The sequence below is a fragment of the Cucumis sativus genome, chromosome 3 (genome assembly GCF_000004075.3).
Source record: "Cucumis sativus cultivar 9930 chromosome 3, Cucumber_9930_V3, whole genome shotgun sequence".
NCBI lineage: Eukaryota > Viridiplantae > Streptophyta > Magnoliopsida > Cucurbitales > Cucurbitaceae > Cucumis > Cucumis sativus.
The window spans coordinates 31,712,911-31,774,998 of NC_026657.2; the positions used below are offsets into that span (position 1 = coordinate 31,712,911).

Consider the following 62,088-nt stretch of genomic DNA (forward strand, 5'->3'; position numbering starts at 1 on the left):
TTCATTTTTTTTAATCCATTGTTCGTTTTTATAGTTTCCGAGTTCATATTTTAAAATGAAGTTTTGACATCCTCCATTGATGTCATGTAAATTTGATAAACAGTGACCAAATGAGTTACTTTTTAAACCAACACTAGTTACATTTTGAAATGAATAATGAGTATAGCTTAAATGACGTAAAATGTGTATAATTACTATCTTGTTAAATCTTTCGTTTCCATCTCACCATGGTTGACAAAGGAAAAGTTCTTTTTTTCTTTTAATATTGGACCAATATAGATATTTTATAACTACAAGTACTAAATTAAACTTTTAAAAGTACCCATATTGGTTTAACATAATTCTTATAGTTTGGAAAAATTAAAATTGAGTATAGTATAACAAAACCATTGGTCGACAAAATTTATGTGAGACATTAGAGGAAGTAAATTGGTTATTCTTGGAGTAATTATAATTGATGACCATTTTATGAATAATAATTAAAGATATAGCAACATTTTAAAAATATTATAAATATAGCAAAAATATCGCTGATAAACTTGTATCGCCGATAGATTTGTATGATCTATCAATGATAGACCGATATTTACAACATGGCCTATCGGTGATAGAGTTTTATCATTGATAGAATTTGACAAATTTTGTTATATTTACAATTTTTAAAAAATGTTGCTATATGCTTAATTATTTTACCTCTAATAGCTAAATTTGCAACTATTCATTATTATTATAATCTCATGTTGTTGTAATTGAGTTAAGATAGTTTGTCTTTGGAGCGTAAATTACTTTAGTTTGAACTGTAACAATATTTGTTGAGATATGAACTATTTAAGTTCGAAATTAAAATTTTTCAAACAATGTTGACTATTTAACTAATGGAAGTATTTCCTCTAACCGTAGATAGCTATTATAATCTTAAATAATTCTTCTTTCAAACGTCGTGTAAGATTTAGATTATAACTTTTTTTTCAAATAAACAAATTATAATTTAATCTACAAATAAATTAGAATTCGAACTTAATTGATATGATATTTTAATTTAGAGGTACCAAGTTGAATTATAGGGACAAAACCTGGAAAAAATATTAAGAAAAAATGAATTGATTTTTTTTCAAAAAGAAAAAGAAAACAGAATTCACAATTACATTAATTTTGCTGAGTAACTTTATATGATTATGACGGAGTGATGGAGACCAGGTCCAACGACTCCAGCTTTAAGGTGACGTAAATAAAACGACAGCCCAATTAAATTCAAATAGTCGGAAATGCAACCAGTAAAAGAATTACACGTGGAACAAACAATAATGTCGTTGAAGAAAAAGGTAAACTAGGAAATCAGCCACCGTGGGATCTGAAAACGAATCCAAACCGTACAAATCAAACGCCAGAGGAGAATGACTTTGGTTAATGATAATAGATCGGGGAGTATCCGAATATTTATTGTCATTCTTATTCATTCTTCTTCCCTCTCTCTCTCTATGCTTTACAGAAAGGTAAAAGTACAATTATTTGCAAAATGACACATTTACCTCTTTACATTTCTTTTATAAAAAATATAGTCTATTTTTCTGTCAATTTTTCATTTAAGTAAACTAGACCTCCCCCACTAAATTTATAGTTGTACAATAGAGAGAGGTTTTAAAATATTTTAATTAATAAAATTGTCTTTTGCCATATTTAACTCAAATAGTTATAACTATTTTAAGAGAAAGATACTTGTCCGACTGGTGTGTTCACATCAGATTGCAATCCTTTATATCAATTATTTAAATCATACTCATATGTTAAATAGTACGATAATCCGTTACATAATGCTTCATATGTATGGTTTAAATCTGTAAAAGGATATACCCCTAAATGTCAAGAGTTGTAATAGAAGCAAAGTGCAATGCCATTCATTTGAATATATTTTTTTACTTAGATCGTGATGCTTTACATCCATGGTTCAAATTACATCTATACACCATGAATAATAATAATACTCCTTAATATTATTTCCTTTTCCTTTCACAATAAATAAATAAATACATTTTTAACAAGCTTAACTTCAATCTTCAATCTAACATCTAAATAATTTAAGAATTTTATGTACATATTGTTTCCTTACAGTCCATTTTATATATAGTATAGTACATACGAGTAAATGAGCTGAATTATTAGCTAAAGACTAAAAATAAATATAAATTTGTGTTCCAGTTTTTAACTTGTTTCTTGAAAACCTTGGTAGAAATAAATAACAAATGATAAATCTAGAGATAGAAGAAGGGTTTATTTGACCTAGTTTTCACTAGGGTTTAGTTATTCAACTTTATGTTATATTGTATGCTTAATGAATTGCTGAATTTCTTCCCTGTAAACATAAACTAAGTAGTGGACTCTTGATTATTATTGGTTGTATTTTATATTGGACATCGCTTAAGATTTGTTTATATTAATTTTATTCTTTCAATTTAATTATCCAAAAATCAACAAAATCAAATAGAATATCATCCCTAATTTTAACTTTCAATATATAATCAAATTCAAATAAATTAGTATTATACCATTCATCAATCACCACTAAACTTCAATTTATTTAACTTTGGGTTATTTTCATTTAATGTCATTAATTTTACATGGTCCACTCTCAATTATATCATACAAATTGAAAATTTTAACTTTTATTTTAGGCCTGGCTGCATTTATGGCACAATAAAAATTAAATATTGAGAAATGACAATTCAAAGAAACAATGATAGGCATATATGTATTTAGTGCCCTATAGCTAATAGACCTCATAGAAATCATCAAAACAAACCAGAAAAAAATTGATTGAAACTTAGAAAAACAGGTCAAATGTAAAAATCCAATAGCTATATCTAATTATTAACCTCCAAATATTTGAAAATTTAACTTAGTTAATTTGCTTTTGATCTAAGTAATTATGCGTCAATCATCAACCAAGCCAATACTTAAATACATTTCAGATAATACCTATCTTCCTCCATCATTTTACCCAATTTTACAATCATAGTTTATCTTGAAATCATTCTTATCTCTTTTTTGAAACTTTTGTATACAAACGAACAAGGAAAAATGCATAAGAAGCATCCAAATATTACCCTGTTTATACGTTACATTTATCATTGATTTTTAAAGCTTAAATTTATTTATTTGATCATTATGTTTCTACTCTTATTCTTAAAAATTATGTCAAGTTTTTTTAGATTAAAATTAAGAAAATTAAAATATTTGTAGCCTTTTAATCTTTGAATTTTGAGTTTAATTCATAAAATTTAAAATATCACAATATCATTTTGATATTTGAGTTATATTTCAATTTCATTCAAAAAAAAATTACAACATTTTCATTTATATTATTTTGAATTCTCACTAAATATTCACCATAAATAAATTAAACAATTATGAAATTTAATTTTAAAACTAATTCCAACAGAGAACATAATAATAATTTATTTGAACATTTAAAATGAATGAGTAAATATTAAACCTAACTAAATGAATATTTAATGAAAAACCATAATTTAAATAACGTTTAAAGTATATCTAGAGGATTAAATGGAAACAAAATTTAATTTTTAAATACAATAAACTATAACATTTTGAATCAAATCAACTAAATTGAAATCAAAATTAAATTAAAACAAAAACTAAAGAATATATTATTTTAAACTGAGTGAAAAACAAAACTAAAAGTCCTGTACCAGAAAAAAAGAAAAAGAAAAAAAAAAAGGAAAGCTTTTTTCTTTGTTATAAATACCAAAATGGATGGGAACTACAGAAATCGATACATTCGATTTGATATATTAAATTTTTAACGTTTGAGTTTTGTAAGAATTGAATGAAAAGAAAGTAAAGAAATAAAAGGGGATGTGGACTGAGTATCTGCAGTTCCATTGCCTCGCTTTAAAGCTCCTCCTCCTCCTCCTCCTCCTCGGTAGCCACTCGTGGTGCTATTGTATTTTGACTACACAACGTACTCCACCACTCGCCTTTCTCTTACACGCGCATGCTTTCTTCTTCTCTTCTCCTTCAACAAATATTTGGACTAAAATTACTTTGCAAACCCTATACTTTACAATTTGTTTAATTTTAATCTTTTCCAAATTAATTCATAACATAAAAATCCAGGTTAGTGATATAAAGTTTCCTTTTAAAATCAACCATAAAATAGTAGATCATACTTTTAAAACAAATCAAGATTTTATTTGAATTTTCATACATTTTGATGTTTAGATTAAATTTTAATTTAGGAGAAAACGTTAAGAGACAACAAATGGTTTTTGAAAATATATTAGGAAATAATAATATTAATTAATTTTAAAATTGATTGAAATCACGCATTTAGAAGTGTCCTAATTAAAATCAAATATGTCTCAAATTATCTACGTCAAAATAATAAATTTGAATTCTTTTAAATTTATAAAAGTAAAATTTAAAATCTTGAACTAGAAGTTAAAATTGAGTCAAATTTTATTATAACTATGGGTTCAATTTCTGCAAACATGGTAGGTTTAAGGGCCTAATTCTAACATAGGTAGAAATTTAGAGGTCTAATTAAAATTTTGAGAGTATATTATAGAATGGTATCCACAATTTGCTCATGATTTTACTTTCCTTGTTGGGACTTAGGGGAGAGTGTCCCCTCACGCTCTTCTATAATACCTTCCCTTTATTTATTTTGTCTTTGAATTTCAAACATGGATTTAAATTATTTTTCAAATACCATTACGTGTCCTTTGAAAAATAATACATGAAATTATCAAAATTGTGAAGCTTTGTTCATGAAAATCATTTTTTAGAAGTTATGAACTGTTTTGAGTGCTTTTTTTTTTTTTAACATAGCATCTCCCTTTTTAAATTTATTTTACTCCTTTATTCTTATTGTCGTGTTAAAATCATGAGAGAAATTGAATTAAATAATTGAAAGATTACGTATAAATTATAAAAATCGTTTTAGAAATTATCCAATCCCAATAAACATAAAAAAAATAACTAGGTTGAAATATTATTTTGGTTAGTTCAATAGATTTTAAATTTATTGAATGAATAGACTAATAAACAAAGTTTTTTTTAAAAAAAAAAAAATTGAATATTTTATCTTATAATCAAAAGTCCCAACTTGCATATGGAGGTTATTTAAATGTAAATGTAACATGTAAGAAGTGGTTTTTCTTTCCTCCCCTAATTGTAAATTTTAAATAATTGATTTTGATTTCATTTTAATTAAATTGAGAAACAAAGGTATGAACTAAGAAGTAAGATGGCATCATGTCCAAAAAGTCATTTCTGCAGAATCAAAGCTGTAAAGAAGTGGTTTATATTATATATTTTCTAATTCATATAGATTCCATCTGTAAAGTAACTTCAACACACAAACACACACCCACGCAAAAAAGTTACTATTTAATATTGTTTTGGTTTTATATATATAATTTTGTCTACAAAATTCAATCATACGATGTATTGTTTTATTTATATTATTCAAAAAATTTCCAAAATTCTTAACATGAACACATTTAAATGGGTTGAATTTCTAGGACATAACAACCTATTTTAGATTAGGGAAATTGTTTTTTTAGTAGGATCATGTGAGTATTTCTTATATATGTGTCATGTGAAGTTGATGGGATATCTATTATATTTCTAATTCATTCTTCCATAAGAGTCAACTATTTTTTAATAATTAATCTTCCATAATATTATTTTAAAGTTTTATTCTTTTCACATTTTTAATTCATTTTATGGCGGATATATCAGTTTATAGGGTTGTTTGAGCCATTAACTCACTTACATCAAGTGGGTTATTATTGTTTATTTGATAGTTGGGTTATTATTGTTTATTTGATAGTTTGATATCTTATTCCGATAGCTTATGTTTTCCAATTATTATGACTAAAGTTTAATTACATATAAATGATTTGAAAATTTTGGCTGTTTATTGTGTCTACTCACTTTAGGTTAATATAGAAAACAAATTTTGTAAGTTTTAAAAGAATAAGCTTGTTTTTTTTTAAAAAAAATATATTGTAGAACAAGAATAACAAAATATTGAATTTCTAATAAAAGGGGTGTTTTTGGCAATATTTTCATTTTTCATTTTTAGTTTTTGAAGATTAAAGATATTTATTTACTTATCTTGTTTTGTATCAAAATTAAGTAGAAAAGTTGCATTATTAACCAAATTCCAAAAATCACAAACACATTTTTTAAAATTATTTTTTTATAAAAAATTTAGATATGGAAGTAAGAGATTTTGAGGTAGAAAAGATTTTTATAAACTTAAGTTTCAAAAACAAAAAAGAGTTCATATTTCAAAATCTAAAAAGAAAAATACAAAGATCTCATATTGCAATTGACAATTCTTTAGTTTTTGTTTTTGAAAATCAAGCTCATCAACATTAACATACCCTCTAAATCATTTTCACTATCTACTTTTTGTCAACGATTTAAAAAAAAAAATCTTTTAAAAACTTTTTTCTTCTTTCTCAAACTTGACTAAGAATTCAAAACCCCGATAAACATGCAGATAAAATAAGAAAGAAATGGATTTAAATTTAAAAAATAAAAACAAAAACAAAAACAAAAGATAGTTACCAAATGAGAGTAACATTTATAAAATTATTTATTAAATATAAAAAAAAATGTTTGGGGCAAGAATTTGGTTAAAGTAGTCATGTACATATTATTATTATTTAAAAAATAAACTATTTTAGCTTGATTAAAAAAATAATATTACTATTTTAGCTTGATTAAAAAAATAATATTACTATTTTTGCTTGATTAAAAAAATAATATTACTATTTTTGCTTGATTAAAAAAATAATATTACTATTTTTGCTTGATTAAAAAATAATAAATATTAGGAGAAAAAAAAAAGATGAGTAGTAATTGAGAATTTCTAAATAATCGAAAAAAAATAGTTATTATAGAATAATTCTTAGTCCAATGAGTAGAAGAGTTAAAAATTAGAATGGTAATTTAGAGAAAGAAGATAGATAAATAAATAGAAAAAAATGGGGAGGGAAAAGTAGTGTTGTCGATATAAACGAGGCGAAAGGAATTTAGAAAAAGCGAAAGGAGAGTGAAGAAAACGCGGGAGAGAGTGCGAGTGGGTGGAAGAAGAAACAAGGAAGGAAGGAGAGGTCGCTTTGAAAGCAGTCGTACACATCAGACGCTTCTTCTTTTTAAGTAACCAACCCCTCCCACTCTCTTCCTCCCCCAAATTACTCTTTCCCCATTTTTCCGAATGAATCGTCTAGCCCCTTTATCGGAGGAGCCCATCGACGAACACGACGCTCGTACTCGTACTCGTAATCGCAACCGTACCACTGCCGGAGCAGGAGGAGGAGGACGATCCTGGCGGAACTGGATCAGAACTCATTTCTCCATCCTTTCTTCTGCAAAAAAATCCGATGGCCTCAATGTTCTTCTCAGCGTCCTTGGCTGCCCTCTCTTTCCCGTCTCTCTTCAACCTAACTCCGCCGTCTCCATTACCAATCAGGTCCCTCTCCCTTTCCTTTCTTCTCTTTACCGTTTCCGTTTAATAAAATTTAAATATACAAACAAACATCTCTCTTAGGTTTAGTTCCGATTTTGATTTGTTGGAGATCTCTGTTTTTAATTATTATATTTTTAAATTTTTTGAATAATGTAATATAGTATTTGCAACACTTACAACGTTTTCTTAAGCTTTAAATTACTGAAGTACCCATGACCCTTTTATTTGAGTGACCAAATTAAACCTCTACCCTCCATCCTTATGCTTATTTTGGTCCCACATTTCATATATAGGATCCTACACTTCTTTCTATACCAACAAAATTTTGTTACATGTTGGACGAAAATTGGGATCTGTGATGGAAAATTGGAATTATTGTGTGAATCACTATCATTCCATTTATCTTCAAAATTAATTTTCTTGACCAACGATGCCGCACTACAAATTTCTAGAAAATATTCGGGTTTTAAAGTGATGATAAATTTTAGGGGTATCTTTAGTGAGTTCATATATATATATATATATATAATTCAATGACGTGATAGGAAATTTGAATATTGTACTTTTCTTTTCTTGCTTTAAAATAGGTGTATGATATCTTTATATAAATTGAGTAAAGTGACATTAAGTTTTTGTTATTGTTTATGAAGTTAACAAACAGTCATTTTGTTTTCTTTAAATTAATTATATAAATGAAACATTTTCTGAACTCATAAGTGAAAATATGGCATAGGAGGAGATCATAGACTAAATTCTTTAAAGATATTTTATTTATGTCCTATTTATTATTATTATTTGGGCCTTTGGGAAAGAAAAGAAACTTGTGATTTAAGCTAGAAGAATGTGCTGAAAACCAAAAATGAGTGGTCCAGAATTTATGTTTAATGCAACGATTTTCTTTCTTTCTTTCTTTCTTTCTTTCTTTTTAATGAGTTTAAAAAGTTGTCCCTCTTTTTCAGTCTAGAGGTTACTACGAATTATTTTCTTGAAATTCTATATATAATTTTTATACCAATTTGAAAACAAAAATAGATGAATTTTAATTAATACGTGTATTTCTTAGAACATAGGTAGGGTACGGACAAAATAAATTGTGTATTTTTTAATTTTAGTCTCTAATGTTAGTTTGTAAAACTTGAAAACTAGATTAACATATTTTATTTCCCTTTTTGAAAATTAATATTATTATTTAATCAATTTTGGTAAAATTTAACTTTGAAGTATTTTCTCCCTGAAGAAAGAAAAAAACTTTGAAGGCTTAAATTGAAAGTTTATTAAAAGTATTGGGATTAAATGTGGACAAATGGAAATATAAGAATTAGAGTTCAACAAATTATGTATGAGGACAATGATATCTTAACTTATCAACTTTGTGTCACATAAATTTGCAGTTTTTCTTTTAAGTGAATAAATAATTATAATGAAATGTTGTTTTTTGGAGTAGGTTTCGTCGTCGTCTCAATATATCATAGAGCATTTCGCGGCGGCAACGGGGTGTCGGAAGTTGAGGGGGAGAGTGAAGAACATATTTGCGACGGGGAAAATAACGATGGGAATGGCGGAGGAGGTCAGCTCCGGCGTCGGCGGCGGAGGAGGAGGAGGAGGACCCACAGGCGGTGTAACACAAAAAAGGTTGTTTTGTGATGTGGCAAATGATTCCGAATAAGTGGCTGATAGAGCTGTCTGTGGGAGGCCACAGCATAGTGGCCGGCAGCGATGGCAACGTCGCTTGGAGGCACACACCTTGGCTTGGCTCTCACGCCGCTAAGGGCGCCGTTCGCCCTCTCCGCCGTGCTTTTCAGGCAAGTCTCCAATATCCAGTATTATTCATTTTTCTCTATTTTATCAAAATTTGGGATCTTCTTTTGACGAGGAAGAAATTCGATCACTCTTTTATAATTACATTTCAAAATTATTTTCAAGATACAATTAAAATTTAAAAGCTTGAAAAAGTAGTTTCTAAAACTTTTTATAATAAAAAAAACATTAGTTAATAATTCAAATGTCTTTGTAAGAATGGTGAGACAATTATTATAGAAATGGAGAATACGTGTGATTCATTTCAAATTTAAAGAAACAATAATGATTAACCTTTTTTTGTTACTTTGATTTAAAAAAAGTTTGATTTGTGAAATGAATGAAAAATATTTGGATGTGTGTAATCAAAATTGGCCGAATGACAAATTTTTGAAAAAGATTGTAATTGAAGGAAATGCGTAGAAAAACCGATACAGGTTATAGTTGCATCCAATTATTGCATGTAATGTATTTCATGGACTTCGAAAAAGTAGAGTTTCAACAAGTTAGGATGTATATTCTCAATTAGTTCTGTTACTATTTGTTTCTCTACATGTGGAGTTTGGGAAGAATACTTCATAATAGATATAGCCCCCACCCCCCCACTAATATTTTAGAGAGGCTTCACTTATCATCTCTAGACCCTACCATTTTTGAGACCTAAAAAAATGTCTTCAATTTTCTTTCTTTCTTTCTTTCTTTTCTGATAAACTAAGTCTTTATCACTAGGACCATCCCTTAGGAAATTGTGATATTAATTTAACCAAGAAGAAGAAGAAGAAGATGATGATGATGATTTATTAGCCTTCTTTGCAAATTGTTGATTATTTTTACAAATGCTCGTGCCTTTTAAATTTATTATTTCACAAATTTCCATTCTTAAATAATTGCAAAATATTAATGATTGTAATTTAAATAATAATTAGTAAAGCCCCTTATTTGTAGTTCACTAAAATAATTTGAACACTCCAAAATAGTCCTATCCAAATTATTGTTGAAATTCATGAGAAAAGAAAAATAAATTTAATTATTATTTCTATTTTTTATGAAAATGATATTTAAATCAATGGATTAGTCTAAAGCCAACTAAGCAAACTTGATTGATTGAAATAATTAAAAAATTTCTCTGGGTCAATAATAATAAATTAAGTCGAAGCAAATTATAAAGTCAGAATGTTGTTTCTTATAATTAAGAGAAAGAAAATCAATGTGGGAAGATGTTGACTTTGAGTTATAAGAACTTTATGCATAATTTGTTTTTAATATAGGGATTGGATCCTCTAGCAATTTCAGAAGTATTCTCTCCAGCTCAGTACATGGGAGAGAAACAAATCATGGCCATTGATTGTTTCGTATTGAAATTATCAGCCGACCAAACTGATCTTGCTGATCGAAGCGACAACACAGCTGAGATGATCAAGCATGCAATCTACGGTTACTTTTGTCAAAGACGTGGACTTTTGGTCTACTTAGAGGACTCCTCATTGACTCGAATTCAATCTCCTGGTTCTCACCCCATGTACTGGGAAACAACCATGTCAACAAAAATCGACGATTATCGAACAATTGACGGTGTTATGATTGCCCACTCTGGTGAGACCGATGTCATCATCACACGCTTTGGAGATGATCTTAAAACCGGCCCTATGATCACGCGATTGCAAGAGATTTGGAGTATTGATGACGTGGCGTTTAATGTTCCAGGATTGTCTATGGATAGTTTTATCCCACCTAAACAAGTTCAAAAGAATTGAGCAAGTAGTGAATCGTAATCGGTTGTCATCGCTCGATAGATCAACAGTTGTGATTTGATAGATGAAAGTTTAGGTTGAATGAGTTCAATCCATGATTAAATGTAAGTCTGCATGATCCAAAAGGTTAAAAATAATATAAGATGACATATATGTTAATAGTTTAATGTTTTCCTTTTCTTAAAAAAAAAGAGAGAGACAGAGTAGAGAAGAAAAAAAGAAAGGAAAATTGCCTCCATAAATGTTTAAAAAGTTTTAAATCTCTTGTTGGTGGGATGCTGTTAAATTGTAATTTTTACCCACTCACGGTAAATTTCTAAAATGCTAGAACATTTGAGGTTAAATACAACATTGTAAGTAATAATTAAAAAGTTAAGTGATGAATATTATTTGAATGGGTAAAAAATAAAACTTGGAATTATTATGAAATAAAGTTGAGTGATGGAGACATAGCCTAATAAAATAGACTATCGAAGGGCAATCTTTGCCGGATCTATGTCTTTGAGACAATGTGATATGTCTAATCCAATTATTAATTTTCATAATAAAAGAACCTTATCATACCTTTAGGATTGTAATAAATCTAAGTTTGCAAATATTAACAACAATATTGATTCTCATTCAAAAAATTTATTCTAACATTCTCATTCAAAAAATTTATTCCAACGTTCTACATTCGATAAATTTATAAAATTTGAAATTATAAATTACAAGTGTATATAATATTTTTGAAAAACTACAAATATAGTAAAATCTGTCAAAGTATATCAATGATGGAAGTTTGTAACAGTCCTCAACTTTGCTATATTTGTAATTTCTTTTAAATATTGCTACTTAACATATTTTTGGAATAGTTGCAAATTTAGTAATTAAATTCAAAATAATTAAGTATATAGTAACATTTTTTAAAAAAATTGCAAATATAGCAAAATTTGTCAAAATCTATCAATGATTAGAGTTTATCATAGATCATGTTGTAAAAATTGGTCTATCATCGATAGATCATACGAGTCTATCGGTGATACAAGTTTATCAACGATAGTTTTGCTATATTTACAATTTTTTTTAAATGTTGCTATATTTTCAATTTTTTTTAAATGTTGTTGTATTCTTAATTATTATTCGTGAAATGGGTACTGATTTACTAAAGTTGGACTATTTATTGGACCGGCCCAGTGCAATATCAAACCGTGAGCCCAAGTAAGCCCAAATTCAACTATTTCGTCTCTAATCTCTCCAATGGAGTACACCGTAGACAGAGAAATGGCGTCGTGTTCCTTGGTGCGTTTTGGCCGTTGGATTTCCCGGTTCAAATTCCCGTACACTCTCAGGCCAAGCCATTTTCCTCTCCGTCACCTTTCTCCTCCTCCGCCGGACTCCGCGATGCCGATTCTGCCGCTCCTGGCGGTCCGCCACCTATACGAGTCTCGCTCACCGATTCAGCCGGTCGAGGTGTTTTCGCCACTCGAAAGATCGGCGCCGGAGAACTCATACACACAGCCAAACCACTCGTTGCACATCCTTCACTATCTTCTATCCACCATGTGTGCAATTTCTGCCTGCAGAAGCTGCAGAGATATGCTAACGTCGACTCCGATGCTCGTCGTGCATCATTCTGCAGTGAAGAGTGTGAGCAACATTCCAAGGTATCAGTACAATTATATTCTCTCACTGTTTTAATTAGGTTAATCTGTTTTAAATTTTGTTTGATTCTTGATCTGTTTTGCGTTAATTTTATTTTGTGAAACCACAAGCCGTTCTTACACGAATTCGTTTTCACCTGCCTCTTGTGTTGTACGAATTGTCTGCACGAATTCTTCGATTAAATCGTATTTATGAACTTATTTAAGACTCAATTGAGTATTATTCTCTCTCTGCTGCCTTATTCGACGTTCGTTCAGAAGTTTGTCCTATGTCCGCCATGTGTTTGTAGTTTTGGTTCTGAAAGTGATACCATTTATCAAATTGTCATTTCGCTTAGATGCATTTGAAAAACTTCTATGAATATCGAAATAAGCAAGTTCTTACAGTAGAAATTTAAAAAGTTCAAGGTAGAACTTGATTTTTTCAAGTGGTTATTTCCTTTGGATCCGAAGCCAAAGAGATGCATTTGGATTTTGGGAGTCTTAGAACTGAAAATTTAGCAGTTGGAGAGTTGTTTATCATCTTTGTCTTTTATCTGCACTGTACATGGAGAGAAGAACAGCACCCGTATTTTTCCTGTCTAGGCGTGGGTTGGTTAAGTTTCATTATGTATATGGTTTTTTCTCTTAGGTTTTCCACGATGTTGAAATGGAAGCGGATTGGTCAGACTACGACAATTATTGCAGGTGCATTAAATTTTCCATTATTTAGGTCACCAATTAATTTTATGTTTCCTACTGTACATATATGCATTCGAGAATTGATGATTTATTGGAGTCAGTACAGTTATGACTGCAATTTAGAGTATCTGAAGAGAAAGCAAAAGATTTTCTTGTCTTTAAGGCTTAATGATGTGATTGATTTGTGATATATGGGCCAGCCCCATTGTGGTTCACTAACCAAGCCATCGACAAAATCTCTTTGGTATTTAGTTTTATAGGCTTCACTTTCCAGCTCTAGTGTTTAGTTGTCTGTTTTCCTTTTTTCCCCCTCTTGGGTAATTTTCTTCTGTCTTCTATTCTGTATTTTCCCATGGATAAGAACTGCTGCGTTAAGAACAAATCTTAGTTTAATGGCTGAAAATAAGCAATGTCGTTGGGAAATGATTATTTCTGAAGGGAACTCAATTCTTCGTTGTCAATCTACTGTCATTAGTATTTTTTGGTGCCTTCATGGAATAACTTTGTCATCAGTGTTTTTCTTTATCCCATTTTTTCTCCTCTCTTTTAACCTTATTCAAGATTTTTAGGCAATAGAACACCTTATATAAAGTGATAACTTTTTTAATCTACGAAGATAATTTAGCATGCAAGGGTAGAAACCTGAACAAAATAGTCCATATACTGATAAACACGCACATGGCTTTCAATGTGCCTTCTATACGAATGACTGGTTGGTAACTTTGTAGTGGTACAACTAACATGTCAAAAATGTGTGTTTATGGCCTTGTCAAGGGAGCGAGGGTTCAAATATCCTCTTTTGGTGAAGCGATTGGCTTGTATGGTTATATCTGGAGCTATGTCTTCTGACCACCTTGACATACTTCAACCTTCTCGTTTGTCTACTGATATAGTTTTGGAGGTAAGATACTCCACATGTTTCATATGATTGATTACTTATTGGTCCGTATCCAGCAGACAGCTCAATAATTTGCTGATATTACATTTAGGTTTAGTTTGAATTGGTCTTAGTCGGTGTACTCTATCCTATTTCCTTGGATGTGTTATTGTTTTAGTTCATTGAAATTTTGATTTAAATTATCAATTCCTGATATTCTTTTGTAAGCTCGATTTTGGAGAACAAGTTAATCTTTCATTGAATGTTAAGTACGCATATATTCTCTTGGAGTTGGAAGGAAGGCTGCAAAATACCAAGTACACCAAAAATAGTCTTGAAACAAGTTTGATCAGAACTAAAGCACAGAGACGCCAATTACAATTGCCTTCAAGCATAAGTAATAGAAAGAATAAAAATCTTTCTTCCACAGTGAAATAGTGGTGCCCAAATTGAAGCATTAAGCTAAACCCAACCTCTCGAATTATTGCAAATTTATTTTCAAGCAAGTTTCGTTTCATTCCAACCAATTGTGTCAGAAAGATGGCCGCTGACTAGCACTCCACATGTCATAAATGACAAGGATGATGAATCTCCTCTAAATACCTCCACCAATAGTATGATATTGTCCACTTCAAACCTAAATCCTCGTGATTTAGCTTTTAGTTTTGTCTTAAAGACCTTATACCCTTAGAGATAGTTGTCCTTAATTTGCATTCCCAACAGTAGTGTTGTTCTTCTTTTTTTTCTATTCTTTTTTTCTTCTATTTCCATTTCATTGAAAATCTGGCTTTTAGCTTAAATAAAATGTAGGTGTATGTATTTGTTTGAATTGTCTAGGTACTAAGTGAATATAGTTTTATTCATCTGAAAACTTCAGTTAGAAGAAGGATACAGCTTGCTGAGAAAAGCCTTGATCAACGCAAACATCACAGATGAACGGATGCTTTGTATCCTACTATATATGCTGGCAAAGATTTGTAACAATATTTCATGTCATGCTATTCTTTCCTCATTGTTGTTGACTTACATATATTCCAAGTTTTAACTCAAGAATGGTATACTGGAGTTCTCGCACGAATTCGTATCAATGCCTTCCGAATTGAATTGGCTGGAGGGTATGAAGATCTTCATTCTCTTGCAGCAGCCTGTGTCGAAGCTGAAGCTGCTGTCGGGAATGCTGTTTACATGTTGCCATCTTTCTATAATCATGACTGTGGTCAGTGCTACCTCGTTCCTTTTTCCCAAGCATCTCTTTTTATTGAAACATAAAACATGTTGAATAGGAACTGTTGACATAACTGCCACAGAGTTCTCCGCTTGCACTTGTGACTGCAGTTCCACGTCAGGGAAGATACAAAATTATGTAACAGGACATAGGGAATTGAAGCAAAAGAGAGAAGAAAATCCGACTAGCTAAAGCTTTAGTGCTAATGTCATGAGGCTGTGTTTGTTGCAGATCCAAATACACACATTATATGGATAAATAATGCAAATGCAAAATTGAAGGCCCTCCGTGATGTTGATCCTGGTAAGTTTCTTTTGTGTTTCGTTATAGGTTCAAGGGATGTATACATAAAATCAACATAGGATTTTAACAATTACAAGAATCCAACTTGTTTACAGAAATCCTGGTAATTATGCTTTTTGTTTAGAGAACTTATAACTACAACAATTGTTACTGAAATGACAGATGAAGAGCTCCGTATTTGCTACATTGATGCAAGTATGGACTACGACGCTCGTCAAACTCTTCTGCACCGAGGGTTTGGTTTTATTTGCAAATGTGCACGATGTTCATATGGTGATTAAGGGGAGTTTAATTATTGGTACATCAAAAAATTTTCATATATAGAATGCTCATCTAAAACAAAATTGTTGACTTTGCTTCACTTCTTAACTAGGTATTAATCCCATATGGTTGTAGATGTGGCCCTAAATCAACCTTATTTGTGATTCTATTATGGCTTGGCTTCTCCTGATGGCCTATGGGAAAGAAGAATAGGACCAAAGGCTCCAATATCTGAAATTTGTGAACATTTTTGGGATATGAATAGAGAACAGAGGGAGAAATGTTATCCTTTCCAATAATTCTCATTAGGTGTGTTGTTCTATGACTGCTAATTTATGTTAGTTTTCTATGACATACAATAATGGGAAGTTCAAAATTCAACCGTGCAGGTTTCGAAGTGTTTTCAAATTAGTGCCATTAGCAAGAATACTATTATTTGATGCATTGTAGTAAGTTTAACGTTTAGTTTATGGTATGTTTGAGATTGTCCAATATGGTTAAAATTGCTTTTCATTTCGATCATAAAAGTGCGTTTAGAATTTTAATTTTTTAATATTAAGTTAGATTTAAATGGTTAAATTGCTTTTCTCGGATTCAAAAGTGATTTTAAGATGTTAAAATCACTTTCTGGCATTTGAGCCTCAAGTTTAAAAACAAATACTTCAGTCCTTGAAAATTGTAAAATAGTTACAAATTTTCTTTGAAATGATTTTGAATTCAAAATTGAAAATTTCAAGAACAAACGTCCATTTTACCTAATTTTGTTTGATCCAAAATTTCATTCCCATTGGCGATAACTAAAATTGAAGGCGATTTAGTGACGCTTATTGCTACCACCATTTCGTCTATTCACATTACTTTGTTACTTTTCTAATTATTCCTCGATTAGTTAAAACTCTATTTTATTTATTATTGACTCGTATCTCATTTTTTTACCTTACAAAAAATAGTCTTAAGGTTATATACTTTCATTAGATGTCATTTTTTTTTATAAAATTAAAAATCCTACTCAATTCATAATATATTATTAGTTCGCTAAAATCATTTAAGTAGAGATACCATTAAAAAAAACCTATTATCGGCTGTTGTAATAAATCCATACTTAGAATTGGGTTAAAGTGTTCAGTTAGGAAAGATTAAACAATAAAGTATGTGTGTACATATTAAAAAAAAAACCACAGTTTTAAAAGCAAGAGATGAGTGGTAATCAAAGGAGATACTTTTATATTGAACAGTAAAGCCATTTATCATCAAACTTAACCACACACCACTCATTCTCTGCGTGCATCTCAAAACCCTACGTTCCTTCAATTTCCCACCCTTACCATAAAAAAAGAAAAAAAAAAGAAAGAAAATAGCAAAGTAAAATAGCCGTTAAGGCACCATCTCTCCCTTAGAAAGATCACTAGAGAGAGGAGCAAACATTGATTTGTGGATTAGCTAAGCGAGTTTATGAGATTGGTATAGATTTTGAGAGAGAGAAAGAAAGAAAGAAAGAAAGAAGAAAGAGGTGTGTGTGATTGAGGAAAGCAATGGGATATAATTTGAAGGCATTGAAAGATTAAAAAACTTTTACTATGAGATGAAGAAGGAAGGTACCAGAGAAATACAAAAGCAGATCTCATCATAGTGTGAGGGAATGATCGATCTCTCTCTCACCTGCGTGGAGATAACAATTGATCCAAACACCATTCTTAATATTCTTTTTTTTTACCATCCCTTTTTCTTTCCCTTTCTTTGCTGCTTTCATGCTTTTCTTCCACACACACACCTGAACAACTACACACACACAAACACAATTAAAATTCAACTTTTGGAATAATCATTTTTCCATGCAACCCAAATCATGCATAAGAGTTAGTTACCTACACTATTTTGGTTAACGTCTAGGCCGAGATTTGCACCGGAACTCGGCAAGAAGTGCTATATGATCGGAGGACCACACTGGAGATGGAAGGGCTGTATCTTTCCTCAAGCTCTCCTCATCCAACAGCTCTAACAAAGACTCCACTGTTAAAGTGTCCGCTGGTGAAGAAACAAATTTATTTAGAAATGAGAAAAAAAGAACATTCCAGTTTGATAAAATGAACAGCAGCCGGAAGGATGAGCATACCTGTGTAGAAAATGTAGTCCAGAGTTCCGATAAAATCTCTAGTACAATTTGTAAATAAGGGTTCATTTGTTGTAGGATCCAGTCTTTTCCTCTGCTTATCTAAACCGATGCCAACTCCCTTTATTGCAAAGGAGGAGTAAGCACTAACCTGTGGAGAAATCATGGTTCCAATATAAAACAACAGGGAAGATAACTTCAGTGCTGGTTTAGATACATTGACACTGTTGATAGAAGAATTACCAGAGGTAGCTGATGTGACAATTTGCTATGTGGTTGACATAGATTCAGAGGATCTACAACTAAATCCGGATGTGTTGGTTCTACCTTCCCCCTAGCAAGAAGATGATGTGGAGCACTGCAACAAAGTTCAATGACTAAGATAATTAGTTGAACATATCCCTTTTTTTCCTTTTATCCCAAATAATAATAATAATAGTAATGATAATAATTGCACAGATCTTTGACACAATTGTATGAACTTATTTGTCAGTAACAACGAAGAAAACAAACCTTCCAGGAACAGAATTAAAATCCCCACAGACCAGCATTGGAATATCTGCACTCACGGCTATTTTCTCCAGTCCTTTCAATAGAGTATGCACCTAGTTTCAAGAATGTTAAACAAGACTTAGATTCATATTCAAGGGAGAAACCCGAAGGAAAACATGATACGGTATACAACATAAATAAAATTACCTGCCAGAGCTTGACATCTTTTAACTCTTGGTTCCCATTAATATGCGTATTAGCCTGATAGGAAGTTAATAATAAAATATATAAGCACGGGAGAAGAGATAGGAAATTGCAAGCTTGGCTCCCCCAAAGAAAGGCCAGCAGAAAATTACACAAGAAACCAAAAAATTCAAATCTATTAATACTGTTTGTAGAAAAGCATATCAAACAGCAAGATTGAAATTAACAGAACACAGGTGTCCAGAGACAATCAAAACCCACGTATTATCTAAAAGAGAACCTCTGGGGAGAAAATAGGCTTAAATAATAATAAAAATTAAGGAGCCTCATCAAATTATTAACAAACAATTATATTAGAAGCAACAAAAGCAAACCATAGAGACATTGCCAAATAGACAAGAATTCAAGAATTCTTACACACAAACAAGCTGCCTCTTTCCTGGATTGTCAACTGTTGGTGTGCTGAATTTTGATTCAAGAACTACGATAAGTGCAACATCATCCTAACAACCGGTGCAGTAAAAAATAATGCGTTAGTTCACAACACCCTGTGCAATCAAAATGCCTGGACTAGAGGGAAAAGAAGCACTAGAAAATCACCTTGATTAATCTGTTTAAAGCATTTCTCTTTTGAACAGTTAGAATAGTCGCTGGATCAGTTAAAGATTGTGCAGCTTTGTTAAACTCAACCTGCAAACATGCCAGAAAACAGTGAGGATGCAGCAATATCGCATTACAAAGAAAAACACTTTCTCAAACACTTCTCAACCTCATATTTTTTGACATGTGCAAATCTATCTCTACGGAAAAATGTTGCACAGCCATCAATAGTTTGAATATTCCCATTGTAGATCTGAAAAAAGACAAATACAGCGGATGAGAAAACAGATAGACCTCAAATCTATTTGTATATAAAGAGTATACTGCAAACGGTAAATGTGAAATAAACCTCGTTGGTTTTTCTCTTATAAAGTGCCTGATAACCATGTTTGTCAAGTTCAGGAGCAAAAAATTCCACAAAGTGATCGCTCTGAACCTGTTTACAGACGGTGAACAATGCATAGTTCAAACACAACATTCAATATTTGACCAGAAAATAAAAATAAAATAATATTAATATCAACATTAAAAAAATTATCAAAATTTTCAGAATGGTGTCAGTTGTCACATTCTCAACCTTACAAAGGTACCCACTTCCAAAAGAATGAACAAGAAAAACTAGTTTCCTTGGACCCATCTTTTACAAATCTCAGTATTTTGGGGACTACACATCCTATTGTGTTGAAACGAGAAATAAGATTGGATGTTTTGAAGCGAAAAATACTTGATTGCTATCTTTCTGATTTTTTGTGAACTGAACTTTTCTTTAAAAATATAAAGAAAAGTATAGCACAAAAAGATGAAGCCCATAAAATATTCTGAATAAATAAAATGCTTAGAGAACATCAATTGCAATTGCAACAAAACAAACTTCTAGAATCCCAACATGCCACTGATGCTATAGTAGCCAAAATTTTATTTATTCACAGACATGAAGACAGTGATATTTACCTCCTGAAGACAAATTATATCTGCACGATAACCAACTATTTCTCGAAGTAGATTTTGCCGGCGATATGGCCATGAAAGAGCCCATGAAGGGCAATAACTGAACGTTTCATTTGTGGCATATACATCAGCCAAAATATTGTAGGAAAGCACAGTAAACGTTCCTGACGATGATACTCGACCATCCAAATCCAGCTTTCCCATCACATCTACCCCATTAACTGGTATTACTCGACGTGGACTAGGGGATGGAGCTGGAATGACCCTAGAAGTTAATACAGTAAGTGGAGATGCCACAGGTAACATCGTTTCCACATCCACAACAGCACATTCAAACTTGAGGACCTGGCCAATATCTTCAGCGGTTGGTGTGTAACTCTTATAGCGTCCTACTTCTAACCAAGTTTCCACTCCCGTCTTTTGTGTAACAGCTGCTGAATTGTTGTTGTTATTGTTATTATTATAACGTCCAAATAACTCTTCCTCTTCATTACCATTTTCGTTCATAGCACTTGCAGCACGGTCATGTAGGACACGATGATGCTGCCAAGAATCTGAGAAGCATTTGGTGGTGCAATGATAACTTTTAAAAGCAGGGATTTTGGCTTTAACACAACCTAAACATTGTAAAGTGGCTGCCTCAGAAGGATGCACACTACAAACAGCAATTTTTTTATCACTTTGTAAGCGGTACCTGAAAAGAATTTATTGTTTAAAGTTCAATATCAGCAGAGCATCATTTCAACAAAATGATAGATGTCAGACCATACAAATTCCTAATTCTTATGGAGAGAAAAAGAAAATAGATCTTGAAGAAAAGCTAAATTATTAGATTGAAAAAATGAGCTCCATCAATGAAACTATTTCCAATAGAGAGATAAAAAAAGATATTATTAAGAAAATGCCCAAGTGGTATAACATTTAAGGGCCACATTCTGCCTTTGCAGCACTAGGATTTCATCACCACAATTCAATTCATCATCAATTTTCATCAATATGTAGAAACATTAGAAATTTAGGGGGCGTTAAATCCATACACAATCCAGAAATACATCTTTCAATTTCACATGAAATGGAATCCTGACTTGAAATAACTTAAAAGTTGGTGTAAACCACCATAAAACAGTTTATTCCAGAGTGAGAAATGTTTAAATCATCAAAATTAGAAGAGAGCCTTCAAAAGAGAAATCCCCAACAAAAAGCTGAACAAATTTCAGTAGCCTAATTAAATCATAACCACCAGCAATTTAAAGAGTATGCCAAGAAATTCAGTAGGGTGTAGTCAGTACACCTTACTTGCAGCGCATCTTGGCCTAAAGAAACACACACATTAGAATAAATACACACACAAGAGTGATGTTGAGAAAAAAGGCTTCATTTTCAAGTTACCATTTCTTTAATTCCTTATGGTCTCATCAGTCATCATCCATTCATATACTATAATTCTGCTTTTTTTAAAATCCGTACTTACTAAAAAACATCACTTTTCTGTGTTTTGCACTTTTGCCTCAAAATAATATTGTGCAACATCGATCCCCACAAGAGAACATATGCAGGCTACTAAGAGCATAATTGACAAAAACACATTGATTTTAAGGTTTTAGTCCGTCTTAGGTTCAAATCTCTCAAGCTCACCTTCATATGGGAAAACATAGAAGAAGAGGAAGAAGAAAACAATATTGTTTTGAGGAAAGGAAAATGGGATTCATATATTATCCAGAATTATCTTCTTTTTTACAATTATTCATTTACAAATCCACTGCACAGCCTAACATTTGAACTTGTAGTCTCTTCTGATCCAATCAATTCTTCATTCGAGTATTAATGTAAGCAGGTATTTATTGAAATTTTAAAATCCACAAGACTCCACTATGAAAAAGAAACTGCTATATTTCAGCTTCAAGGCCTGCTCAAAGCAAGGAAATTCCACATAACTGAAGCCTCCTGTCCCTCCAGACCTAGATTATTCCCTCTACCTTCCCTTTCCCGACAACTCTTTTTTATCCATCAAATAAGAGATATACTTTCTATGTGGGAATTCCATCCCTGTATGGACAAAAGTTCAACAAATTTTTTATGGAAAAAGATTGATTTATGTCCCTTAAATTTTAAGGTTTTTTTTTAATTTTCGCTTTTCAAAATAGATAAGAATTGAAACTACACTCGGAGAGTGTTTGGGCCACCAACTTGAAGTCGAAGTTGGGTTGGGTTATTATAACTTACCCCATTTATAACCTACCAAGTATCATAAATATTATTTTAAAACTCTCTTTGATCCCATTTACTACTTTCTTGTAATATTTCTACTTATCCTCTCCCTCCTCTTTGTTAGAGTGTTTGAACCCCAAACACATCCACATGTTATTATAACTCATATTTACTCGTAAGTCATAACCAACTGAGAGAATAGTTAAATTCTATATCTGCAACACGCCCTCTTCACTAGCTTTCCAAACGACTAAAAAACAAATAATAAAAGGGCAGCAACGCCTTTGGACATGTATAAAAATACTGACGTAGTACAATACAACCATTGGCATCTTTATATAATCAAGCAAGCTGACAATTACATTATATTATTTGCTACATTCATAAATCGTAATCATGGTCATTTTTCCTAGTAGTAGGAATATAGAAGAGATAACAGCTAAAAACGCGTTTAGAAATTAATCTCACCATATAAAAGTCAAAAAACATACAGTCATTTTGATACAAACTGTCTCAAGAGTAGCACCAAAACAATTCCAAGTTCCAAGATAAAGAAGAAACCACTAAACCCCAAACATATCCAATTGAGGTACAACGACCAACAGTCAAGACACTGTAGAGTAGTAAACAACCAATAGACAATAATATCACAAAAGGAGATGAGAACCAATTCAAATTCCGCAATGATCGCTTGGAGCTTACCATCTGTATCTCAGAAATTGACCATCAAGAGGAGCGGACTCAGATACATCGTCAGTACTGATATTCTTATCGGGGCGGCGATGGAGAACGTAGGGCGTAAGTTCGCAGCCTACAATAGGAATATCAGAAGGCAGGTGCACGCGTACCACGCTCAGCATACTTTACTCTCGTCAATCGACACAACGCGGCATAGAAGATAAAACGAAAACACTCGAAGCTTCACGAAAAGCAGAAAAGGCATCAAGAAAGCGGATTCCCGGCGGATCCGCCATTTAGAAGAAGACGAAAACCGCCAGAGTTGAAGGAGAAGAGGAGGACTCAGGTGCGGATCTTGAGAGGAGGAAGTATGGAAATGGAATCGGGAATTTGAAGAGAAGATTTGGAGAAAAAGGGAGGAAGAATGAGATGGATGATTAGGGTTTTAGAGAAGAAGAAGAAGAAGTGAGAGTGGAATTGAAATTTTTTGTTGATGTGTTTGTTGCGATTTTAATGCCTTTTCTTTTAGAGAGAAGAGAGAGCTGGGAAGTGGAGGGGCGTGAAGAAAGGGAGGGATTGTTAGGGGGTTTATATACTATGACTTCTTCTTCTTCTTCTTCTTTCTTTCTTTCTATTTTATTTATCATTTCTTTGCTATATCATATATTATTATGCGACGTTTTGGGTAATATGCTAATTCCTTTTCTTTTAGACTACTCTGTGACTAATAAAAAGTTTCTTACTACCAAAATCAATTACCCGGGTTGGGTTGGTTTTATTTTTGGGTTCGATTGAGTTTTAAAATCTTTATATTTTTTTGGATTGGGGTTGAATTAAAGCTTTAAAAGTCTGGTTCCAATTTGTAATATTATTGAAATATATGTTTTTATATTATAATTATAAATTATGAGTATTAAAATTCATGTATATTTTTATGGTTTTTTTTTAAGTTTACGATTAATATCTTAGATTTTAATCAAACTTCAGTTATTATTGCGTGTGTAAATAAATTTAAGAATTTTAAGTTAATAGAATTTACTAAGAAGGAAAAGAAAAATAAAAATAAGCAACCTCACAACCAAAGAGACCTTGTTAGACCCGACTTGTGGAAATATAGATAGGTGAATATAATTAATGACATGTGGTTAAAACCTTATTTAGATGCATTGCATTCTTGATAGCAAACTTTACTTTTGATTAGGAAGTGTTTGATTTGACATTCTTTCTCAAAATTCAAAATTATTTATTTATTTCAAAGTTATATTCGGACTTATTTTATGATTTTATGGCATTTTGAAAACAAAATTTGATATTTCTTAAATATGTTTTGATTTCTTACGTTCTCCTCTTCTAGCTAGTTTTGATTTTAGCACGTATTAGGAACATATATACATGCATACCTATACAAAAGTAATATCACTAGTTTTGATTTTAGCACGTATTAGGAACATATATACATGCGTACCTATACAAAAGTAATATCACTATAAGATCTTCGTTTATAAAGTTTTGGATGAACAATTTTGTGAATTGGTTTGGTAGTATTCTTTTTTAGTTATATTGATATAGAAATTGCTCACACACCAACTACCCAAGGGATACAATGAGATTGCATAGTGTTTTGAAGAAGACATTGATAGGAAAAATATTTGTCACCCCACCACATATATCAAAAGGCATGGACATGAACAACAAAATGAATTGCCTACTATTAAATGTCCCCCACCTACATACAAGACAATTAAAACTTGTGAGATATTCAATTAATATCATTGTCATGTTCGTGAAAGTTGTCCAATATATACCAAATCAACAATAATTTGATTACAAGGTGACTCGATAAATAACTAAGTGTAGGAGAGTTTGTCCATGCGTGGTTTGTAATATTTAGTCACTAGTCGTTACTTTTATAAATGGTTGTATAATTATCAAATAAAAAACAATAGAAACTCGTGTATATTCACTTTGTCGTGAGAGTTTATACCAACAATGATTTCTCAAATTTTAACAATGTTCGTTACAGATACAATAATGTTTTTAAATCGATGTAGTTTACTATTTAGGACGAGAAGATGTTATTTCATCTCTGCCTTTTTTTAGTGTCATGTACTATGAACTAGTTAATCAAGCTAGGGAGAGTGAATAAGAAGATTTGAGCTTCTCATCTTCAACAAAAGCATGTGACTAAACTTGTCTGACGAGTTCATGTTTACTAGTAAGATTGAGGTAGTACTGATATCGAGCACAAATTTAATCACATATGATAATTTGGTCCTCTTAAAACTCATTGAAGATAGTGGAACCTACCTCATAATAGGTATGATACTTTGCACTTATCCAGGTGGACTTTAAAACATTACACTTCATTCACACAGAGAACCATGTTTCTTGAAATTAAACTCGAGTTTGTGTGAGATTTACTCTCTAATACTTGACTTTAACTTGAAGATCGTAAGGAACTCTTATATTTATAGGTTTTTTATAGGGTCATGTGGTTTCAAGCTTATGTATATGAATCTGACCCTTTTAACTGAAATATAATTTTTAGTTTGGTTGATATTTGGCCGAATCAAGCTTAAATGTTGACTTTTAATTGAATATAAACCAACTATGAAACACTAGGGGCCTTTTTGGGAGAACGAATGAGTTATGAAAAAATTAGTGTTATGATAAAACTAGTGTTATGATAGTATGTATTTTGGGAAATAGTGATGTGGGAAGAATTATGGGGTGATTATGATAAGATTTTTTGGAGAAGGGTTGTGTAGGTAATAATATGATTTTTTTTATACATTTTTTTTAATTTGTATTTTAAATATAGTACACAAATTTTGTATATTTAATTTACGAAATTGTTCTATTTTCGTAAAACATATTTCAAAAATTTATTTAAATGTGACCAATTTTCAACATTTCTTACGTAATTATTACATGCGAATAATTTATTAATTTTTATTTTGAATTAATATTATAACTGCAATACACAAATTCTGTATATTTAATTTATCAAATCATAGTAGTTTTATATTCAAAATTTAATTCAAATAAATCTTAAATAAGATATTGCAATTAAATTGATTTATTTTAAAGAAAATTATTGTACATTAAAGTTTAAATACTTTTTAAAATATTTGTTGTACATTTATTTAAGTTATTCAATCGTTCAAAAAGTTATTTAATCTAACATTAAATAGCCTCATTTGATTTTTATTTTTTTTTATAAATTTAATAAAATTAATTTAACTTAAATTTATCATTAATAGTTTATATATGCATAGGTCAATTTTCAAATAAAATATTCGAAAATTTGAAAATTGAATAAAATACATGAAATAATAATTTTTTAAAAAATGTTAAATACGATGAACAAATACATAAAATAATCAAAATTAATTTCGTAAATAAAATAATTTAAAAACAATATTTTTTTTAAGACTATTGAATAAATTAAAAACAAATGATACAATTTTTAAAACAAATATAATAATAAAACTATTGGAGAGAGCGATTGAGTAAAAATAAAGGTTATCATAAGCCTAAAACAAGAGTTATGACAATCATTCTCAAAACAAGTCCGTCCAAAGATGACACTTCCAGGCCAGGAGGTTGGATTACCCAAACGATAACTATTAATAATTAATAAAATTAGGAAAGTTCTGGTTTCATCATTTATATATATATATATATATATATATATATATTCAATTTCTAATTTTTCAAAAAACACATATGTTTTTTAAAAATATATTAAACAAATTAAAATAATATTAATAATAATTGAGATAAGCTTATCAAATTATAGTTGGATTGCAAATTAAATTTAGAAAACCTAACATAACCAAATTATGAAAAAAAATTACGTATAAAGAAAAGTGAAAAATAATTGCATCATATTGTTCACACGAGGAATTGAACTTTGTTATATTGATGAATATTGTGAATACAGTCTCTACTATTTACTCATTTGATATTTTCTCTCGAATACAATTTAAAACTTAGAACTTATCGATCTTTGGTATTCAGGATGTTGTTGTTGCAAGTCGATTTGAACTATTATGGAATTCAATGAAAGTTTAATTTTCAAAGTCAGTCTTTCAGAAGTTAGATATAAGTTGTTATTCGAACTTGCACGTCTTCAGAACTTTAATTATTCATTCAAAGAAAGACCTACTCAAATGAATGACAAAGATCTCTATTTATAGATAAATTTTTGGGCTTTAGGTGGGCTTTGGCTTATTTGCTTGTTGAGCTTTGACTTTAACCAATTTGTCTGTTGGACTTTAGCTTGAGCCCATTTGCCTTATTGGGTTGGATTTGGGCTTGGACCCATTTGCTTTATTGGACTTGAGTCCATCTGTTTGTTGAGTTTGGACTTGGCTAATCTGCTTATTGAACTTGAATTGAGTTGCATTGGGTAAACTTAATTATCAAAATCCAATAAAATATAATTATGAAATATTTGTTGTGATGATGTGGCAGAATTTAATTGGCCGAAATTTATTGCTCAACACCTACCAAAAAATGGATAGCTACACTTTTAGTTATCCATTTTGATTGACTTAAAATTTTATTATTAACGTAAATAGTTTGAATTGTCGTGTTTTAAAAAATTAAATTGTTTTATATCATTTACAAAAGTTATTTTTAATTATTAGTATAAAATTTTATATTATTACAAAATATTTATTTGTAAAAATTAAAATCCTAGTCATTGTATTGTTTTAAAGAATAAAACAATATATGTATGATAAAAGTAGGACAACAATCTATCACTCAAAGAAGTGTGACTTTACTATATTTGTGATTTTTTTTGCTAACAATTCTAATTACACTTTTTCTTCTACTAAAACAATGGGCTTTCTATTTGGGCTCACTTTAATTCAGCCCGCTCATTAAAGAAGCAAATAAAAAACCTAGCCCTAGTCACTATACAAATCCGAATGAACTAGGGTTTCTTCATTTTGTGAGCGAGTGTGAGAGAAAGTTCCTCCTGCCCCAATCATGCCGGCCGGCCATGGACTTTGTGATGGTCGGGCACCCCAAATCAATTACACATTTTTTTATAAAAAATAATCAATACATACAATGGTATTATTAACTACTAATTCTAATTAATTTATATTTCTTTAATTGCCTTTAGTAATTAAATTAATGTTTAATATAAAATATTTTTTTATTTTAAGTGATTAAATAACTAACTAATATAGCAATCTATTGCAATAATACTAAACTTATTATACAATCTCTCATTTTAATGTACGTAAATCTCTCATTTTAATGTATGTAGAAATGTACGTATGTATATACATACATATACATGTGTATAACTTTAAAAGTAAGCATTATTGAAGTTTATTTAAAACTAACGTTGTCAAGTACGATTGAGTTGATTATTTTAACCAACTCAATCCAGCTCAAGTTGATAGATGAAACCATAGAGAAAAACATTTTCTATCGTACGATGGGTTTTGGAATATGATGAGAGAAAGTTTCATTCTGTTTTGGACTTTGCTTTATATATATAAATTAAATGTGTGATTTTCGGGATGAATTTTGTAGGTTGGGAACAAAATTATTAAAAAAAGAATTCATGTGAGAGTTGAGCACGTGCAGCCTTCTCGATGCACCGAGGAATTTCGCTTGAGGAAGGTGAAGAATGACGAGCTGAAGGCTGAAGCCAAGGCCAAAGGCACAGTCATCTGCACTAAGAGGCAACCGGAAGGCCCCAAACCAGGGTTCATGGTTGAAGGAGCTTTAATGGAAACTGTGACTCCCATTCCCTACAATGTGGTTAATGATCTCAAGGGTGGCTATTGAAATTTTATCCTCTTTGAACTTTTGCCTTGTTTTGTAGTTTCATTTTTGTTTGATATTTGAACTGCTTGAATAGTACAATTTTATCATATTATGCTTCTAAATTTTGGATACGAAACTTATGGAATTAAATTGTTTCTTAGTTTCTAGTTTTGGCCATTAGCATAAGGAAGTGTAGTTTTAGCTTATTAAAAGTAAATTTTGTTGCCTTAGGTTATTCTTTCCATTGTTTTCATATATTCATATTTCTTAATCACCATCTAATTTCTTTCCATTGTTTTCACATATTCATATTTCTTAATCTGATTAGCGTTTTTATTTCAATAACAAAGGAGAGTTTTCCAAACTTTGATATTACCCATGATAGAGAATGTTTTGAGTTGGAATTAGGGCAAATTATAGCCTAAATTAAATGTTTACAAACATTAGTCATTTTATCACTAAAATTTCTTTGGACTTCATTTGATATGTCAATTTGTTTGGTTTATGTTTTCAAATAATTATTGACATGAAATTAAAGTATGGATATATATCAAAATTACTTACAGTAAATGAACGAATCAAGGTTGATGAGAGTTTTTGCAATCATCCTTCATCATTTATGTATTCTTTCAATGACTTTGATTCTGCCACAATCTATTTTGTTCTTCTAATTCTTGAATAGCTTGTCAATCTCATTGGCGTGCATTTCTCGCTCATGAGCTAATGCAGTTGAGGAAGAACTATCAATGGCGTGTTAGAACTTTGGCCTTTGAGTAGCCTAGTCGTCTATCCAAAATTGGCTTTGCATATTCGTGGGTTGGGACTAGATAACAAGTATTTGATTCTGCCATAAAATTTAATTGAATAATAAGTAAATTGTGTGTAAACAAAATGTAAAAACAAAATGAAGACAACAAGCATAGCAGAAAACTTACACGAGCATCTACTCTCTTACATCTTCACTCGATCAGTGAGCGCTACTATTGTGACTGTAGGGCTGCTTTGCTATAGTAGCCCTATTCTTTGATGATTGTAGATGTAAATAAGATAAAAATGGAACATTAAAGAACATTAAAAATATAAACTTTCGTTTGAGAACATTTGTAAGTTTTAAGTCATTTAAAATTGTCACATATCCAACACACGATTCTTCAATCGCGGGTGGGTTGGCTTGTGCCTATTCAGGATCACTAAACTTTTTTAAATGACGAGGGTTCTGCCCCTAAACTCTTTTCCCTAAACTCTTTCTAGGTGGTGAGAACCTGATGCTCAACTAACGGATTAGGTGTTGGATATGTGAAATCCTCGAAAAATTGCTACAAAAGGAAAGTATATTAAGATTATATATATGTACGCGATAGGTCATTAACTTATATGAACGCTTAATTTTAAAACTTACTCGTATAGAGTCCTTCACGAGTTCGATGTAATATGGGGTAACATCGGTCCACTTAAGAAAGCAATCAGGAAAAGTGTCTAGCGTTAGCACAACGCGAGCCAATGGTACAACTGAAGCGAACAGTGTGTGGAAAGATCAACTTATCTTCCAGTGTATGGAAAGATCAACTTATCTTGTCTTGGAACGATCAATATGAGGATCTTCCCATTTTGTGCAACATATCACCACCTCCTCTTCTACACCACCACTATTTAATGGCATGCCATTCTCAAAACCTTTCTTTGCCGTTTGTTGTTCATGTTCAATCGTTGCTTGTAAATCGTGCAACATCCCCAACTTTTTCACTGTCTTCATAAAATAGATTACTACTATTTGATTAATGGAAATGATCATTACTAGGTGTTTCATCTAATCTTTCTATACCTTTATATATACAAGTTGACTGAGACTCCATAATACACCAATATGTGTAGGAGAGGCATATTCTATTCGTTAATAAATGTCTGTCCATACCCTCTAATTAAAGGCTCTCCATGCATGATGGCGTCAGGAGAAGTTTGCATCTTTTTTAAATTTTAAACTTCTCTCAATGTCGCTATGCATGTCATGGAGAGTTCCCCTTTAAAATTTCTTTTCTTATTTTTTTCCTCAGACGTGTCTCTCTCCCTTAAGGTTCACCACCACTTGTTGTCTATTATCTGTCGCTTGCTGTCGCAGTCGACACTTGTGAGCTATCCTTCGTCCCTCGTCGGTAAATGTTTGTTTCGTTTTTTCTTCGTTTTGGTTTGAGTTTGAGAAAAAAAAAACACTAAAAAGGTATGTTATTTTATTTTATTGTGAAAGCCTTCTTTTATAGTGTTCATCTTTGCCAATTTTACATTATGCAAAAAGAAGGTTTATGAGATATTTTTTTTTATTTAATAATTATTTTTAATTATTAATTAAGAAAAAATAGCTAAATACTCACATTTGAGTGAATTGTCAGAGAATTTAAATGAAGGTAAGAATGACAATCCAATGATAAAATTTAACCTTCCAAATTTAGTGAGTACTTGAACTTGTCTAACAATCGTTAAATTACACTTCTAGAACCTCAAAACTATTTTGAAAATTATCGAAACACTAATTTTTTTTTAAAAAAAATGACTTAATTTTTCTATCAAATACTTAAAAATATATTTAAAAGACAGTATTGTGTTTCAATTTAAATTAAAATTAAACTCTACACCATGATAATAATTTTTTTGACCATTTTTATTTTCTAGAGGAAAAACTACAAAAATAGTTATAAATGTAGCCATTAGATTTAAAATAATTAAATTTTTAATAATATAATTTTTAAAAATATAACATAATATGTTAAATTCGAAATGATAGTAATCAAATATTAGTCACTATATTTATGATTTTTTAAAAATATAGTTATATGACTATTCGTAAATTTGCTAACAGATTACATTTTGTGCTTTCTATCTGGGCCCAGTTTAATTTATCCGGCCCATTAAAGAAGCCAATAAAAAACCTAGCCCTGGGAATTAGGGTTTCTTCATTTTGTGAGAGAGTGTGAGAGAAAGTTCCTGCTCCAATCATGCCGGCCGGCCATGGACTTCGATCACGTACCAGAGACCTCTTCGCCAGGCCTTTCAGGAAGAAGGGTTACATTGCTTTGACTACCTACTTGAGGACGTACAAAATCGGTGATTATGTGGATATCAAGGTGAACGGCGCCGTCCACAAGGGTATGCCTCATAAATTTTACCATGGTCGCACAGGTCAGGTATGGAATGTCACAAAGCGCGCCATCGGTGTCGAGATCAACAAGCAGGTTCGGGATTCTTTTTTAAAATCTGTTATAGTTTTTAGAATGTATGTGAATCTGGTGATTTAGGGTAATAGATCGTGTTTGGTTTTGATAGAATCTTAATTAGTTTTCGGACTCTGTTTTTCTTATTAAACTTGTGAATCTTAATGTATGTTCTAGTTTGATGGGTTCTGGAATCTGCTTTTTTTTTTTTTAAGTATTAAACTTGTGATTTTCGGAATGAATTTTTTGTAGGTCGGGAACAGAATTATTAAGAAAAGAATTCATGTGAGAGTGGAGCACATGCAGCCTTCTCGATGCACCGAGGAATTTCGCTTGAGGAAGGTGAAGAATGACGAGCTGAAGGCTGAAGCCAAGGCCAAAGGCACAGTCATCTGCACTAAGAGGCAACCGGAAGGCCCCAAACCAGGGTTCATGGTTGAAGGAGCTCTAATGGAGACTGTGACTCCCATTCCATACGATGTGGTTAATGATCTTAAAGGTGGCTATTAGAATTTTCACCTATCTGAACTTTTGCTTTGCCTTGTTTTGTGAGTCTTATTTTTGTTTGATCTTTGCTGCGCAACTGCTCTAATGGTACTGGCGTAGGTGGATGGGTCCTTTGTGGTTCGACTTCTAAAGGAAAACAACAAAAGAGTAATAGGAAATATAGTAAAATTATTTTTAAAAAGATATAGAGTTATTTGTTCTCACTTTAGAGGTTCTTCAGTTATTTATCACTATTTCATTATTAGAGAAGCAAACAAGAAAGACATTGACTTGGAAACGTATAAATCTTTGTTGAAACGTTTGATTTACTTCAAGAAATAAAATAATAGAATAGAATATCAATTCATCTTTTATGTCAATGTTAAACTTGGAAAAAATATGAAAATATGATAAAAATATTGTGATGTTGATGGAGATTTAATAATATGTCACCTAACTCCTTTTGAAATTCAAGAAGTAAACAAAGACTAAGCGTGAATTAAAATTAGGATATGCATTTTTATCGATTTTTTTAAAAATAATAAGTAAAATGCTACTTTTTCCAACTACTCTATGGTAACATTTAAAACAATTTTATGTTTTAATTTTCATAATTATGAAAGGCATCAAACAAATAATTTATTTATCCTTCTTCCATTGTATATTAACCAATTTAGTCGATTTGGATGTAAATTATACGTAGGTAGGATGCTCTATGTTTCAAATACTTAGTCTTTTACTCAATTATTTATTAAGAGCAATATATTAATACATTAACGATGAATTGAAATGATAAATTTAGAAACATTTTTTTTAATACAAATTGGATCTAAGATCTAGAACACAAAATTTCTTGATCTTCAATCCACATATTGCAATTGAATTAAGCTCTTCAAAATTTAGAAAATCATATATTTTTAAACCTCTCTTGAGTAATTCACACTAAGAAAACCACAAATTTGCAAAGGAGACTTGGAGGGATTCCAATAGTTTATAACAAACTTTTATACAAATTTGAAGCAAGGAGACTTAGGATTCCAATAGTTTATAACAAACTTTTAATAATATAAAGTTAAGATTTGAATTAAAAATTAGCAGTGACTCGATAAATTTTAAATAACTTTTGAAGATCTATAAAATTAAAAATGAAGAGTATCGATTTGGTTTTTAAAAGTTAAGATTGTGTTTTTTTTAAAAATTATTTTTGTTTAAAAATTTTGATTAAGAATATGAGAACTTTTCTAAAAATGTAAAAAGTATAGTCTATGATTAATTTTTTTTTTAGAAATAGAAACTAAAATAAAAAGTAATTTATTTTGGAAAAATAAAAACAAATTCTTTGAAAAACAAATATTTTTCTAAGGTCAATGGATCAAAATTTGTGATTAAATCTTTTTTTTAGGTTAAAAGCCCTTTGAAAATGAATAGTCAATTATACCCCCGGATCTTCCGTCGTCGTTGGGTTTAACTCAATTTCCCGTTTCTCGTCAGAACTGCAAACTGAAGACGGAACCCGCGAATTCGTTGCCGAACAAAGATCTTCAGTGCGAGCTTCAGTCTAAACATGGGTACTAGAGAAGTTTACGAACATAAGCTAAGAAGAGGCAATCTCTACCATGAACCCACTATGAATCCAGGGCTCGGATCGCCTCGTTGCCCTCGCTGTTTTTCTCTTCTTAAACCCGACCATGTATTTGTCTCTTCTTCTTCTTCTATTAAGCACCTTCTACTACTTACGTTTTTTAGTTTTGGGATTCATGTTTGAGTTTTACTGTGTTTTGATTCAGGATAAAAGTGAATGGGCCATCAATCCTGTTCTCCACTGTGTTACTGCTGTGGTGAGTTGCCATCGTTCCGATCTTCGATTTTATTTGCTTTGAGAACACATAATTTAATGGGTGCTTCTAGGTTTTTTGATCGTGTAGAGTTATAATTGAACTCTATGTTGTGTTTGTTTAATTGGTTCGGTCTTTAGTAGTTCATGAACGTTTGTTGATCGATGATTTAGGAGTTTAATTCAATTCAGTTCTTGCTATTAGCAATTGGAGTATTCTATCTAACTCAATTCATGGTTTTCAAGGGACGTAAAAAATTGTAGGAATGAAGTTCGTGGTTTTCTTTTGGAAAAATCTTTATTTCTTCGCTAATTCAAGAAGAAGGTTTATGAGATATTTTATTCTTATTTAATAATTTTTTTAATTATTAATTAAGAAAAAATAGCTAAATACTCACCTTTGAGTGAATTGTGAGAGAATTTAAATGAAGGTAAGAATGACAATCCAATGATAAAATTTAACCTTCCAAATTTAGTGAGTACTTGAACTTGTCTAACAATCGTTAACTTACACTTCTAGAACCTGAAAACTATTTTGAAAATTATCGAAACACTAATTTTTTTTATAAAAATGACTTAATTTTTCTATCAAATACTTAAAAATATATTTAAAAACAGTATTGTGTTTCAATTAAATTAAAATTAAACTCTACACCATGATAATAATTTTTTTGACCATTTTTATTTTCTAGAGGAAAAACTACAAAAATAGTTATAAATGTAGCCATTAGATTTAAAATAATTAAATTTTAATAATATAATTTTTAAAAATATAACATAATATGTTAAATTCGAAATGATAGTAATCAAATATTAGTCACTATATTTATGATTTTTTAAAAATATAGTTATATGACTATTCGTAAATTTGCTAACAGATTACATTTTGTGCTTTCTATCTGGGCCCAGTTTAATTTATCCGGCCCATTAAAGAAGCCAATAAAAAACCTAGCCCTGGGAATTAGGGTTTCTTCATTTTGTGAGAGAGTGTGAGAGAAAGTTCTTGCTCCAATCATGCCGGCCGGCCATGGACTTCGATCACGTACCAGAGACCTCTTCGCCAGGCCTTTCAGGAAGAAGGGTTACATTGCTTTGACTACCTACTTGAGGACGTACAAAATCGGTGATTATGTGGATATCAAGGTGAACGGCGCCGTCCACAAGGGTATGCCTCATAAATTTTACCATGGTCGCACAGGTCAGGTATGGAATGTCACAAAGCGCGCCATCGGTGTCGAGATCAACAAACAGGTTCGGGATTCTTTTTTAAAATCTGTTATAGTTTTTAGAATGTATATGAATCTGGTGATTTAGGGTAATAGATTGTGTTTGGTTTTGATAGAATCTTAATTAGTTTTCGGACTCTGTTTTTCTTATTAAACTTGTGAATCTTACTGTATGTTCTAGTTTGATGGGTTCTGGAATCTGCTTTTTTTTTTTTAAGTATTAAACTTGTGATTTTCGGAATGAATTTTTTGTAGGTCGGGAACAGAATTATTAAGAAAAGAATTCATGTGAGAGTGGAGCACGTGCAGCCTTCTCGATGCACGGAGGAATTTCGCTTGAGGAAGGTGAAGAATGATGAGCTGAAGGCTGAAGCCAAGGCCAAAGGCGCAGTCATCTGCACCAAGAGGCAACCGGAAGGCCCCAAGCCAGGGTTCATGGTTGAAGGAGCTCTGATGGAGACTGTGACTCCCATTCCATACGATGTGGTTAATGATCTCAAAGGTGGCTATTAGAATTTTCATCTCTCTGAACTTCTGCCTTGTTTTGTTTTGTGAGTCTTATTTTTGTTTGATCTTTGCAACTGCTCTAATGGTACAATTTTCTCAGATTATGCTTCTAAATTTTGGAAACGGAACTTGTAGAATTGAATTGTTTCTTAGTTTCTAGTTTTCGTCACAGTGTAGTTTTAGCTTATTCAAAGATGTTCTTGTTTCCATTATTTCCATTGAACCCATATTTCTTAAACTAACTAAACTTTCAATTCTTAATCACCATCCAATTTTGATAACAAAAAGAGTTTTTAAAACTAATTTGAGTGTCAAACATTCTTACTTTTTTGATATTACTCATGACAGAATGTTTATCACTGAAATTTATTTGATATGTCAATCAATTGTGTTTTGGTTGCTTATTGTTTGGTTCATGTTCCCAAATATTGTTATCGGTGAATAAAACTACGAGGAGTTCGCTTGAGTATATGATAGTAAACTAATGATTTTTAGTGAAAAAGTGGAGTATTAAGGTTGGTAACTCTCGAACATCCTTTGACCATTATAATAAGTTCATTGTTGTAGATTTTATCCAATTGTAATATGTTACACCATTTATAATTGTATGGAACAGATGTTCTTGATTGATTATATTTGAGAGAACCTTAATATGTATGTGGAATTTTTAATTGTTTTATTTATGTTTTATAAATAAGGTTCATTTCGTAATCAACTATCAAATAATTTGGAATTTTAAAACCTACCCTTTTGAAAGTGTTATTTTATTTTTGTGTCAAATTTAATAACATTTTCGTTATTGAGATAGAGATTTGAATTCTAACTAGTTCTTGTAGTTTTATTTGCCATAAATTGCCGACACACATGGTGGTGACTGTAATATCACAAAATTCATAACCATTCAGGCCATTGGCATGTAGAAAATTGATTGTCCTGTAAGTTTATGTGATTTTTAAATGATGATGTGATTTCTCCATTTAAGTTAGTAGCACAAAAATTTGGGAATTTTCAATCTGTAATTATGATCGGCTCGAGTTATTGACTCTCTTTTGAATATGTTGGCTAGTTTTAATCTTCTGTTTCAAAATGATTGAACGGTCTTTGTATGTCTCATATTCCAAAGATCAAACATTTTATATGATAAAATTGGCTAGAAATAGTGAAGGGTTTTTCGATTTTCAAGTGTATTCATTGGAGTTTTGTCATAGTAATTTAGCTTCGAAAAAACTCATTCAAGTGGTTAAAAATGTGATTGGACATTCGATTCTGCATATGAGAGTTTGAAAGAAAATGTCGGTGCAGACTAATTAGTGATGTATGGTATATGCCTTGGTTTCTATCTAATATGAAGTTCGGAAGTTTGGTGATTATTAGAAAACACATTCCCTTTTTTCGACTTTAAACACTTGTGGTCTTAGATGAGATTAGAAATGTACATCCTGAACTTTTGAATAACTCTTAATTCAAACTTTATGGTGATAATACTAAATAGAAATAGTATGATCACTTAAGTAAACAACAATTACTCATGACTCATTCTTTTGTTTTGATTTTGGTTGGGTTGTATCCACACGGATGTTCTTTATATTCCATTAGTTATAAAAGATTGCTGCTCCATACAATTTTCCATCATGACCAATATGTCTTTATATTCCATTAGTTATAAAAGATTGCTGCTCCATACAATTTTCCATCATGACCAATAAATAATGGTGATCGGAACGATAATTAAAATAATAGAAAAACTAAAATAGAATAAAGTTTAGATACCAATCTATAAATTTAAATCTATTATTTTAATTTAAATTTGTGAACCACCTCAAACAATATTTTGAACTTAAGCCTAAGGTTCACTTTAATATATGGTCACCACATAAACTTTATTAAAGAAAAGAGAGGAAAAAGGAAAAATTCCCAAATACTTTTTTCCAAAAAAAAAGAAGAAGAAGAGGGAAAATCCTTGTTTTAGTAGTGAAAGAACATAGACGTTATACTCCACTACGGCAATCGCCGGAGCTGAAATTCAGGGCATGAGTCTTCGCCAGAGCATACCCAGCAAATCGGAAAAGCCCGCCGCCGCCGACCACTGGCATCATCTCTCACGGCGGACATAATCGTATTCCGCCCCAAGATGCTCAAATAACTCCCATTATATTTCCCTTCCACAAACGGCGAAATTCATACCATTAAGAGCCCAAATTCCGTTTTCGACGCCCCCGCGTAAAATCCTTGAGCTTTTCCCAGCAATTTGACCCAATTTCCGGCCGTTCAGTCAGCGGATCATCCGTCATCACCACAGCGCCAAACAGAGTCCGTGAGGCATTGGACGACGGCGTGGAACGACAATCAGCGCCGTGGGTTCCGGCGCGCTGACATGTCATGGAAGTAAAAGTGGAGATGACTCAGCTTCTCCGCCGCGAATGCCGAGCTTTTCCGGTGACAGAACGGTGTCGGATGCGGCGAGGAGGGAGGTAAGGAAGAGAGAGAAAAAAGTGGCAGCTGCGACGGCGGTGGAGGGCATGGGGATGAGAATTGGAGCCATGGGAGTGGAGGAATTTGAAAGTATTTAAAACGGTGGAATTTCATTAATAATGAATTGTGTTTGATATAAACGGCGAGAAGAAAGTAAAAGGTATTGCGTAGGTGGATGGGTCCTTTGTGGTTCGACTTCTAAAGGAAAACAACAAAAAGAAATAATAGGATTTTTTATATTTACAAAATATATTAAAATTATTTTAAAAGATATAGAGTTATTTGTTCTCAGTTCTTCATTTATTTATCACTATTTCATTATAGAAGCAAACAGAAAGACATTGCCTTCGAAACTTATAAATCTTTGTTGAAACGTTTGATTTACTTCAAGAAATAAAATGCCTTCTTATTGAAATTTTCTAATTCTACTTAGTAACTTTAAAAACTAAACTTATTTCTCTCCTTTGCACAAACATGATTTTGATTTCTAAATTTTTTATTTTATGTTTTACTATGATATAATAGAATATCAATTCATCTTTTATGTCAATGTTAAACTTGGAAAAAATATGAAAATATGATAAAAATATTGTGATGTTGATGGAGATTTAATAATATGTCACCTAGCTTCTTTTGAAATTCAAGAAGTAAACAAACACGAAGCGTGAATTAAAATTAGGATATGCGTTTTTATCAATTTTTTGAAATAATAAATAAAATGCTACTTTTTCCAGCTACTCCATTGGTAACATTTAAAAACAATTTTATGTTTTAATTTTCATAATTATGAAAGGCATCAAACAAATAATTTATTTATCCTTCTTCCATTGTATATTAACCAATTTGGTAGATTTAGATGTAAATTATACGTAGGTAGGATGCTCTATGTTTCAAATACTTAGTCTTTTACTCAATTATTTATTAAGAGCAATGCATTAATACATTAACGATGAATTGAAATGATAAATTTAGAAACAATTTTTATAATACAAATTGGATCTAAGATCTAGAACACAAAATTTCTTGATCTTCAATCACATATTGCAATTGATTAAGCTCTTCAAAAATTTAAAAAATCATATATTTTTAAACCTCTCTTGAGTAATTCACACTAAAAAAAACCAAGGAGACTTGGAGGGATTCCAATAGTTTATAACAAACTTTTATACAAATTTGAAGCAAGGGAGACTTGGAGGATTCCGATAGTTTATAACAAACTTTTAATAATATAAAGTTAAGATTTGAATTAAAAATGGCAGTAGACTCGAAAAATCTTAAATAACTTTTGAAGATCTATAAATTAAAAATGAAGAGTATCGATTTGGTTTTTAAAAATTAAGTTTATAAATACTACTTTTTATTCGTAAATTTATTTATTTATCCAACTCAAATTTAGGTAAGATTGTGTTTTTTTAAAATTTATTTTGTTTAAAATTTTGATTAAGAATATGAGAACTTTTCTAAAAATGTAAAAAGTATACTCTATGATTAATTTTTTCAGAAATAGAAACTAAAATAAAAAGTAATTTATTTTAGAAAATAAAAACAAATTATTTGAAAAACAAATATTTTTCTGAGGTCAATGGATCAAAATTTGTGATTAAATCTTTTTTTTAGGTTAAAAACCCTTTGAAAATGAATGGTCAATTATACCCCCGGATCTTCGTCGTCGTTGGTTAACTCAATTTCCCGTTCTCTCAGAACTGCAAACTGAAGACGGAACCGCGAATTCGTTGCCGAACAAAGATCTTCAGTGCGAGCTTCAGTCTAGACATGGGTACTAGAGAAGTTTACGAACAGAAGCTAAGAAGAGGCAATCTCTACCATGAACCCACTATGAATCCAGGGCTCGGATCGCCTCGTTGCCCTCGCTGTTTTTCTCTTCTTAAACCCGACCCTGTATTTGTCTCTTCTTCTTCTTCTATTAAGCACCTTCTACTACTTAGTTTTTAGTTTTGGGATTCATGTTTGAGTTTTACTGTGTTTTGATTCAGGATAAAAGTGAATGGGCCATCAATCCTGTTCTCCACGGTGTTACTGCTGTGGTGAGTTGCCATCGTTCCGATCTTCGATTTTATTTGCTTTGAGAACACATAATTTAATGGGTGCTTCTAGGTTTTTTGATCGTGTAGAGTTATAATTGAACTCTATGTTGTGTTTGTTTAATTGGTTCGGTCTTGAGTAGTTCATGAACGTTTGTTGATCGATGATTTAGGAGTTTAATTCAATTCAGTTCTTGCTATTAGCAATTGGAGTATTCTATCTAACTCAATTCATGGTTTTCAAGGGACGTAAAAAATTGTAGGAATGAAGTTCGTGGTTTTCTTTTGGAAAAATCTTTATTTCTTCGCTAATTCAAAAAGAAGGTTATGAGATATTTTATTCTTATTTAATAATTTTTTTTAATTATTAATTAAGAAAAAATAGCTAAATACTCACCTTTGAGTGAATTGTCAGAGAATTTAAATGAAGGTAAGAATGACAATCCAATGATAAAATTTAACCTTCCAAATTTAGTGAGTACTTGAACTTGTCTAACAATAGTTAAATTATAGATCTAGAACCTAAAACTATTTTGGAAAATTATCGAAACATCAATTTTTTTTTTAAAATGACTTAATTTTTGTATCAAATACTTAAAAATATATTCAAAACACAGTATTGTGTTTCAATTAAATTAAAATTAAACTCTACACATGATAATAATTTTTTTGACCATTTTTATTTTCTGAGGAAAAACTACAAAAATAGTTATAAATGTAGCCATTAGATTTAAAATAATTAAATTTTATAATAATATAATTTTTAAAAATATAACATAATATGTTAAGTTCGAAATGATAGTAATCAAATATTAGTCACTATATTTATGATTTTTTAAAAATATAGTTATATGACTATTCGTAAATTTGCTAACAGATTACATTTTGTGCTTTCTATCTGGGCCCAGTTTAATTTATCCGGCCCATTAAAGAAGCCAATAAAAAACCTAGCCTCGAATTAGGGTTTCTTCATTTTGTGAGAGAGTGTGAGAGAAAGTTCTGCTCCAATCATGCCGGCCGGCCATGGACTTCGATCACGTACCAGAGACCTCTCGCCAGGCTTTCAGGAAGAAGGGTTACATTGCTTTGACTACCTACTTGAGGACGTACAAAATCGGTGATTATGTGGATATCAAGGTGAACGGCGCGTCCACAAGGGTATGCCTCATAAATTTTACCATGGTGCCACAGGTCAGGTATGGAATGTCACAAAGCGCGCCATCGGTGTCGAGATCAAACAACAGGTTCGGGATTCTTTTTTAAAATCTGTTATAGTTTTTAGAATGTATATGAATCTGGTGATTTAGGGTAATAGATTGTGTTTGGTTTTGATAGAATCTTAATTAGTTTTCGGACTCTGTTTTTCTTATTAAAACTTGTGAATCTTAATGTATGTTCTAGTTTGATGGGTTCTGGAATCTGCTTTTTTTTTTTTTTTTAGTATTAAACTTGTGATTTTGGGAATGAATTTTTTGTAGGTCGGGAACAGAATTATTAAGAAAAGAATTCATGTGAGAGTGGAGCACGTGCAGCCTTCTCGATGCACGGAGGAATTTCGCTTGAGGAAGGTGAAGAATGATGAGCTGAAGGCTGAAGCCAAGGCCAAAGGCGCAGTCATCTGCACCAAGAGGCAACCGGAAGGCCCCAAACCAGGGTTCATGGTTGAAGGAGCTCTGATGGAGACTGTGACTCCCATTCCATACGATGTGGTTAATGATCTCAAAGGTGGCTATTAGAATTTTCATCTCTTTGAACTTTTGCCTTGTTTTGTGAGTCTTATTTTTGTTTGATCTTTGCAACTGCTCTAATGTACAATTTCTCAGATTATGCTTCTAAATTTTGGAAACAGAACTTATAGAATTGAATTGTTTCTTAGTTTCTAGTTTTCGTCACCCTGTAGTTTTAGTTTATTCAAAGATGTTCTTGTTTCGATTATTTCCATTGAACCATATTTCTTAAACTAACTAATCTTTCTATTCTTAATCACCATCCAATTTTGATAACAAAAAGAGTTTTTAAAACTAATTTGAGTTTCAAACATTCTTACTTTTTTGATATTACTAATGACAGAATGTTTATCACTGAAATTTATTTGATATGTCAATCAATTGTGTTTTGGTTGCTTATTGTTTGGTTTATGTTCCCAAATATTGTTATCGGTGAATAAAACTACGAGGAGTTCGCTTGAGTATATGATAGTAAACTAATGATTTTTAGTGAAAAAGTGGAGTATTAAGGTTGGTAACTCTCGAACATCCTTTGACCATTATAATAAGTTCATTGTTGTAGATTTTATCCAATTGTAATATGTTACACCATTTATAATTGTATGGAACAGATGTTCTTGATTGATTATATTTGAGAGAACCTTAATATGTATGTGGAATTTTAATTGTTTTATTTATGTTTTATAAATAAGGTTCATTTCGTAATCAACTATCAATATAATTTGGAATTTTAAAACCTACCCTTTTGAAAGTGTTATTTTATTTTTGTGTCAAATTTAATAACATTTTCGTTATTGAGATAGAGATTTGAATTCTAACTAGTTCTTGTAGTTTTATTTGCCATAAATTGCCGACACATGTGGTGTGACTGTAATATCACAAAATTCATAACCATTCAGGCCATTGGCATGTAGAAAATTGATTGTCCTGTAAGTTATGTGATTTTTAAATGATGATGTGATTTCTCCATTTAAGTTAGTAGCACAAAAATTTGGGAATTTTCAATCTGTAATTATGATCGGCTCGAGTTATTGACTCTCTTTTGAATATGTTGGCTAGTTTTAATCTTCTGTTTCAAAATGATTGAACGGTCTTTGTATGTCTCATATTCAAAGATCAAACATTTTATATGATAAATTGCTAGAAATAGTGAAGGGTTTTTCGATTTTCAAGTGTATTCATTGGAGTTTTGTCATAGTAATTTAGCTTCGAAAAAACTCATTCAAGTGGTTAAAAATGTGATTGGACATTCGATTCTGCATATGAGAGTTTTGAAAGAAAATGTCGGTGCAGACTAATTAGTGATGTATGGTATGCCTTGGTTTCTATCTAATATGAAGTTCGGAAGTTTGGTGATTATTAGAAAACACATTCCCTTTTTTCGACTTTAAACACTTGTGGTCTTAGATGAGATTAGAAATGTACATCCTGAACTTTTGAATAACTCTTAATTCAAACTTTATGGTGATAATACTAAATAGAAATAGTATGATCACTTTAAGTAACAACAATTACTCATGACTCATTCTTTTTGTTTTGATTTTGGTTGGGTTGTATCCACACGGATGTTCTTTATATTCCATTAGTTATAAAAGATTGCTGCTCCATACAATTTTCCATCATGACCATATGTTCTTTATATTCCATTAGTTATAAAAGATTGCTGCTCATACAATTTTCCATCATGACCAATAAATAATGGTGATCGGAACGATAATTAAAATAATAGAAAAACTAAAATAGAATAAAGTTTAGATACCAAATCTATAAATTTAAATTCTATTATTTAATTTAAATTTTGTGAACCACTCAAACAATATTTTGAACTTAAGCCTAAGGTTCACTTTAATATTATGGTCACCACATAAACTTTATTAAAGAAAAAGAGAGGAAAAAGGAAAAATTCCCAAATACTTTTTCTCAAAAAAAAGAAGAAGAAGAAGGGAAAATCCTTTGTTTAGTAGTGAAAGACATAGACGTTATACTCCACTACGGCATCGCCGAGCTGAAATTCAGGGCATGAGTCTTCGCCGAGCATACCCACGAGCAAATCGGAAAAGCCCGCCGCCGCCGACCACTGGCATCTCTCTCACGGCGGACATAATCGTATTCCGCCCAAGATGCTCAATAACTCCCATTATATTTCCCTTCCACAAACGCGAAATTCATTACCATTAAGAGCCCAAATTCCGTTTTCGACGCCCCGCGTAAAATCCTTGAGCTTTTCCCAGCAATTTTGACCCAATTTCCGGCCCGTTCAGTCAGCGGATCATCCGTCATCACCACAGCGCCAAACAGAGTCCGTGAGGCATTGGACGACGGCGGTGGAACGACAATCAGCGCCGTGGGGTTCCGGCCGCTGACGATGTCATGAAGTAAAAGTGGAGATGACTCAGCTTCTCCCGCCGCCGAATGCCGAGCTTTTCCGGTGACAGAACGGTGTCGGATGCGGCGAGGAGGGAGGTAAGGAAGAGAGAGAAAAAAGTGGCAGCTGCGACGGCGGTGAGGGCATGGGGATGAGAATTGGAAGCCATGGGAGTGGAGGAATTTGAAAGTATTTAAAACGGTGGAATTTCATTAATAATGAATTGTGTTTGATATTAAACGGCGAGAAGAAAAGTAAAAGGTATTGGCGTAGGTGGATGGGTCCTTTGTGGTTCGACTTCTAAAGGAAACAACAAAAAGAAATAATAATTTTATATTTACAAAATATATTAAAATTATTTTTAAAAGATATAGAGTTATTTGTTCTCAGTTCTTCATTTATTTATCACTATTTCATTATAGAAGCAAACAAGAAAGACATTGCCTTCGAAACTTATAAATCTTTGTTGAAACGTTTGATTTACTTCAAGAAATAAAATGCCTTCTTATTGAAATTTTCTAATTCTACTTAGTAACTTTAAAAAACTAAACTTATTTCTCTCCTTTGCACAACATGATTTTGATTTTCTAAATTTTTTATTTTATGTTTTACTATGATATAATAGAATATCAATTCATCTTTTATGTCAATGTTAAACTTGAAAAATATGAAAAATTGATAAAATATTGTGATGTTGATGGAGATTAATAATATGTCACCTAGCTTCTTTTGAAATTCAAGAAGTAAACAAACACGAAGCCGCGTGAATTAAAATTAGGATATGCGTGTTGAATAAGAAATTTTGAGACCAATCACAAGTTGCCACATCATTTATTAAGTTAATGATGAAAAGTACAAATAATTAAATTTGGACTAATTAAAATTGACACATGCCCAAATTAAAGAGTTAAAATAAATAAATTGGTCATTCTAATAATGCCACATGTTTTCATATTAATCGTTGATTAAGTTAATCATTTTAGTTCAATTAAGCCAAAAAAAATAAGCTTAATTGAGCCCAAAGACTAAATATAACTAAGTCCATATGGTTGAGCCCATGGGTCTGGTCCATGGACCAACCAAGTTCAAACCCATAAAGCCCACCAGTGAACTCTATAAATAGAGGAATTCTCCTCATTTGCAGGGGTTGGAAAATTTTGACTCTTGAAGATCTAGAGAGAATTCTTCCAAAAGCTAGAAGACTCCCTAACTTCTGAAGTTGACCACCCTCGAAGATTGAAGCTGTTTTGAAGATACAAACTTTCTTCCAAGACTCCAACTTCAAGACATCACGTGCTCCGCTTCCTCAAATCAAGCGTAAGCATTCAACCAACTTGAAGAAATCACGTGCTCCGCTTCTCCAAATCAAGCGTAGACGTTCAACAAACTTCAAGACATCACGTGCTCCGCTTCTCCAAATCAAGCGTAGACGTTCAACAAACTTCAAGAACATCACGTGCTCCGCTTCCTCAAATCAAGCGTAAGCATTCAACCAACTTGAAGAAATCACGTGCTCCGCTTCTAAATCAAGCGTAGACGTTCAACAAACTTCAAGAACATCACGTGCTCCGCTTCTCCAAATCAAGCGTAGACGTTCAACAAACTTCAAGAACATCACGTGCTCCGCTTCCTCCAAATCAAGCGTAGACATACAGTTGAGAGAGAATCAGAGGATCAAATTCTAGAGATTGAACCGCATCGCATCAAATCAACAAAAATACAACATCAACCAAGTTAAGTCCACGAATTAAATTTCTCCGGAAATCTCGTGCGAACAAATTGGCACGCCCAGTGGACCATCTCTACCTCTCATCTCTCTCTCATCATCTAGATCTACAAGCAAATCAATGGCATCAAAGAAAGCTGCATCCAAATCTTCAGCTGCAAGCGACACCTACACGGGACCTATCACCCGTAGTCGTTCCAGGGGATCATCCAAGGGCAAGCCAAGGTTCCGCCATCGCGCAGAGCATCCTGAAGCAATTGATGGAATCTCCTAAAGCTGGAATTGTCATCAAGGAAAATCCTCTATATAACGATTATGATTCTGCCTCTAGCAGGTCACTGAAAGAAGCACACCCAGATGTGATGTTGACGATGATCCGTCAGATCGAGACTGCCATGGCGGAGATGGAGAGAAAAATTAATCTCCTGATGAAGGTTGTTGATGAACGAGACCACGAAATTGCAGCTTTAAAGGAGCAGATGCAGACTCGTGAAACTGCTGAATCGAGTCAAACTCCTGTCGTTAAAGTTGATGACAAAGGGAAGAACGTGTACAAGAAAATCAGCCACAACAACAATCAACTTCTGTGGCTTCTCTCTCGGTTCAACAATTACAAGATATGATCACAAGCTCCATCAGAGCACAATATGGAGGCCCATCTCAGACTTCTTTCATGTACTCTAAACCATACACCAAAAGAATCGACAACTTGAGAATGCCGCTTGGATATCAGCCTCCAAAATTCCAGCAGTTTGACGGAAAGGGCAATCCAAAACAGCACGTTGCTCACTTCGTCGAAACATGTGAGAATGCAGGATCAAGAGGAGATCAACTAGTCAGACAATTTGTTCGAAGCTTGAAAGGAAATGCTTTTGAATGGTATACTGATCTGGAGCCAGAAAGCATTGAGAGTTGGGAACAACTAGAAAAGGAGTTTCTCAATCGCTTCTACAGCACCAGGCGTACTGTAAGCATGATGGAGCTTACAAATACGAAACAAAGAAAGGGAGAACCAGTCATCGACTACATCAATAGATGGAGAGCTCTAAGTCTTGACTGTAAAGATCGGCTCACCGAACTGTCGGCTGTAGAAATGTGCACCCAAGGCATGCACTGGGGACTCCTCTACATTTTGCAGGGAATAAAGCCCCGCACATTTGAAGAACTGGCAACTCGAGCTCATGATATGGAGTTGAGCATCGCCAGTAGAGGAACTAAAGATTTTCTTGTTCCTGAAGTAAAGAAAGATAAGAAAGAGATGAAAGGTGCTGAAAAGATAGTGAAAAGCACCACGAAAGAATCTATGGTCGTAACAAACCCCGCTGAAATTCTCCAAAGGAAAGGAAGCGAGGGTTGAAAAGAAGGATGATGGAAGCGAAAGGCGACGTCTGACTTTAAAAGAAAGGCAGGAAAAAGTTTACCCATTTCCTGATTCAGATATCGCTGACATGCTAGAGCAACTACTAGAGAAGCAGCTGATCCAGCTGCCAGAATGTAAACGACCTGAGCAAGCAGGAAAGGTAGATGATCCCAATTACTGCAAGTATCATCGGGTCATCAGTCATCCAGTAGAGAAATGCTTCGTGCTGAAGGAGCTAATTCTAAGGTTGGCTCGTGAGAAAAGGATGAGCTAGATTTGGAGGAAGTAGCTCAAACAAACCACGCTGAAGTGACGATAATGTCTGAGGCTTCTTTCGTCGAGATTGATTTTTGAGCAAAGGAAAAGCTTGGTCCAGTTCGGGACCTTTGAGCCTATAGTTGTCCATTCTTTCAGGAAATCTCATACGAGGATCCTCAAGGAGAGAAAAGACCAATTGAAGAAGACGATGAAGGGTGGATAGTGGTGACCCACCGAAAGAAAAGACAGTCGATCCCGACCCAAAGAGAGTCTCGCTCTTACCAAAACTATAGAAGAGGAAATAAGACTCAAAAGAATAAGAAAAAGAAGAAGACTCATAAGCTTAAGCTCGTACATAATGAAGACATGAATTTCTCTCGACCTCAACGCTTAGTGACCTTGGCAGACTTCCTTCCAAAAAGCTTCCTTTGTGATCATCAGGATGAAGACCCAGAAGTCGTTGCGTGTCATGCTATCAACACAACGGAGGAAGAAATAATCCCTCCAAGATCACTAGAAGGAGAGGGAGTATCAAAAGACCTTTCAAGGTTTAATGTAGAGGATCTATTATCACTTCCTCAAGAGACCAAAACCATCCTTATTGATGCATTGCTAAATTCAAGAGCATCAAGTTCGAGTACTCCGACTATGACATATGAGAGTGGTTCTTATTGTATGTCTATAGACTTCTCAGATGAGGATTTGTTGTTGGGATCTAAACTTCATAATAGACCTTTGTATGTTTCTGGATACGTTCGAGAACAGAGAGTCGATCGAATCCTCATTGATAATGGCTCAGCTGTCAACATAATGCCAAAGTCGACTATGTGGCAATTAGGCATCTTGATGGACGAGCTCTCAAATAGCAAGCTAGTAATTCAAGGTTTTAACCAAGGTAGCCAAAGAGCAATAGGCATGATACGGTTAGAACTCATAATTGGCGACCTAAAGGCCAGTGCATTGTTTCATGTCATAGACTCAAGGACTACTTACAAGTTGTTACTAGGGCGTCCTTGGATTCATGGAACGGAAACGGAGTAGTAACTTCAACACTGCATCAGTGCTTCAAATTTTATCAGGACGGTGTAAAGAAGGTTGAAGCCGACTCTAATCCATTCTCAGAAGCTGAGTCTCACTTCGCAGATGCAAAGTTTTATTCAAAGAATAATAATATTTTAGAAGTTTTGCCTGCAGAAACCCCTCTTACAAAAGGAGAAGATAATTCACAACTGAAATCACTCGCAACCACAGAACCACATGAAAGTGCGAGAACCTTTAACTCTGGAAAGGGTGAAACATACACTCGCAACACAAAGGGTATGATCTTGAAGAATGAAAATGCTGCAAACACACCAGTTTTGCGTTATGTCCCTCTGTCAAGGCGCAAGAAAGGCGAATCACCATTCATGGAGTCTCCAAAAGGTTTGAAAGTTGTTGGGACATCGAAATCATAAAAGAAAGCTTCACTACACCACTAACTAAGATAGCGAAGCAGGAGGTAAAGGTAGATCTGGTGGAAGCAAACTTGCCCCAAAGGCGAACGAAAGACGGATTCGACCCCAAGGCTTACAAATTGATGGCGAAACAGGTTATGACTTCACAGCTCACACCGAGTTTAAAAAGCTTAAATTCATGACCGACCTGGCTCTCCTCAACTCAAAAGAAGCTTCTACGGGAAGGACATTCTATACCCGTGTCGAGAAAAGGACTCGGATACAAGTCGCCAGAACCGATCCGTATAACTAAAAAGGGGAAGGAAAAAGTGGTTGACATCAATCATATAACTATAGAGGAGGATGACAATACTGACGTAAAAGAAGGTGATAATCAGAGAATCTCAGTATTTGATCGAATTAGACCATCTGTTGCACGTCCCGTAGTATTTGAAAGGCTAAGCATGACAGAGGCAGAAAGAGAAAGGCTCCAGTCAGTACCAAACCTTGAGAGACATTCGGTCTTTCGAAGGCTAACTACGACTCCCATAAAGGAAGAAAGCACATGCCATGCCTTGACAACTACAAGACCATCAGCCTTTGAAAGGCTAGGTGTGTCTAAAAAGAAAAATGTACAAGCACCCCGTGCTCCGATTTTTAATCATCTCGGGGATAAAGGATCACACGACAACATTGATTCCAACATAGATACAAAGAAGAAGGAACCAATGTCTCGTGTGAAAGTTTGGCGTCGAATTAAGCATACAGATGTCGATAATTATCGTAGTAAGAAGTTTCCTTGCGAGACAAAGGAAAATGGAGAAATTCATAGCAACGTTCCTTCTCGCATGAAAAGAAAAACTTTTGTTACTCTCAATACAAGTCAAGGTTCGTTAAAGGTAAAAAGACATGATGTTATACTAACGAATCCTGAAAAAGAAGGGTCGGAACAAGGGAAGGTGAAACTTCATGTCATCACATCACCATTATTGAGGAATCAGAGACTGGAACTCATGAAGAAGACGCAGAAAATGCCCCACAAAGTTTAGAGGATGGTGGTCAATCTACTGTAGACGAGCTAAAAGAGGTGAACCTTGGTACAATAGAGGAACCACGTCGACTTTCATTAGTGCGTCCCTCTCTAATGAAGAGGTGGATAAATATATGAGTTTGCTCACCGAATACAGGGACATCTTTGCGTGGTCATACAAGGAGATGCCAGGACTTGACCCAAAAGTAGCAGTCCATCATCTTGCAATTAAACCCGGATATCGACCGATTAAACAAGCACAACGACGTTTTCGACCGGAGCTTATCCCTCAAATCGAGGTGGAAGTCAACAAGTTGATCGAAGCAGGATTCATTCGCGAGGTCAAATATCCAACGTGGATAGCAAACATTGTCCCTGTTAGAAAAAAAAATGGACAACTTCGCGTTTGTGTAGACTTTCGCGATCTGAATAATGCATGCCCTAAAGATGATTTTCCCTTGCCCATCACCGAAATCATGGTTGATGCAACTACTGGACACGAGGCGTTGTCGTTTATGGATGGGTCGTCTGGATATAATCAAATACGGATGGCCCTCTCAGATGAAGAAATGACAGCTTTCAGAACTCCAAAGGGAATATACTGTTACAAGGTGATGCCCTTTGGATTGAAAAATGCCGGCGCTACTTATCAACGTGCCATGCAGAAAGTGTTTGATGATATGTTGCACAGGTATGTTGAATGTTATGTTGATGATCTTGTAGTCAAAACAAAGAGACGACAAGACCATTTGAAGGATCTAAAAGTCGTGTTTGATCGCTTGCGAAAATATCAGCTAAGGATGAACCCTCTCAAGTGTGCGTTTGGTGTAACTTCAGGAAAATTTCTTGGCTTCATTGTAAGGCATCGAGGGATCGAAATAGACCAGTCCAAGATTGATGCCATTCAGAAGATGTCAAGACCTAAAAGTTTGCATGACCTAAGAAGTCTCCAAGAGATGGCTTACATCCGAAGGTTCATCTCTAACTTGGCCGGTCGGTGTCAACCTTTTCAAAAGTTGATGAGAAAAGGAGAAAATTTTGTGTGGGATGAAGCTTGTCAGAACGCTTTTGATAGCATAAAGAAATACTTGCTTACTCCCCAGTGCTGGGAGCTCCAGTACCTGACAAACCACTAATATTGTACATTGCTGCACAAGAAAGGTCCTTAGGAGCATTACTGGCACAAGAAGAGGTAAAGGGAAAGGAGCGTTCTCTCTACTATCTAAGCAGAACATTAATTGGGGCTGAAGTTAACTATTCTCCTATCGAAAAGATGTGTCTTGCACTTTTCTTTGCCATTGATAAGTTGAGGCATTATATGCAGGCCTTCACGGTTCATCTAGTGGCAAAAGCAGACCCTATAAAGTATGTTCTATCCAGGCCAATCATCGCTGGACGCTTAGCCAAATGGGCGGTTCTACTCCAACAATATGACATTGTCTATATTCCCCAAAAGGCGATAAAAGGACAAGCGCTAGCAGACTTTTTAGCAGACCACCCAATTCCTTCGGATTGGAAGTTATGTGATGACCTACCAGACGATGAGGTTTTCTTCACAGAAGTTATGGAACCTTGGACTATGTACTTCGATGGTGCAGCTCGAAGAAGTGGTGCGGGGGCAGGCATTGTCCTCATTTCTCCTGAGAAGCATATGTTGCCTTATAGCTTTGCACTTTCCGAATTGTGTTCAAACAATGTGGCTGAATATCAGGCTTTGATAATTGGCCTTCAAATAGCATTAGAAATCGGAGTGTCATTCATAGAGGTCTATGGTGATTCAAAATTGATAATCAATCAACTCTCGCTTCAATATGACGTGAAACATGAAGACTTGAAGCCATATTTTGCTTATGCTCGACAATTGATGGAAAAGTTTGATAATGTGATGTTAGAACATGTCCCTAGAGTAGAAAATAAGAGAGCGGATGCATTGGCAAATTTAGCCACGGCCTTGACCATGCCAGATGATGTAACTCTGAACATACCACTTTGTCAACGATGGATTATACCCCAGTTAGGCCTGAATGTCAGGAAGTGAACATGGCAACATCCTATTTGATTGATGAAGAAGATTGGCGTCAACCCATCATAGAGTATCTTGAACATGGAAAGCTTCCAAAGGATTCTCGTCATAAAATTGAGATACGAAGAAGGGCAGCACACTTCATTTATTACAAGGGAACTTTATATCGCCGTTCTCTTGAAGGGCTCTTCCTTCGATGTCTCGGAAAGGAAGATTCGGTAAAAGCTCTAAAGGAAGTACATGCAGGTGTTTGTGGAGCACATCAATCGGGACCAAAGCTTCAATTCCAGCTAAGAAGAATGGGCTACTACTGGCCTAAGATGATCCAAGATTCAATAGACTATGTGAAGAAGTGTGAGCCTTGTCAATACCATGCAAACTTCATACACCAACCTCCAGAACCTCTTCATCCAACTGTGGCTTCTTGGCCTTTTGAGGCTTGGGGACTCGATCTGGTTGGCCCCATTACACCAAAATCATCAGCAGGACATTCTTATATCCTAGCAGCAACAGACTATTTTTCAAGGTGGGCTGAGGCCATTTCATTGAGAGAAGCCAAGAAGGAGAACGTGGCAGACTTTATTCGAACACACATCATCTATCGATACGGTATTCCACATCGAATCGTGACGGATAATGGAAAGCAATTCTCCAATAGTATGATGGACAAGTTATGTGAAAAATTCAAATTCAAGCAATATAAGTCATCCATGTACAACGCAGCTGCGAATGGACTAGCAGAAGCATTCAACAAAACATTGTGTAATCTTTTAAAGAAAATTGTCTCCAAGTCAAAGAGGGATTGGCAAGAAAAGATCGGCGAGGCATTATGGGCTTATCGACGACTCATCGCACCCCTACAGGGGTTACACCATATTCGCTTGTTTACGGTGTGGAGGCTGTCCTTCCTCTCGAAAGGGAAATTCCGTCACTAAGAATGCAGTACAAGAGGGATTGACTACCGAAAGATAAGTGAAGTTACTCTTCAAGAATTAGAAGCACTTGACGAAAAGCGTTAGAGGCTCAGCAAGCATTGGAATGTTATAAGCGAGAATGTCCAAGCTTTTGATAAACACGTTAAACCTCGCTCCTTTCAAGTCGGTGATCTAGTGCTTGCCGTAAGGAGACCGATCATCACAACAAGCATACAGGAAATAAGTTCACACCTAAATGGATGGACTTACATTGTTAAAGAAGTTTATACAAATGGCGCATACAAGATCGTGATCAAGACGGACTACGAATTGGCCCAATCAATGTAAATTTCTTAAAAAAATTTATGCTTAATTTTGTTAAAAAAAAAAAAAAAGTTGAACTACGTTATGACTTGATCCCTATGTTATAAAGGGTACGTAGGCAGCTTAAGGAAAACCTTAAGCCCAGTCCAGCAAAAAAAAAGTTGAACTACGTTATGACTTGATCCCTATTATAAAGGGTACGTAGGCAGCTTAAGGAAAACCTTAAGCCAGTCCAGCAAAAAAAAAGTTGAACTACGTTATGACTTGATCCTATGTTATAAAGGGTACGTAGGCAGCTTAAGGAAAACCTTAAGCCCAGTCCAGCAAAAAAAAATTGAACTACGTTATGACTTGATCCCTATATATAAGGGTACGTAGGCAGCTTAAGGAAAACCTTAAGCCCAGTCCAGCAAAAAAAAATTGAACTACGTTATGACTTGATCCCTATTATAAAGGGTACGTAGGCAGCTTAAGGAAAACCTTAAGCCCAGTCCAGCAAAAAAAAATTGAACTACGTTATGACTGATCCCTAATTACAAAGGTACGTAGGCAGCTTAAGGAAAACCTAAGCCCAGTCCAGCAAAAAAGAACTACGTTAGACTTGATCCCTACTTATAAAGGGTACGTAGCAACTTAAAGAAAACTTTAAGTTCAGTCCACCATTATAAAAAAAAAAAAAAAAAAAACCTTGAACTACGTCGTGAGTTAATTCTTTTCTTCAAAGGGTGTTCATCTCCACTAAGAAATCATAACAAATTGGGGGCAAATCCCTAAATTCAAGATGTTCATCTTTAGTAACAATGAGATGAAATAAATTGAAGATGTACAAACTCCGTGCAAAGACTATGTACAAGTTGAGTGCATGTAAAAAGAAAAAAAAAAAGAGAATCTCAAAATCAAGCTCAAAGGCATCATTAATGATCCCTCAAATTCAAGCATAAAAGTTTCATTGATGATTCCTTATATTCAAGTTTGAAGGCTTCATCGATGCTGCAGCTCCAGCTCTTTGAGAGGATAACGATGGTACAACTTTGATAGGACGACGATCGGGCAGCTCTGCCTTCGCCTCTCCAAGATGAAAACGACAGTGTAACATCGTTTCTGCCTCTTGAAGAAGATGCATGCAATGCTAAAGCTTTAACCTCTGCTTCATCTTCAGCTTATTGCAACGAAGAGGATTCATCTTCATCTTCTTCTAAGTTTGCAATCGAAGATGATTCATCTTCATCTGCTCTAAGGTTCGCAAGTGAGAGGATTCATCTTTGTCTTCCTCCATGTGTTACAACCGAGATGATTCATCTCATCTTCACCTAGGAGTCGCAATCAAGAAGATTCATTTTCATCTTCTCTCAGGTGTAACAACCGAAGATGATTCATCTTCATCTGCTCTAAGGTGTCGCAAGTGAGAGGATTCATCTTTGTCTTCTCCTATGTGTTGCAACCGAGAGGATTCATCTTCATCTTCTCCTAAGAATTGCAACTGAGAAGATTCACCTTCATCTTCTTCTAGGTGCTACAACCGAGAGGATTCATTTTCATCTTCTCATTGGAATTGCAACTGAGAAGATTCATCTTCATCTTCTCCTAAGAGTCGCAACGAGAAGATTCACCTTCATCTTCTTTCAGGTGTCGCAACCAAAGAAGATTCATCTTCATCTTCTTAGGAGTTGCAACCAAAGAGAATTCATCTTCATCTTCTTTCAATATCGTAGCCGGAAGGATTCACCTTCATCTTCTTCTAGGTGCTACAATCAAAGATGATTCATCTTCATCTTCTCTTATATGTCATAGCTGAGAAGATTCATCTTCATCTTCTCCAGGTGCTGCAATCGAAAATGATTCATCTTCTCTCATATGTCATACCGAGAGATTCATCTTCATCTTCTCCCATATGTCATAGCCGAGAGATTTATCTTCATCTTCTCCCAGGTGCTGCAATTGAATAGGATTCATCTTCATCTCCTCCCATATGTCATAGTCGAGAGGATTCATCTTCATCTTCTCTCATATGTCATAGCTGAGAGGATTCATCTTCATCTTCTTCCAAGTGCTGCAACTGAAGAGAATTCATCTTCATCTCCTTTCATATGTCATAGCCGAGAGGATTCATCTTCATCTTCTCTCATATGTCATAGCTGAGAGGATTCATCTTCATCTTCTTCCAAGTGCTGCAACTGAAGAGAATTCATCTTCATCTCCTCCCATATGTCATAGCCGAGAGGATTCATCTTCATCTTCTCCTATATGTCGTAGCTGAGAGTATTCATCTTTATCATCTAACAGGTGTCGCAACCCGGCCGATGGAATTCATTTTCATCAGCTCTAAGGTGTCGCAAGCTAGATGATTCATCTTCATCTTCTCCCTAGTACCACAACCAAGAAAGAAAGAAAAAAAAAGGAGAAGCAAGAAGAAGAAAGAAGAAAATGATGAAGAAGAAAGAAGGAAGAAGGAAAAAAAAAAAAAAAAAAAAAAAAAAAAAAAACAAAAACAAAAAGAAAGAAAAACAAAAAAAAAACAAAAGAAAGAAGAAGAAGAAAACAAAAAAAAGAAGCAAAAGAAGAAAAAACAAAAAGAAAGAAGAATAAGAAGAAGAAGAAAAAAAAAAAACGAAGAAGCTCAATTGGTGATAACGAAGATCGAAGCCCGACGATGACAGAGTCGATCTCTCCTACTAGGGCGATAGATCTGACGGCAAAAGCCCGATCGTCCCTAGAAGAAGCTCAACAAAGTCATTTATGCAAACGAAGATTGAAGCCCGACGATGACAGAGTCGATCTCTCCTACTAGGGCGATAGATCTGACGGCAAAAGCCCGATCGTCCCTAGAAGAAGCTCAACAAAGTCATTTCTGCAAACGAAGATTGAAGCCCGACGATGACAGAGTCGATCTCTCCTACTAGGGCGATAGATCTGACGGCAAAAGCCCGATCGTCCCTAGAAGAAGCTCAACAAAGTCATTTCTGCAAACGAAGATCGAAGCCCGACGATGACAGAGTCGATCTCTCCTACTAGGGCGATAGATCTGACGGCAAAAGCCCGATCGTCCCTAGAAGAAGCTCAACAAAGTCATTTCTGCAAACGAAGATTGAAGCCCGACGATGACAGAGTCGATCTCTCCAACTAGGGCGATAGATCTGACGGCAAAAGCCCGATCGTCCCTAGAAGAAGCTCAACAAAGTCATTTCTGCAAACGAAGATCGAAGCCCGACGATGACAGAGTCGATCTCTCCTACTAGGGCGATAGATCTGACGGCAGAAGCCCGATCGTCCCTAGAAGAAGCTCGACAAAGTCATTCCTGCAAAAAAAAAAAAAAAAAAAAACAAAACAAAAATACAAAAAAAAAAAACAAACAAAAAAACAAAACAAAACAGAAAAAAAAAAACACACACACACACACAAAAAAAAAAAAAAAAAAAAAAGAGAAAGGGAGAAGAAAAGTTTTCTATACCTTTCTGCCGATTTGATGAGGAATAAGCGTTGGATGAGGTATAAGTGAGTAGGGTATGAGTCTATTTATAAGCCCAACAAATCCAATTCCTAAAAGGATTAGGAATGATATTTAATTATTTTTTTAAAAAAAAACAAATCCAATTCCTAAAAGGAATAGGAATGATTTTTAAAAAATATATATATATAAAGAAAAGATAATCCAATTATCTTATTTTATTTTAAATTATTTCTTTTTTTTGGATAAATCTCAAGTTTAACTTTTATTGAGATATTTAAAATATTTAAAAATTTCAACATTTTTAAAAATATATACATATATATATAAATATTCTCAATTTCAAAATTCAAGTTAAATTAACTTGCATATATGACCTCCTTTTTATCATGAATTTAAATCGGAGCCATAAATCCAACTTTACCTAAGATTGAGGACCTGATTTTTTTATCTCAAATTAAAATTGGTCATTCCAAATTCTTATGCATCCCCAAGATAAATTAAGGTACGGTAGAAACCTTATCCTTATTTCAAAATTAAAATTTTGGTTATATTCCAAATTTTACTTTAAAAAAAAAAAATCATCATATTAATTTTTTTTCCCCTCAAATAAAATTAAGTGGGAAATAAAACTTTGAATTTTTTTTAAGGTTTGGCCATATTCCAACCCTTATTTTAAATTTAAATCAAACTCACGTACTAAATTCATAGTTTGATTAATTTGATATGCTGAATTGAGTAAAAAAAAAAAAAAAAAAAGGCTCGTACTTTGACTTCAAATTTATCTTTTCCGAGATTCATTCACCCATATACGTGCATAAATCTCGAAAAGGGGCATTTGTTGAATAAGAAATTTTGAGACCAATCACAAGTTGCCACATCATTTATTAAGTTAATGATGAAAAGTACAAATAATTAAATTTGGGACTAATTAAAATTGACACATGCCCCAAATTAAAGAGTTAAAATAAATAAATTGGTCATTCTAATAATGCCACATGTTTTCATATTAATCGTTGGATTAAGTTAATCATTTTAGTTCAATTAAGCCAAAAAAAATAAGCTTAATTGAGCCCAAAGACTAAATATAACCTAAGTCCATATGGTTGAGCCCATGGGTCTGGTCCATGGACCAACCAAGTTCAAACCCATAAAGCCCACCAGTGAACTCTATAAATAGAGGAATTCTCCTCATTTGCAGGGGTTGGAAAATTTTGACTCTAGAAGATCTAGAGAGAATTCTTCCAAAAGCTAGAAGACTCCCTAACTTCTGAAGTTGACCACCCTCGAAGATTGAAGCTGTTTTGAAGATACAAACTTTCTTCCAAGACTCCAACTTCAAGAACATCACGTGCTCCGCTTCCTCAAATCAAGCGTAAGCATTCAACCAACTTGAAGAACATCACGTGCTCCGCTTCTCCAAATCAAGCGTAGACGTTCAACAAACTTCAAGAACATCACGTGCTCCGCTTCTCCAAATCAAGCGTAGACGTTCAACAAACTTCAAGAACATCACGTGCTCCGCTTCTCAAATCAAGCGTAGATTCAACAAACTTCAAGAACATCACGTGCTCCGCTTCTCCAAATCAAGCGTAGACGTTCAACAAACTTCAAGAACGTGCTCCGCTTCTCCAAATCAAGCGTAGACGTTCAACAAACTTCAAGAACATCACGTGCTCCGCTTCCTCCAAATCAAGCGTAGACATACAGTTGAGAGAGAATCAGAGGATCAAATTCTAGAGATTGAACCGCATCGCATCAAATCAACAAAAATACAACATCAACCTAAGTTTAAGTCCACGAATTAAATTTCTCTGGAAATCTCGTGCGAACAATGCGTTTTTATCAATTTTTTGAAATAATAAATAAAATGCTACTTTTTCCAGCTACTCCATTGGTAACATTTAAAAACAATTTTATGTTTTAATTTTCATAATTATGAAAGGCATCAAACAAATAATTTATTATCCTTCTTCCATTGTATATTAACCAATTTGGTAGATTTAGATGTAAATTATACGTAGGTAGGATGCTCTATGTTCAAATACTTAGTCTTTACTCAATTATTTATTAAGAGCAATGCATTAATACATTAACGATGAATTGAAATGATAAATTTAGAAACAATTTTATAATACAAATTGGATCTAAGATCTAGAACACAAAATTTCTTGATCTTCAATCCACATATTGCAATTGAGTTAAGCTCTTCAAAATTTAAAAAATCATATATTTTTTAAACCTCTCTTGAGTAATTCACACTAAAAAAACCAAGGAGACTTGGAGGATTCCAATAGTTTATAACAAACTTTTATACAAATTTGAAGCAAGGGAGACTTGGAGGATTCCGATAGTTTATAACAAACTTTTAATAATATAAAGTTAAGATTTGAATTAAAAATGGGCAGTAGACTCGAAAAATCTTAAATAACTTTTGAAGATCTATAAGATTAAAAATGAAGAGTATCGATTTGGTTTTTAAAAATTAAGTTTATAAATACTACTTTATTCGTAAATTTATTTATTTTATCCAACTCAAATTTAGGTAAGATTGTGTTTTTTTAAAAATTTATTTTTGTTTAAAATTTTGATTAAGAATATGAGAACTTTTCTAAAAATGTAAAAAGTATACTCTATGATTAATTTTTTCAGAAATAGAAACTAAAATAAAAAGTAATTTATTTTAGAAAATAAAAACAAATTATTTGAAAAACAAATATTTTTCTGAGGTCAATGATCAAAATTTGTGATTAAATCTTTTTTTTAGGTTAAAAACCCTTTGAAAATGAATGGTCAATTATACCCCCGGATCTTCGTCGTCGTTGGGTTTAACTCAATTTCCCGTTTCTCGTCAGAACTGCAAACTGAAGACGGAACCCGCGAATTCGTTGCCGAACAAAGATCTTCAGTGCGAGCTTCAGTCTAGACATGGGTACTAGAGAAGTTTACGAACAGAAGCTAAGAAGAGGCAATCTCTACCATGAACCCACTATGAATCCAGGCTCGGATCGCCTCGTTGCCCTCGCTGTTTTTCTCTTCTTAAACCCGACCCTGTATTTGTCTCTTCTTCTTCTTCTATTAAGCACCTTCTACTACTTAAGTTTTTTAGTTTTGGGATTCATGTTTGAGTTTTACTGTGTTTTGATTCAGGATAAAAGTGAATGGGCCATCAATCCTGTTCTCCACGGTGTTACTGCTGTGGTGAGTTGCCATCGTTCCGATCTTCGATTTTATTTGCTTTGAGAACACATAATTTAATGGTGCTTCTAGGTTTTTTGATCGGTAGAGTTATAATTGAACTCTATGTTGTGTTTGTTTAATTGGTTCGTCTTGAGTAGTTCATGAACGTTTGTTGATCGATGATTTAAGAGTTTAATTCAATTCAGTTCTTGCTATTAGCAATTGGAGTATTCTATCTAACTCAATTCATGGTTTTCAAGGGACGTAAAAAATTGTAGGAATGAAGTTCGTGGTTTTCTTTTGGAAAAATCTTTATTTCTTCGCTAATTCAAAAAGAAGGTTTATGAGATATTTATTCTTATTTAATAATTTTTTTTAATTATTAATTAAGAAAAAATAGCTAAATACTCACCTTTGAGTGAATTGTCAGAGAATTTAAATGAAGGTAAGAATGACAATCCAATGATAAAATTTAACCTTCCAAATTTAGTGAGTACTTGAACTTGTCTAACAATAGTTAAATTATAGATCTAGAACCTAAAAACTATTTGGAAAATTATCGAAACATCAATTTTTTTTTTAAAATGACTTAATTTTTGTATCAAATACTTAAAAATATATTCAAAACACAGTATTGTGTTTCAATTAAATTAAAATTAAACTCTACACCATGATAATAATTTTTTTGACCATTTTTATTTTCTGAGGAAAAACTACAAAAATAGTTATAAATGTAGCCATTAGATTTAAAATAATTAAGTTTATAATAATATAATTTTTAAAAATATAACATAATATGTTAATTCGAAATGATAGTAATCAAATATTAGTCACTATATTTATGATTTTTTAAAAATATAGTTATATGACTATTCGTAAATTTGCTAACAGATTACATTTTGTGCTTTCTATCTGGGCCCAGTTTAATTTATCCGGCCCATTAAAGAAGCCAATAAAAAACCTAGCCCTCGAATTAGGGTTTCTTCATTTTGTGAGAGAGTGTGAGAGAAAGTTCCTGCTCCAATCATGCCGGCCGGCCATGGACTTCGATCACGTACCAGAGACCTCTTCGCCAGGCCTTTCAGGAAGAAGGGTTACATTGCTTTGACTACCTACTTGAGGACGTACAAAATCGGTGATTATGTGGATATCAAGGTGAACGGCGCCGTCCACAAGGGTATGCCTCATAAATTTTACCATGGTCGCACAGGTCAGGTATGGAATGTCACAAAGCGCGCCATCGGTGTCGAGATCAACAAACAGGTTCGGGATTCTTTTTTAAAATCTGTTATAGTTTTTAGAATGTATATGAATCTGGTGATTTAGGGTAATAGATTGTGTTTGGTTTTGATAGAATCTTAATTAGTTTTCGGACTCTGTTTTTCTTATTAAACTTGTGAATCTTAATGTATGTTCTAGTTTGATGGGTTCTGGAATCTGCTTTTTTTTTTTTTAGT

General features: G+C 33.1%; 7 protein-coding genes and 1 long non-coding RNA gene across 9 annotated transcripts in view; 7 read left to right on the forward strand and 1 right to left on the reverse strand.

Moving 5' to 3' along the window:
• Positions 1-7,122: 7,122 nt before the first annotated feature.
• LOC101217417 lies at positions 7,123-11,216 on the forward strand. The gene is made up of 3 exons (XM_004136505.3): positions 7,123-7,504; positions 8,946-9,303; positions 10,567-11,216. The coding sequence occupies exons 2-3, from the start codon at positions 9,145-9,147 to the stop codon at positions 11,050-11,052; spliced, it is 645 nt and encodes a 214-aa protein (XP_004136553.2). The 5' UTR covers positions 7,123-7,504; positions 8,946-9,144; the 3' UTR covers positions 11,053-11,216.
• A 962-nt stretch (positions 11,217-12,178) lies between these two features.
• On the forward strand, positions 12,179-16,477 carry LOC101217644 (histone-lysine N-methyltransferase ATXR4). Its single transcript, XM_011653767.2, has 9 exons — positions 12,179-12,249; positions 12,305-12,695; positions 13,324-13,379; positions 14,148-14,274; positions 15,128-15,197; positions 15,290-15,466; positions 15,707-15,778; positions 15,941-16,051; positions 16,152-16,477. The coding sequence occupies exons 1-9, from the start codon at positions 12,179-12,181 to the stop codon at positions 16,172-16,174; spliced, it is 1,098 nt and encodes a 365-aa protein (XP_011652069.2). The 3' UTR covers positions 16,175-16,477.
• A 766-nt stretch (positions 16,478-17,243) lies between these two features.
• LOC101217887 (carbon catabolite repressor protein 4 homolog 1) lies at positions 17,244-23,856 on the reverse strand. 2 transcript variants are annotated; one of them, XM_031882252.1, is made up of 12 exons: positions 23,304-23,856; positions 20,397-21,087; positions 19,795-19,881; positions 19,615-19,698; positions 19,446-19,535; positions 19,263-19,348; positions 18,849-18,903; positions 18,663-18,754; positions 18,393-18,507; positions 18,153-18,300; positions 17,905-18,064; positions 17,244-17,818 (listed from the first exon to the last, which is right to left on the reverse strand). In XM_031882252.1, exons 1-11 carry the CDS (start codon positions 23,459-23,461, stop codon positions 17,919-17,921), a joined length of 1,752 nt encoding a protein of 583 aa, XP_031738112.1. In that variant the 5' UTR covers positions 23,462-23,856; the 3' UTR covers positions 17,244-17,818; positions 17,905-17,918. The 2 variants fall into 2 exon arrangements, with proteins under 2 accessions (XP_031738112.1, XP_031738111.1); XM_031882251.1 differs by having other exon boundaries at positions 17,909-18,064; positions 23,304-23,855.
• An 8,125-nt stretch (positions 23,857-31,981) lies between these two features.
• Positions 31,982-33,026, forward strand: LOC116402477 (60S ribosomal protein L21-1-like). Its single transcript, XM_031881751.1, has 2 exons — positions 31,982-32,299; positions 32,531-33,026. Exons 1-2 carry the CDS (start codon positions 32,063-32,065, stop codon positions 32,786-32,788), a joined length of 495 nt encoding a protein of 164 aa, XP_031737611.1. The 5' UTR covers positions 31,982-32,062; the 3' UTR covers positions 32,789-33,026.
• A 1,061-nt stretch (positions 33,027-34,087) lies between these two features.
• On the forward strand, positions 34,088-34,829 carry LOC116402883. Its single transcript, XR_004215556.1, has 2 exons — positions 34,088-34,454; positions 34,552-34,829. It is a non-coding gene; the product is annotated as an uncharacterized LOC116402883 (long non-coding RNA).
• A 701-nt stretch (positions 34,830-35,530) lies between these two features.
• LOC116402926 (60S ribosomal protein L21-1) lies at positions 35,531-36,543 on the forward strand. Its single transcript, XM_031883429.1, has 2 exons — positions 35,531-35,849; positions 36,080-36,543. The coding sequence occupies exons 1-2, from the start codon at positions 35,613-35,615 to the stop codon at positions 36,335-36,337; spliced, it is 495 nt and encodes a 164-aa protein (XP_031739289.1). The 5' UTR covers positions 35,531-35,612; the 3' UTR covers positions 36,338-36,543.
• A 5,325-nt stretch (positions 36,544-41,868) lies between these two features.
• On the forward strand, positions 41,869-42,581 carry LOC116402467 (60S ribosomal protein L21-1-like). Its single transcript, XM_031881727.1, has 2 exons — positions 41,869-42,003; positions 42,324-42,581. The coding sequence occupies exons 1-2, from the start codon at positions 41,869-41,871 to the stop codon at positions 42,579-42,581; spliced, it is 393 nt and encodes a 130-aa protein (XP_031737587.1).
• Positions 42,582-61,583: 19,002 nt separating this feature from the next.
• The window catches only part of LOC116402937 (60S ribosomal protein L21-1), a 1,000-nt gene continuing 495 nt past the window's right edge, over positions 61,584-62,088 (forward strand). Inside the window, exon 1 of the mRNA XM_031883443.1 lies at positions 61,584-61,894. Within this exon, the coding sequence (XP_031739303.1) occupies positions 61,658-61,894 (237 nt within the window). The 5' untranslated portion in view covers positions 61,584-61,657. The remainder of the gene's footprint in view (positions 61,895-62,088) is intronic.

Excerpts from the sequence above, each read along its gene's own strand:
- LOC116402926 (XM_031883429.1), top strand. The coding sequence starts at position 35,613 with ATGCCGGCCGGCCATGGACTTCGATCACGTACCAGAGACCTCTTCGCC. Across the intron at positions 35,850-36,079 it reads GTGTCGAGATCAACAAACAG|GTCGGGAACAGAATTATTAA; the intron begins GTTCGGGATTCT and ends AATTTTTTGTAG.
- LOC101217887 (XM_031882252.1), bottom strand. The coding sequence starts at position 23,461 with ATGCTGAGCGTGGTACGCGTGCACCTGCCTTCTGATATTCCTATTGTA. Across the intron at positions 18,755-18,848 it reads AAGATGTCAAGCTCTGGCAG|GTGCATACTCTATTGAAAGG; the intron begins GTAATTTTATTT and ends TCTTGAAACTAG. Across the intron at positions 18,508-18,662 it reads TTTAATTCTGTTCCTGGAAG|TGCTCCACATCATCTTCTTG; the intron begins GTTTGTTTTCTT and ends ACTTTGTTGCAG.
- LOC116402467 (XM_031881727.1), top strand. The coding sequence starts at position 41,869 with ATGGACTTCGATCACGTACCAGAGACCTCTCGCCAGGCTTTCAGGAAG. Across the intron at positions 42,004-42,323 it reads TGAACGGCGCGTCCACAAGG|GTCGGGAACAGAATTATTAA; the intron begins GTATGCCTCATA and ends AATTTTTTGTAG.
- LOC101217644 (XM_011653767.2), top strand. The coding sequence starts at position 12,179 with ATGGGTACTGATTTACTAAAGTTGGACTATTTATTGGACCGGCCCAGT. Across the intron at positions 14,275-15,127 it reads CTACTGATATAGTTTTGGAG|TTAGAAGAAGGATACAGCTT; the intron begins GTAAGATACTCC and ends TGAAAACTTCAG. Across the intron at positions 15,779-15,940 it reads CCTCCGTGATGTTGATCCTG|ATGAAGAGCTCCGTATTTGC; the intron begins GTAAGTTTCTTT and ends CTGAAATGACAG.
- LOC101217417 (XM_004136505.3), top strand. The coding sequence starts at position 9,145 with ATGTGGCAAATGATTCCGAATAAGTGGCTGATAGAGCTGTCTGTGGGA. Across the intron at positions 9,304-10,566 it reads CTCTCCGCCGTGCTTTTCAG|GGATTGGATCCTCTAGCAAT; the intron begins GCAAGTCTCCAA and ends TTTTTAATATAG.
- LOC116402477 (XM_031881751.1), top strand. The coding sequence starts at position 32,063 with ATGCCGGCCGGCCATGGACTTCGATCACGTACCAGAGACCTCTTCGCC. Across the intron at positions 32,300-32,530 it reads GTGTCGAGATCAACAAGCAG|GTCGGGAACAGAATTATTAA; the intron begins GTTCGGGATTCT and ends AATTTTTTGTAG.